The sequence below is a fragment of the Triticum dicoccoides genome, chromosome 6B (assembly GCF_002162155.2).
Source record: "Triticum dicoccoides isolate Atlit2015 ecotype Zavitan chromosome 6B, WEW_v2.0, whole genome shotgun sequence".
Lineage (NCBI taxonomy): Eukaryota > Viridiplantae > Streptophyta > Magnoliopsida > Poales > Poaceae > Triticum > Triticum dicoccoides.
Window position 1 is genome coordinate 273950856 of NC_041391.1, and position 72089 is coordinate 274022944.

The window sequence follows — 72089 nt, forward strand, 5'->3', positions numbered from 1 at the left end:
ATTGGACAGAGTTACAGGCCCCGGAGGAGAAGCCAGATAACACATATTGGACGATTCACTTTGATGGGTCCAGGCAGCTAGAAGGCTCAGGGGCTGGAGTGGTGTTAACTTCCCCTCGAGGTGACAAATTTTGTTAGGTACTCTGGCTTATGTTTCCATGTACTAACAATACAGCTGAATACAAGGCCTTACTCCATGGTCTCCGGATGGCTAAGGAGATGAATTTAAGCTGGGTACGATGCTTGGGCGACTCAGATCTTGTGGCTCAACAAGTGTCAGGCAAGTGGGATTCCAAGGAACCCTTATGGCGGCTTATTGTCATGAGGTAGATGTTGTGGCTGGTCACTTCGCGGGTTATCAAGTGGAGCACATTGATTGAAGGAAGAATGAGGCGGCTGATGCTTTAAGCCGGTTGGGATCCCAATGTAAGCCGGTGCCGCCCAATACCTTTCTCGATGTGTTACATAACCCTTCTGTCAAGGTACCTACCGAGGAAGAGCTAGCAGTGCAAGACCTAGAGGCACAGCTGGTGGCGGCTCTTCACGTTATCCCGGATTCGACAGTGCCCTATTTGGCTTATATGACCCGCGGTGAGTTGCCGGAAGATGAGACCTTGGCGATACAAATTATCAGGCGCTCCAAATCCATGACGATTGTTAACGGCGAGTTACATCACCTAAGCGTCACGGGGGCGTTTCAACGCTGTGTGTCACCTACAGAAGGCCAAGAAATACTTCGTGAGATCCATGAAGGGGATTGTAGCCATCATGCCGGGTCAAAATCACTCGTAGCCAAGGCTTTTCGTCATGGTTTCTATTGGCTGACGGCTCATGCTGATGCGGAGGATCTGGTCAGTAAATGTGATGGTTGTCAAAAGTTCTCACGACGAGCTCATGTGCCGGCTCAAGAATTGAGGATGATCCCAATCACTTGGCCGTTTGCAGTCTGGGGGCTTGACATGGTTGGACCTTTCAAAAGGTCTAAAGATAAAAAAGACACATCTGCTGGTGGGAGTGGACAAGTTTACCAAGTGGGTTGAGGCAGAGCCGGTCAGTAAGTGTGATGCCGCCACGGCGGTTCAGTTCATGAAAAAGGTGATCTTTCGTTTTGGTTTTCCACATAGCATCATAACTGATAATGGCACTAATCTCTCTAAGGGTGCCATGGAAGAGTTCTGTCAAAGAGAACATATCCGGCTTGATGTTTCAGCCGTTGCTCATCCTCAATCCAATGGTCAAGCAAAAAGAGCTAATCAAGAGATCCTGAAAGGTATCAAACCCCGGCTCTTAGTCCCTTTACAGCGGACTCCGGGTTGTTGGGTGGAGGAGTTACCTTCCGTGTTATGGAGCATCAACACTATGCCTAACAGATCTACAAGATACACACCTTTCTTCATGGTCTATGGAGCAGAGGCAGTCCTGCCAAGTGACATCCGGCACGACTCACCCCGTGTGGCAGCTTACGTTGAGGCGGATAACAAAAAGGCTCGTCGGGATGCACTTGACTTGTTGGACGAGGAGCGAGACTTGGCAATAGCCTGCTCAGCGATTTACCAACAAGACCTGCATCGCTATCATAGCCGCCGGGTTAAGAGCAGAACCTTCAGGAAGGCGACTTGGTGCTCCGGCTCATCCAGGATCAGTCTAACATGCACAAGCTATCCTTGCCTTGGGAAGGGCCCTTTGTGGTCAGCAACAATCTACACAACGGGTCATATTATCTCATCGATATTCGAGAGCACAAGGACTCACTTAAATCGGAGGAGGAGACCCGCCGGCCGTGGAATATAGCTCATCTCCGGCCTTACTATACTTAAGTCACCAGTTCTTAAGATGTATATACTTTTGACAATGTACATATTATATAAAGCAATAAAGCAGGACCTCTGTCCTTTTTTCCATAAAGAATGTTTTATGTCTTCTTTATCAGGTGATGGACACTACCAACAGGGGATAGATCATATCTGAATCTGGCTTTCCCTTTGGTCCGGCTTATGATCATATCTGAATCTAGCCATGGTAACTTGGGGGCTTCCTGTTCAAACATAGGTCGTATTCGAACCAAAGAGAACATAGCTGTCGATACCCACTTGATCGGCATACTGCCAAACCTACTTGGGGGCTTCTTGATCATATTTGAATCATAGCTTAACCCCTTTGGGTCTGACGTGGATCGTATTCGAATCAGCGTCATTAAACAACACTTATGTTCACTTGGGGGCTTCCTGTTCAAACATAGGTCGTATTCGAACCAAAGAGAACATAGCTGTCGATACCCACTTGATCGGCATCGCCAAAGCCACTGGGGGCTATATGATCGTATCCGAATCTTAGCTTAACCCATTTGGGACGGTTCTCTGATCATATTCGAATCAGGAGCCTATGAACATTGCTTATAAATATAAATACTTTAACTATCATTGAAACCTTCTTGAGGCGACGGTTCTTGATTCTTCCGGTTTGCTATTGGTTACCTCAGATTCTAAAAGGTGCCAGGTAAGACCTCAACTGAGCCGGGAAAACTATCAAAAGGTTACATGTATGCTGTTGTGATTATATTTTAAATAATCATGAACCGACCTATATATGATGTCTTTTGGTCATATTCTGGGTTATCAATACTCTATAACCCCCTGGCGCAGTAAACCGCCCAGGAAATCTTTACTTGTTTATGTGCAGGGTAAGGTAAAGCAAGTTAAACATCAAGGAAATACATGGTTCACATAAGCCAGCAAAATATAGTGATGGCGACTTGCAGAAGTAATAAGCACCATAAACATGTGCAAGGGCATGACCAGCATTAAGGAGTTTTTCTATCCTATTACAAGACTCCCCGAGTCTAAACAAAGCGAAGCATTGTTCTTGCAAAGGTTGTAACACGCGTAGCGGTTCATTCCTCTGGCTGGCTTGATGACTCCGGGTTATCCTTCCCCGCCTGTCCTTCAGTTTTTTTGTCCTAGAAGGTGGATGGGGCCCATTCAATGCTGCTCAAGGCTTCAAATTCAGCCTCATCATCTATTAAACTGGCCGGGTCCACTTCAGGGGCAAAGTCATGCTTACGCGTTGGAGGGATGAGGCTGACTTGGTCATATGGGACGTTTGGGATTCTCTGGTTCTCGCTATCATAGCCTGGCGAATACTTAGTAATATCAGTATCATTCCCAATGAGGGTCGCCAGGGGACGTACGACTTTGACACAGGCAGTGAAGTCTTGGTCGTCAATGGCAGTGCCGTCCTCCTTTAGGCTTGGATATCCGAGAGAGAGATCAGCAAGGTCAAGTTCTGGCACCCATGCTCTTGCCTGGCTTAATGCGGCCACGGCTCCGGCTCTCACAGATGCCCGCCTTAAATCCTGAATTCGTTGGGGTAGTACTGAGAGATGCCTTAGAACATCTTGTAGGAGGCGAGGAGTGGTATTTGATAAGGCCACAACGGCCAAAGTATGTTGTGACCCGGAGTACAGCTGCTCCACTAGGGTGTATACCTCCTTAAGCTTGATCAGCATATTTTCCTTCAGGTTGGTGCTCCTGGGGCCTGTATGTTCACAGGTATAACAGTAAGCCAGAGGTGACTATTATAATAAGTCTTGGAAGATTACAATATTTAAGGTTTTTTAGAGTGACTTACCGAAGATGGCTGAGACCATTTGGGATATCTGCCGTTTTAAGTCGGACAGCTCAGTTGTTGCCTCGGCAAGAGATGTTTCTGCTGTTTAAGCCCAAGTCACCAGTGAAGCCCTCTCATCAACCCAAGGTTTCTTCTCCGATTCAAAAATTTTCTTCAGCTTCTCTTGTTCAGAGACACTGAATTCAAACTTGGAGTTGGCTTTCTGAGTTTCGAGCTCTTGGGTTTTCAACTGGCTCTTCAGATCAGCAATCTCAGACTCAAATTGACTTATGGTGGCCTGCATTGACATCAGGTTATGGTAAGAATCATGGTAAGATAACATTCAAGTCCCAAACACTTTACAAGTAAAGATACTTGGCACTTGGGGGCTAATGTATGCTTAAAGAATTTTTTAACTTATCCTACCAAGTCATACATATTAAGTCTCAAGCACTTTACAAGTAAAGATACTTGACACTTGGGGGCTAATGTGTAACACAAATTCAAAGTTTCATGCTATCACCGGGTTAAATGTATTCACTTTAAGCCGGACAAGGTAACAGTAAGTAGATTTCTAAGTCTACAGCATATTCATTCATAAGCAATAGACTTGGGGGCTGGTACAGTAAGTATGGATCAGAGTAAAAGTATAAAGTTTTACCTCAGATTTGTGCTGTATTTGCTTCACCATGTCAATTTCCAGGTCACGACTATTGTGTACTTGGTTCAGATAGCCCGAGACTATATCACCAATGCTTAGGTGAGTATAATCAGTAATGTCCTGTTTGGCTTTCCGACGTTGGGCAAACTCCTCCTTGGCAGTACATTGGGCAAGAATAGTAGGCCGGCCCGGTTCAACATATTGGCTTTTCACAATTTCAACTTCCGGGTCAGTCGTTTTGACCGGGCTAGGAATTTCCGGGTCATCTGAGTTGTGGATAACGTCTTCTGTGGGCGGGTTAGAGGTTGGCACCGGAATGTCGAAAGCCGGTTCAGGCGGTGGCTGATGAGTGGAGTTGTCCGGAACAGATGAGTCAAGCGCCGGTTCAGTGATCACTGGATCTCAGGACGACTTATTCTTCTTTGCCCTCTTGCTGGGCTTCACTTGCAGGCTGTCAATCAAAGTAGAAGGATGAGTATCAAAGTATAAGCATGGAAAAACTTAAAGTAAGAAAGGTTACATTACCCTGGAGCTGTTTTAAAAGCCGGCATGTTTGATTGCATCGACTCGTCAGAAGAAGGAGAGGTATCCTGATAATTGGAGTCAGATGAATTGGCAGGTTGGCGAATCAAACCCGCCAAAGGTAAAGCAAAACGTAAATCGGAGATAACCTCAGTCCGACGCTTCCTGGTTACATCGGGTAAGCCGGAGGAAAGCTCCGCGTCTTAGTTGGCCCGAGTCTGCCGCCGGTTTTCAAGCTGTTGTTGCTTCAAAAGAAATTGATGATCTTGGTAAGCTAGAGGATGTGAAAATCTTACTTTCCGGGTCACCCTTCGGATTGTTTGCGTTGGCAAAGGCTCTGAGTCAGACAAGATTATAGTTACCTCTTCATCAATTGCTTGACTGTTCCCTGTATCCTCCTGAAAGGATAAAATGTCAGTAAGAAAATCAAAAGATTACCTCTTCCTCATCTGAAGAAGAGTCATCCAATTTGAGCATATCAGAGGCGTTGGGTTTCTTCTTCTTAGAGGTGCCCGTCCTGGCGGCTTTCCTTTCAGTCTTCTTGGCTGCCCTGGCCTATTTGGCAGCCTCATGGTCATACTTGACCTTCCAAAAATTATCACCGGCCTGTGGAAAAAGATAAAGAATCATAAGTACAAGAAGGTAACATATTAAAGAGTATTTGTGAAGATTAGTATCTTACCGCAAGAGCCGGGTTATTCTTGCAGAAGGGAAGTAAACCGAAGGTATTACTGGTTACAGTGCCCTCCTTCAATAGTGACTGGACTGTAGCATCTACCACATCATCTGGTAAGTCCTCAGGGCTATGACGCATTGGGTCTTCCTTCTCGCCTGTGTAAGTACACATTAAGCCGGAGCAGCGGCTTAATTGTAGTATCCGCCAGGTGACCCAGACCCGGACCAAATCGATGCCACTTAACCCGTTGCCTAAAAGGGCTTTGATCTTCTTGATGGTGGGATTAAGAGGCAGGCGCTCAACAGCAGTCAACTTGTCTGCCAGATGATGGTTGGACTCAAGACGCAGAGCACGAAAGCCGGGCAGAGGCTTCTCATTAGCCGGAGAGGTGTCTTGACAGTAGAACCACGTCTGGTTCCAGTCTTTTGGGTGACTCGGCAACTCAGCGTAAGGAAAAAGGCAATCTCTTTGCCGCTGGATTGAGATGCCGCCAAGCTCAAGACTAGGCCTGTTGGCACGTTCATTCTGCCGGTTCAAGTAAAAAAGTTCTTTGAACAGCAGCAGACTTGGCTCCTCTCCTAGGTATACCTTGTAGAAGACTTGGAAATTGAACAGATTTGACACGGAATTGGGTCCAATGTCTTGAGGCTTCAGATCGAAGAAATCCAAAACTTCCCTAAAGAATTTTGAGCCGGGAGGGGCAAATACCCGGTTCATATGATCTGTGAAAACTACTACCTCCCCATCTTTGGGTTGAGGTATCTCCTCAGACGAGTGAGGGGCACGATAAGACATGGCCTCCTTCTTTGGCAGATGGCCAGACTTCACAAACTCGGCAAGTTTGCTATTGGTTACTATGGATGGAACCCAATTGCAAGTCACAGGGGCTTTGGCCGCCTTAGGAGCCATGACAACAGTTGGCCTACGACAAAATAAGAAAGCTCCGGTTCAACTTTAACCCGGGAGAAATATCTAAATTATTTAAAGTGGCGGCTTAACAAAGGGTCCTAATGATATAAGGGTGATTGTGCCGAAATATTTAAGCCGCTACTAGTGTCAAGAGCAATTCAAGAATTCTTAAAGGCCAAGAGAAGAAGGCAAGGCTTACAGTTTAGTATCATTTATTTAAACCGGACACCTGGACAGTGGTATTTAAAAGGCATTTTCCAGAAGAAAGCTTTCCGGGTGATAGAAACAAGTTTCACAGACGACGGCTATTATTCTGGATCAATGGATTGCTCTGAAAGAAAAAATTTCTAGACCTAAAAACAGGACAGAGAAGTTCATACACTTGAAGAGGGTTTCTAAACGGGGAAAAGGAGATCTATTTCTATGCAAGATCAACACAAACAACTACCACAACAGTTCTGCACAGTTTTATGATCTAAACGGAGCATTGGAGATGAACACTAGCGAGGGTTTGCGTCGGGCAGTGATGAACGCCGACGAACTCAGCGGAGTTCCAATGCAGATCTAAGAGAGGGGAGGAGAGGAACTCACGGGTGAGGACGAGCTGCGGAGGTTCGCCGTCGTTTTCTGGTCAGAGTCAGGTTGATGCAGCGGCCTGAGTCGATGAAGACAAGGGGTTCAACGGCGGCGGCGGTGGAGCTCGAGTGGCAGAGAGGAGAGGAAGAAGACGACTGGAAGGAGAATAATGAAAGACCTAAAGTCGCGCCTATTTATAAGGAGAGGATAACTGAGACGGCGTGGGAAACGAGGAGATAATAATTACTATCCAGCGGCCCCGACGCCTCGATTTTCGGGACAATCAATAAAGGCAGAGATCCGTTGAAGGATACGATGGAATAGAAAATGAATTAAAGAAAGGATGACGTCACACCGGGTTAAGATGGATCCAGAAGATGACGTCACAGCGGGTTAAAGAAAACCCTTTGTAGAGTCAGAAGACTGAAGATTTTTTTCTTTAGAAGTATATTTTTAAGATTAACATGAACAGGTTCAAATCAATCTGGGGCCTAATGTTGGGGATATGACTATTTGTGTAAGCCGCCCAGGAGGGGCCAGGTTACACAAAGAAGACTCATCAGAGGAAGCCCAAGACCAAGCATAAAGATGGCGATTCAATAAAGGGGTTAAGGCCCATAGGCGGCTTAAGGCCCGTTGTAGTAAACCGCCATGATGGCATGACTTGTAACATAAGGTAGATTTAACTAGTCGCCGAGCCAAACACTGTTTATAAGCCGGCCGGGACTCTATAAGCCATAGGGCGTCAAACCGTGTACATAAGGGGACGACCTGCTGGCGGCTTAGGGCAAGAAACAACTCATCGAGAGCCGGGCATAGTGTATCTCGCCCCCTGGTCATCGAATCATCAATACCAACCGAACTAGACGTAGGCCTTACCTTCACCATAAGGGGCCGAACTAGTATAAACTCTCTCGTGTCCCTTGTTCCAATTTAACTCCTTCAAGCTTCCTAGTTGCGATGGCTCCACAACTAACTCCTTTCACGAGGACATCTGACATGACTATTCCACGACACTTGTACTGTTCATCATCAGCCCAAGAGGCAATCTACCACCACACACAGGAATAGGGTATTACACCACAACGGTGGCCCGAACCTGTATAAATCTTGTGTCTCTTGTGTTGTGAGTTCCTCGTCCTAAGCTTAGAAATCACGGCGAGGCTGATGGCGTGTTTCGGTAGGGGGAAATCTTCATGCACATCCCAGTGTTCAACCTTAAGGGTTTTGCCGGAACCCGATATTCGACACCCGTGGTGATAACGGGTTATTGTATTGATTCACTTTGATATATGTTTTTGGAACTCAACTGGCGGATTACCGAGGTGACATTGGGGTAATCTATGCATAGGGGTTGATGCACATTTTCATCCTTGTTTCTTCGGTAGAAATCTTAAGGCAGTTGTTGAGGTTCTTTTTGTTGGATTCAGTATTGTGTATCTGAAATTGTTTGATGCATATCGTATAATCAACTCACGGATACTCCCAGTGACATTGGAGTACCAAGGTGACATTAGAGTTGGTTGATGTGTATCATATGGTGTTAATTTTAGTATGAACTCTAGGGTTGTTTGTGACACTTATAGGGATATCTCAAAAGATTGATCGAAAAGAATAACTTTGAGGTGGTTTCGTACCCTACAAACAATTTCTTCTTATGTTCTCCACTAGATAAGAAATTTGGAGTGATTCTTCATCACACGTTGAGGGATGGTTATATGATCCAGTTATATTAGAATTGTTGAGAGATTGCACTAGTGAACGTATGAACCCTAGGGGCCTCATTTTCAAGCATAGCAATACCATTTGTGCTTACTTTTGTTACTTTCTACCTTGCTGTTTTTTTATTTTTCCTATTACAAAAATCATTATCTACTATCATTACTACACTTGTATCACCATCTCTTGGCCGAACTAGTGCACCTACACAATTTACCATTGTATTTGGTGTGTTGGGGACACAAGAGACTCTTTGTTATTTGGTTGCAGGGTTGTTTGAGAGAGATCATCTTCATCCTATGCCTCCCACAGATTGATAAACCTGAGGTCATCCACTTGATGGAAATTTGCTATTGTCCGACAAAACGCTGCGCTTGGAGGCCCCACACGAGTCTACAAGAACAAGTTGTGTAGTAGACATCAGCCACGCAACATTCAACCCTTGCATTGTCCAAGCCGCATCGGGGCATCGTCATCCTCTCCCTCGAGCCATACTAGAGGAGCCAAATCTGCATGGTTCGCTCTAACACTCGCCAAGGAAACTCTAAAGGTGCCAACAGGGATTGGCTGGTCGTGGAACAAGCGTTCCTTGGGCTTCTGTAGTGTCGCGGTTCCCAAGTCCACCTTCTGGCTGTTGATCATGTACAATATGGTGCATGGGGTTTCATCGGCCTCTAAAGACATATCTGCGGCGTCAGACATCCAAAAGGCCACGGAAGTTGAAGATTATAGATATCTTGGTGCGACACGTAATTACCGTGAGGGTGTCGAGCTCAGGCAAAGTCGAAGTCCCGCCTCGCACACTAGAGATGAAGGACAGGCTGCTTTGAGTGGGTGCGGGACCTTGTGCGGTAGCAGAAGCTAGTCCTATTGGTGCGGATGTTCATGGAGTTACTCCTAATGAAGCTGGGCATCAGAAAGTCTTGTGGCCCTTTGTCTGGATTTTTCATCATCCAAGCGACAACAGCCGGAACCAAGGCAACCACCAAAGATAACAATTCTACTCTACAGGCACCCACTGCTGCAGCGACTGCTGATTTGCCCAACTCAGATCTGAGGGCTTCTTGGGTCTCAGATGCCGCTTTGACCAACTCAGATTTTATGACTTCTTGTGTCTCAACTACTCATTTGTCGACCGCAACTGCACCCTTCTCATCGATGTTCACCTGACTAAACTTCCTTCTTTGCCTTATGGCCTCCGGGTACTCATGGTAGTAGTACTTCCATGTGGCGCCATCTCCGATGCGGTCGCTGGCTCTCAGGAAGTCCCTTAGTATGTTCAAGGCCAGATTGTGAGGGGTGCCCCACTTGGGCCTCGCCGACGACTGAGACAACGAGTCACTTTCGGACGCAAGCTTGTTGTGTTGATCTTTTTGGAAAACGGATGTTGGTCGCTTAGAAATGTTGCTACAATGTGTAGTTGAATTGATCAGAAATAATATAAGGTGGTAATTACCAGTATTCTCATCAACTTCCTCATAGGCTCGTCCATATAGAAAACCTTTTTACTTTTTCCCACTTTGTATCGATCCCTGATGAAATCATGCTCCAACGGGTCGGTGAACTCTGCCAAGGGGTCTGGGATCTCGTGGGCTTCATGTTCCGCGTCCTTTTTACCCCATAAGGGTTTCTTGCCAAGGTAAGAGTGGCTTTCGAGGCGGTGGTTCCTAGTGTTCCTTAGCTTAAGCCCCTTGAAGTTCTCGGATTTACGCCTAGCATCTTTGGTAGAGCAAGTTTCCTTGAATTTTTTGTAGTCCTCTTCTGAAAGTGTGGGATTTTCCGGAAAAATCTTGGAGTAAGGTTCATTCTTGTCAATCGATTGTTCCACCCTGACTTTCCAAGTGGAAAATGCGCCACTGAACTTCCCCATGGTGGCGTTGTTTATCTTTTTCATTGTCGCTGCAACAGCCCAGTGTATGTTGCCCTGACTGTGCATAGGGGGAACAAGATTATGGCCCCAGGCCATGCAAGAGAACAAGAGGACCAAGATCAAGCCAGAGAAGCAAGATACCACCAGGAGAAAATTGTCCCTTGCCGGGAAAACGGGCATGGCAAGGGCAGAGCCACCCCCCAAAGAGAACACCCAAGACATCCCCGCAGGGCCTGCCGGGACTTGCGGAAGCAAGAAACACCTCATCAACCACTCCATGACCCACGTCGTCAATCAATGTGGTGTCAAGACGCAGAGTGATTAAGTGGCAGCCGTTCGCCACATGGCAGCCTCTTTCTACAGGAAAGCCTACAGATGACACACGTCCTGCGACATGTCGAACAAGCAGGCGTGAAGCTGAAAAAATAAGCCCAGCAAGGCTTGCCGGGAAAACAACAATGTGACGTTGAGTGGCGCATTTAATGCACTCTGCCAGCCTGCAGAGTTAGGTGTGATAGCACTGTTTGCTATCTTATCAGTGCATAATGGCTGATTTGCCATTGTGGTGACCCCTTGATCTATAAAAGGAGGCACATGGCAATCATAGAAAGGGTTGGAAAGTTGGACACCCACACACTCATAGGCGCGTAGCCACTGCCGCCCCTGCCGGGCAAGTGTACTACGCTCCACCACCATTCTTCCACCTTCAATCCACCAAAGCAGGAGTAGGGTTTTACGCCCCGCGGAGGCCCGAACCTGGGTAAAATTGCTTGTGTGATCCCTATCATGCTGCCCCAAGCTCCTCTGCACTTTGCGCAACGTGACATCCCCCCGGCCGAACCAGCAAGGGGCCCTTGGTCCCATAGGTGGTCGTTGTTTCCCACGATATCTTTGGCACGCCAGGTAGGGGGGTCACTTGTGCGAACCTGAAAGCGTGTGCAGCGCGCCATCTTCATCGCCATCTTCGTCTTCGGCGATGCCATCAACCATGGCGCCCAAGAAGAAATCCGGTCTTTCGGCTCACCCGTCCACCTCAAATGCTCCGCCACCCGCCACTACAAAAAAAATACACTTCCGTGATGATACATGTTTCTCACAGTAGGTCAGGTTTTTTTTTCATGCATGTACATCCATGATGATTTTATGACATAATCAAGATAGTCATACATGTGTTGTCGAAGAAGTGTTCCATGACATTACCAAAATTATCATCACAGAAGTGTCCACTTCCATGACGATAAATCGCCCGTCACAAAAGTGTTTTCGTCAAGGGTGACCGACACGTGGCATCCATCGTAACGTAACACGTTAAGCTATCGGGTCGGGTTTTGGATCTGATAACCCGTTAACAGCCCCGACCAATGGGAAATTTCCACGTGTAAAATTCTTATTGGCTGGACGAAACACGTGTCAGCTCATCAATGGGTCAGATAGGAACCTATGATATGTCGACACATTCCACGACCCACCACTGTCCCATTTAGCTTACAAAGTCGGCCCGTTTAACTTGGTCAAAAGTTAACGGGATGGCCCATGAAAAGCCTGTTAACGGTCTCTTCGCAAATAGCCCATTTTACAGCCCAGTAACTCACGGCCCGTTAGGACCTAAAGGAAATCGGCCCAAAAACGTCATGTGGGCCGTCGAATATAACACCAGCCCATTTCACTTTCGGCCCATGTATGGCCCACGACGTCTTTCGGCCCATATGAGGCCTTTGTATCTTTAGGCCCTTTACAGGCCCACGGTGACTCTGCCCATAATGAACATTAATTTTCTTTGTACCCGTTAACGGCCCGTGATTCACATGGGCCGTTTCCAGCCCGTGTTAGCTTTCGGCCTATTGATGGCCCATACGTTCTTGGGCTCCTTTTTGGCCCTCGATTACTTCTGGCTCGTTACTGGCATGTTCCCCTAATGGGCCAAATTCGGCCCATGGCAAGAGTCGGTCCATTTCTGGCCTGTTAACCTGCTGCGCCGTTTCCAGCCCGTCCTATATTCTGGCCCATTAACAACCCGTTATGCCTGTGATAGAATTAAGCCTTTGCTGTCCTCCGGCCTGTTAACGGCCCGTTACCATGCTGGTCCGATACCAATTACACCCGTTTACGGCCCATGTAGACCCATTTATCCGACGGCCCGAGGCCCACCGATTCTATGGCCCTATTGGAGGCCCATTTATCAACGACCCATAGGAGACCCATGGATCCTACAGCCCGTAGCAGACCCATGGATCCTACGGCCCATATATGGCCCATGATTTTTGCGGCCACTAGCAAACCAGTGGAAAAGAAGACTAGGAAATAAATAAGGCCGAAACTAACGCTAGGCTATTAAGGCGATTGCACAGATTACATCCACTCGGCATTAAAGATCGCCACCAGTGCAAATATAGGGAACACCCTACACTATACAAAAATGGCTTGCTGTTTTCTTCAGCCGGTGACTGCATGTTAAGAATAAATTTTGTATCACACCAAAACAAATTACAACTATATAACAAAAGGAAGGTTGGCACAAAACTTAATAGTCTAGCAGATAAATGCACCGCCAGAAGTTCAGAAGCTCAGTTCATTTGACCTGACTGTTACGTTTTCATGTTGTATTATCCGATGGAGCACCATAACCCTCGCCTTCATTTCCCCTAGGCTCCTGAACAACATAGCAAATGTCTGATAGTCTGGTTTCAAAACAATGCATATCTTGATGACATCAAACAATGTCTCTCCTTATTTTACAAAGGGTCTCTATTAGGGAATGGACTTGTGTCTGGAGCGCAGATACCACATTGATTTGAGCTTGCACATCTTGATCATGAGGAAGTTTGGACGAGATTGCCTTAACAACCATCCCAGTATTACGTAGGAACGTGCTTTTGGCACTGTTAGTGGACAGGTACTGACCCACTGCAGCAAGAGCTGACATTGCGGTTATAGTTGCCTCGCCACCTTCAGAAGGTGGCGGTTCCACCATTTTTTCCATAGCTCGCTGAAAAGTTGAGTTTTTACATTAGTAGTACCAGAACAGAAGATATTAAGGAGGCAGCAAAACCAAACAAAATAGCTTTGGTCTATATAGAGAACTTATTCTAGTGAACCCATGTAAAATATTAGTTGTATTTTATTGCAAAGTACATAATAAAACCAGGTTCCAAACATATGACCATGTACCATCGCTAATGTATTGTCTAATTCTTCACATTGTATTGAGGGCTAAGGATAAAGAGACGAAGTTTATAATACGGTAAGCATAGTATGACATCATTCATATCACAAAACAACTAAGAACGGACAAACATGCAATTGTAATGTTGTGTGGGCAAGTCCAGCACGGAACTAGATTACGGGTCAAGATCAAAGGAACATCACTCCTCTCTTTTAAGCCTTGTAAGGTGCAATGATACGCTAAGACAATTGTGTATAAAATTGAAAAGAGTAATAGACATTGGACGCACACCATGCAGTTCAAGGCACAAGTCAGAGTAAGTAGTAGTTAAAAGCCATGAGGATTAAGGACTTACAACAGCGGCTTTGACTGGTGTAGTCATGCCCTTCTTCTTACTGGTGTGACAATCCTTGAAGATTTCCATAGCATTTGGTTCAGGTACTTTTTGGTCCTTGCGGGCTTTCCTCCGCATTTCGAACAAGTCAATATAGATATGATAATATGGTACAGCGAAAAGAGTGAAACATCAGCTAATTACAAGAGCCTCGCAGTGTGTAATATAGCTACGAGATCATGTCATCCGTTAGATTTTCACTTTCATACGGTTGGCCTTGTTCTTTGAACAGTTCACCTACAAGAAGATAGATTTGTATGGCACATGCGTAAATAGGACTTCAACATGTGATCTGATCACATATATATAATGTACTTGATACTTTGGATCAGACCAGTGTTTAACAAGGCCCCTCCAGTCTTCATCCGATATATTTTCCACTGGAGATGTTTGGGAAAGTTCACTGTTAGCCTTGCCTTCAAAGTGAGTTTTCCTCAAGTTATACCAATACTATTGCAGAGCAGACTTTGAAACATGGGTGCAAGCTTGTATGGTTGCATCATGCTGGCTATCCAACTTGAACCTCATTTGTTGAAAATTATGGGAGTCTCATTATCAGCAACCTAGAAAGTATGGGAGAGAGCAAGACGATATTTCTAGTTTCCATACATAACCATACTTACAGATAAATGGTCGAGGAAGGTGTTGAACTGGGTTTCGTCTTTGTCATTCCTGTACTGAATTCATGTTGGGAGGATACGTACATATCGGGGAAACTGATCCACGAACACCTATGGGACCGGCGGACCGAGCCCCTTTCGGTTCGGCGGGGGGCGGAGATCGCACGAAGAGCGGATCGAGGCGAAGCACACGAGCAGTTTACCCAGCTTCGGAGCTCTCCGGAGAGATAACACTCCTACTGCTGCATGTCTGAGTGTATTGAGTTCTTGCTCGGGAGCACTAAGTGCTACAGTACACACTAGCTGCTAACGAGACCGAGCGTGAGTGTTTTTCTGCCTTCCCCCTCCCCTTTCTACGTTGCGCATGGGCCTCCTTTTATATGCTAAAGGGGTCTCCGACAGGTGGCAACGTAGACAAGGGTAAAAATGGAAAGGGAATTGCGGTTGGTACAACTACCTGTACAGTGTATCATACCTAACCCTGACGGCAGGGGACAAAGGCATTAAATGCCCGTCTGTGTCGCCCAAATAGTGCAAAAAGGGACCGTCAGGGACGCCACCGCTCGCCATGATGGCCATCTTGTCAGCGTCGCTTGCCACCACGCACCGCTGGCTGCACAGCCTCTTGCCATGCGCGCCTGGAAAGGCCCCAGGGCAACACGTTGGTGGATGTGCTGGAGCGCGGGTACAGAGTGGTAGCTTGCCGCGGCAAGCGCCTTGCCGCGGTCGTTGTCTTGTCGCGTCCGGAAGCTTGTCGCTCACCGGGCCTTGCCGGGACGCGTGGCGCGTCGCGGGAAGTTCCTTGAGATGCCTTGGTTGGCCTTCCCGGCAAGCTCCTCTTGCCAGGGCCTTGTCTCCTTGGCTTGAATACTTTGTTCTTGAATGGCTCCAAAGGAACCACGGAGGACCTTGGCGGTCACCCGGCAAGCCTTGCCGCGGGGTGCTGCAACTGTCCGTGCACAAGTTTGGGATACTAGGGTACCCCTACTCTAGTACACCGACAGGAGCCCCCGGGCCTAGGCCACACACGGTGCCGAGCGCTGTTGGGCCAGGCCCAAAACAGGGCACGGGCACGCGCGGCCTGGGTTACGCCGTATCTTACTCCGTATCCACCGCGCCTTCCCCGAACGGCACGCGTCGAATGCGGCGTCGTGGGAGAGATCGTGGGTGGTTTCTTTATTTGGAAAGACGGAACGCCCGCTCCCTCCCTCTTTATAAGCAGGGGAAACAGGGGCAGTTCGCCCATCTCGCCAGTTGCTACTCCAATCTCAGAAATCTCCGCCGCTCCCCCCTTCTTCCCAAAGCTGAAAGAGAGCAGCGCTCCGCTCCCCATCGCCACCAGCCTCACCAACGCCGTCGATCTCCCCCACCACCTCCGCCATGGCTCCGAAAGCCGACAAGGGGAAGGTCGTGAAGTTGGCCGAGGCGCAGCGGCTCGCGGCGCTGCGAAAGGAGCGGGCAATCTCCCCCCCCCCCAGCTCGCCGCGAAGGAGCTGAGGGAGTACTACTACCTCTTCTGGTCGACGGAGATGCGACCGCATCCGCGTACGAAGGTACTCCCAGCTGCCGCTTCGGAACTGGCTCCGAATGGATACCCTTTCTTCGCGCTGTTCTTCTACTGCGGGCTCTGCCCGCCTTTCTCTGAATTTTTCTGCGATATCATGAACACCTACGGGTTCCACCTCCTTGACTTCACCCCCAATGTTGTTCTGACCATGGCAGTTTTCGCACATCTCTGCGAAAACTTTGTCGGGGTCTATCCAAATGTAGCTCTTTTTTGCCACTTCTTTATGCCCCGAGTTGAGAGAGGAGAGCCTTTATCCGTCGGAATCGCCTGGATCTCGAGAGCTGGCAAGAAGGAAGCTTATCTGGAGGGAGAGCTCCGCAGCAAGTGGGAGGAATGGAGAGCAGAATGGTGCTGGATTGTCGAGCAGAACCCGCAGCCATTTACTGCCCAGCGCCAAGCCCCAATAGCGCACGGCAACGATTGGAGCAACGTGGCCCCGGAAGACGATAGGCTGAAGATAGCCGTCACCCGGATCCTACGCCTCAGGCTTGCCGGGCTCACCGTAGGCGCCGTTGGCGCAGATTTTCTTCGCCGCTGCATCGCCCCCTGCAGGAGAGGAGGAGACCCAGAACGCGACGGATATCATGAGGCTGCGCCCGGGCCTCAACTTCAACTTTACTGTCCTGGAACTAGACGCGATGATCCTGGAACTGTTCAAGCACGATCCTCAGCCTCCCGAAGCGTTCATGTTGCCGAGGGGTGTCGTTCCGCTGTGCAACAACTCCTCGCTCGACCGCATCCGTGCAATGATGCCGTTGTGTGATTCGCATGGAATTGTCCCAACTTGGTAAGAGCCTGCAGACGATGTCGTGCGGGATTTCTTTGATGGCTTGGTAGAAGTGCTGGTCCGCTCTGACGAACAGAAGAGCCTTACTCGCGACACCACCGATGCGGAGATGCAGCGCATCGCCACTAGGCTGGAAGAGGCGGCAGCAGCCGCTGCCGCGGGCGAGTTCGGATTCACCGTGGAGGAGGCGGAGGCAGCAGAGGCGGCAAGCCTTGTCGAGCGAGAGGAGCTTGCCGGCGAGGAAGAGCTTGTCGGGCCTGAAGCTGAGTCGAGCGAGCCCGCCGAGGGCGCGAGCGACTCGTTGAAGATCGGCTCCTCCTCCTCCCCACCTTCAGCCAGCTCGCCGCAAGCGGAGCCCCCAGCTCCACCAAGAAGGCGTCTCCGCAAGGCCGGGGACGTAGTGGGGCGGCAGACGAGTCAACAGCCGCCGTGCCGTGCGACACGCTCTACCGCGGCAAGCACTGTTGCCGCGGGAGCGCCTCACGCCGCTGGGGCAACTGGAGCGGGGTCTTCCCAGTCCACCGCTACTGCTCCTGCCAAGCGGACAAGGGAACCTACTCCTCCGCCTCGTTGCACCGGAGGCGAGCTGGACTTCGATCTCTCCCCGCTCAGCTCCGACGAGGAAGAAGAAGAGTAAGATTCTTTGCTGTACTTGTAGTTCTTCAATTCTTGCTGTTTTGTCTTGTATCTGATTTGCTTTACTCCCAACCCATTCCTTTTCAGGACTCTGGCCCAGAGAGCGGCAAAGAGAGCCAAGGTCCCGATGATTGTCATCGAGGACGAACCCACCGCGACAGCAGGGGGCGTGTCCGAGACCACCTTGCCGGACCCGGCAACTTTTCCCCAAAGCAGCCCCCAGCGCAGCCCCCAGCGTAAGTATATATAGTTTACTTCCTGCTGTCAGGCGCGCATGGGTGCTCTTTCTTTTGCTGATATCTGACTGTTGGTTTGTCTAGGAGCAGAGCAGCCTCACCAGGAGTGCCCGGAAGCCGCTCCCGAAATGCCATCTGCTTCGACTACACCGCCAAGAGAGGATTCCCCAGCAAGGGAGCATTCTCCGGCAAGGGAGAATTCTCCAGCAAGGGACAATTCTCCGGCAAGGGACAGCACTGGCGACCCTCCAGTGGTTGAGACCATGACTGCAGATCCTGGTACAGGTAATCCTCTTGCTTGAAAACTTCCCTTGGGTTCTTCTTCTTCTGATTTTCTTTTTGGATATTTGCTTGACTTTTCTCATTTTTCCGTTCGTCAGATCCATCTTCCACGGAGCCGATGGAAACTGAGGTCGCCGGCGAGGAGAACGCGCGCAGCAATACCGACAACGCCGTTGCTACCGAAGGAGAAGTCGGCGCTGATGATCCCGCCGGCGAAGAGGCCGCCAAAGCTGCCGCCGCAGAAGCTGGCGAGGGATCCAGCGATCGCACTGACGGCCCCGAGGCCGCAGGAGCGTCAGGCGCTACGCCGACCGCCGATCCCTCCGCCGCTGCTGCAGCGCCAGGCTCCGAAGATCCCCAGCCCGGCGCCTATTTGAAGGCCGGCGACGGCATCTTCATCAAGCTCCCCTGGGCGTCAAGCTCCAGGGCGCCGGTCGAAGGAGAGATCTTGGATGGAGAGGTGCTCGCCTCCGCTGGGCTGACGCTGGTCGACGTGCCAAGCAGCAGCAGCGACGAGCCCGAGGAGGAGCAGCTGCTGCGGAAGCTGTTGTCGCTCTACCGCGCCCGACAGGCCAAGCTGGTATCCCGAGAAGCGCTTGTTGCGAAGGCGGGAGTGGACATCGAGAAGCGCGCGGAGGAGCTCCGGGGTCTGAGGCAGGAAGCTTTCCGGTCCCTGGCAGAGGAGCGGGAGCAAGTCGCCGAGGAGCGGAAAGCCTTCCTCCTTGAGAAGGCTGAAGTTGAAGAGCAACAGCAGCTTGTTGCCGAAAAGCTATCTACACAGGAAGGCGAGTTGGCGCAGCGCAAGGTCAACCTTGACAGCCACAAGGAGGAGCTTGCCGCACGCGAGCAATCATTTGGCGGGGCTCTTAAGGAAGTAAAGGATGCTGCCGCAGCTGCCGAGGCCGCCAAGAAGGAGCTGGAGACGAAGATGGCGCAGCTGGAGGCCGATCTCAAGGCGAGCGGCGAGGAGCTTGCTACGCTCAAGCGTGAGCGCGAGAAGGACGCCGCCGCTCATGGCGAGCTGCAGGGTCGTCCCGCTGAGAGGAGCAAAGAGCTTAGCGCCGCCAAGGACTCCAACGCAGATCTTGAGTTGAAGCTGGTTACTTTGACTCAGACGCTGGACAGCGCCAGGGAGAGGGAGGTGGCCTTAACGGAGAAGATCAAGGCCGACGAGGCGCTGCTGGCGAGTGCTGTCGCCACCCAGAACACTTTTAGGGAGAATGTGGAGCACTGGACAGAGGGTCTCGTGGATGTTGCCGCAGCCATTCACGGGGAGCTGGCGTAGCTGGGGATGGAGGACCTTGGGTATTCCTCCGATGAGCACCTCCAACCCAGCGCCAAGCTCAGCTTGTTCTTCAAAGGCGTGGCGACGGCCCTCCAGCGACTCCGGGAGAAGATCCCAAAGCAGCTGGCCGATGAGTCGCGCAAGATCTGCGCGGGAGTTCTTCAAAAGGTGCTGGTGAAGGTGGCCTTCTGCAACCCAGGCCTCAACCTCACCAACGTCCTCAGGACCTTGCCGCCGGATGCTGATCTGGAAGCGCTCAAGACCCTTGTCGCACCCATTATGGACAAGGTGAGCGAGGTCAAGAGGGTTGAGGGCGATCTCGTAGATTAGGTCGCCCATTTTCTCTTTTTCTTGTTGCTGCTGGTCATGTCATGGGAACAATCTGTTAGAGCTGCGGCAAGCTATCTTGTAATATAACTCTATTTTGGGTAGAGATTGCTATGTTATTTCCTTTACTTGATTCCTTCCTTTGTATGTTTTTGCCCTACGCTTTTAGGGAACTTGTCGGCGCAGGCACCTTAGCCGCGAGCGCTGAGTGCGGGACGTCAGCAGCCTGCTGGCGGTGCCTCTACCGACAAGAAACCTTGTCGCAACTAGTCGCAGCTCACTTAAGTTGTTGAGCGGACTCGAAACAAAGTAAGGGCACAACTAGCTAAGAGTTGGTTCCTCCGCGCACAGGTTTTCCATACAAAGCACGGTCATTCGAGGAAGATAACTTAAAATTTTTTAAAACTGATTGCTCAAACTTTGGCAACTTAGCTTTTCTGTCGTTTGCTTTCCGGTAAGGCGAAACTTCCTTGAACAACGCCTGGTCCACACCATTATCTTCTCCTTTCCCTACCTGGCGCGCCAAAGATGACGGGGAAACTGATCCACGAACACCTATGGGACCGGCGGACCGAGCCCCTTTCGGTTCGGCGGGGGGTGGAGATCGCACGAAGAGCGGATCGAGGCGAAGCACACGAGTAGTTTACCCAGCTTCGGAGCTCTCCGGAGAGATAACACTCCTACTGTTGCATGTCTGAGTGTATTGAGTTCTTGCTCGGGAGCGCTGAGTGCTACAGTACACACTAGCTGCTAACGAGACCGAGCATGAGTGTTTTTCTGCCTTCCCCCTCCCCTTTCTACGTTGCGCATGGGCCTCCTTTTATATGCTAAAGGGGTCTCCGATAGGTGGCAACGTAGACAAGGGTAAAAATGGAAAGGGAATCGCGGTTGGTACAACTACCTGTACAGTGTATCATACCTAACCCTGACGGCAGGGGACAAAGGAATTAAATGCCCGTCTGCGTCGCCCAAATAGTGCAAAAAGGGACCGTCAGGGACGCCACCGCTCGCCATGATGGCCATCTTGTCAGCGTCGCTTGCCACCACGCACCGCTGGCTGCACAGCCTCTTGCCACGCGCACCTGGAAAGGCCCCAGGGCGACACGTTGGTGGATGTGCTGGAGCGCGGGTACAGAGTGGTAGCTTGCCGCGGCAAGCGCCTTGCCGCGGTCGTTGTCTTGTCCCGTCCGGAAGCTTGTCACTCACCTGGCCTTGCCGGGACGCATGGTGCGTCGCGGCAAGTTCCTTGAGATGCCTTGGTTGGCCTTCCCGGCAAGCTCCTCTTGCCAGGGCCTTGTCTCCTTGGCTTGAATACTTTGTTCTTGAATGGCTTGAAAGGAACCACGGAGGACCTTGGCGGTCACCCGGCAAGCCTTGCCGCGGGGTGCTGCAACTACCCGTGCACAAGTTCGGGATACTAGGGTAACCCTACTCTAGTACACCGACAGTACATGACACCTAACGGCAACCGCTGCCTCTGATACTAACTTGGCTGACTCTGTAGCATCACGTGGCCTTTTTAAACCTGCCTCAAAATGGATCTCCATTCTTCCTCCTCTAGATTTAGTTAACCTATCGAGCATTATCCCTGATGTTTGCTTCCTCTTGCGCCTAGGTGCTAGTCCAAAATCGAACATAGGAAGTGTTAGTGTACATCAAACTGTGAGACTACATATAAAGAAGCATGCAACTATAACTTGACTCCAGCAACTACCTTCTTGTTGTTGAAGCTCACAAGGTTCATCTGATATTGCCAACTCGTCTTGTGTCAAGAGTGCTTGGGAAGTAGTGTTAGGTGGCAAGGGATATTGGGAACGTGCTGCTAGCTTAGTTGACGCACGAGTAACTCGTGCAGCTGGTAGTACTGTGGTAGGTGTTGCAAGAACTAGGGTTGTCTCTGCTTGTTTGGTGGCAGCTATTTGTTTCTGTTTTGCTCTTTTTACAGGTCGTGTAGCTTGGGATGCCGTGTTTGTAGAATTTTCCGCTAGACTTTGATCTTCTATTGCACCATCAGTACCAGCAGAATCTGTAGGATTCATCCGCTTCTCATTCCCTGCCATTCTGTGTTTCTTCCTCTTTCTCTGTGGCATGTTAAGTCAAGCCGACAAGAAAAACGAATAACAATTTAGTTCGTCAAAACAAATTGATGCGTGATGCAGATGAACTGAACTTTGATGTTAGACAACCACATGATAGGAGGATGTAATATGTATGAAAAACAGGACAGAAGAGATAACCAGAACTATGATGTGTAAACTAAGAAGAAGACATTTCACCAAATTAGAAGCAATGCAATGGAAGGTAGACACCATATGAAAGATGCTACAAATATCGCTCTACCAAGTTAACAGTGTCTCATCATAAATGGCGTTTAAACAAATGTGAAGCAGTACAAGAAATAAATCATATGCAAGATGCAAACAACATCACACTACCATGTTAGAGGTCTCTCGTCATTAGTGCCATTGCATATTCACAACTTATGATGTGTAAACTAAGGAGAATGCATTTCAACAAATTAGAAGCAAGGAAAGCTAGACACCATATGAAAGATGCAACAAATATCACTCTACCAAGTTAAAACTGTCTCGTCATAATTGCCATTTCAACAAATTAGTAGTACAAGCTAGAAAAGAATGCGAGATGTAACCTATATCACACTCTGAAGTCAAACATGTCTTATGATAAGTGATTGTTGCAGGTTACACAATAGTAGTAATTTGATGTAAGAACATGGTGTGATAGACAGATATTGTATGTTCTAGAAACAGGAACACGTGTCTTATTCAAGTATAATGTGTAAAGTAAGCAGATGGAATTCAACAAAATTAGAAGCAATACAAGCTAGACATCACACATAACATGCAACCACACATAACAGTGCCAAGTTAGAGGGAGCACCGGTGATGGTGCACTAGGGGAGACGTGCTCATTATAAACACAGCTTTGTTGAGTGTCTATGCATGTGTTGTCTTGGAAATCATCTTGGGGGTGTGGAGGAATAGAAACTATAGAGGCCCTCCGTTCGGAAGGAGCACCTTTATCCGCTGCCTTGCTAACTTCCTTCCACTTTATTGATTTTGAATTGTCAAGTAAAACTGACAAGAAAAACCAATAAAATTCTCTCTTCAGAACTCATTCATTCATGACACTGACAATCACTACTTTGATGTAAGGCAAACACATGATACCAGGATGGAATATGTACGAAAAACAGGACAGCATGGCATGTTCACAACTGTTTGTGTAAACTAAGCAGAAACCATTCCAACAAATAAGAAGCAATGCAAGCTAGACACCACATGAAATATGCAACCAATATGACTTTGCCAAGTTAAAAGTGTCCCATCATAAATGGAATTTCAACAAATTAGAAGCAGCGCATGCTATAAATCATATGAAAGATGCAACTAATATCGCACTGCATATACTAAAGGTGTCTCGTCATATTGATTGATGAGGGATACAAAAAAACAATAGTTTTATGTAAGGACAGGCTTAATAGACAGATGTACTATGTACTAAATATAGGAAGGCATGTCACATTAACAGGTATAATGTATAAGCCAAGCAGACTAGCACATGCAGTTTAACCAGATTGGAAGAATTACAATCTAGACACCATATGCAACATGCAACCACATATCACGCTGCCAAGTTAGAGCAAGCACCTGTGATGCTAGTGTAGGGGAAATGCTGTAATCAACTACAGAGCTACGTTCACTATCTTCATCTAGCATTGTTGTTTCTTGAGAATCATGTCGGGAGGCTGACACTGCATTCTTTAAATGAGGAGTAGTCCACTTGTCTGCCTGCCTCATCATAAGTGATTGATGAGGGATACACAAGAACATTAGTTTGATGTAAGAACATGGTTAATACACAAATGTACTAGTATGTACCAAAAACAGAAAGGCATGTCATATTCAAAGGCATAATGTGTAAGCTAAGCAGATGCAATTTAACCAAATTGGAAGCAATACAAGCTAGACATCCGGCTGGAGTGGTGAGCATGATCATCTAGGACCTGAGAGCCTGGTGGGAGGCGGGCTGCTTCGCCACCATCGTATTTTTTTAGTTGGCTTCCAAGTGATGCCTATCTTTGTTGGGCTTGTCACTGGCTCGGCCAGTGCCCTGACTAGCTATTTTTCTTCTGGTGCTCACGGAATGGTGGTTCATGTAAAAAATATCTTTCCTTATCTTAATAAATGTTTCCGATAGAAATGGTTTTCTTTTGCACATCGAAATCAAAAATTAATCTCGCAGATACATATAATTCGGAAGAATAGGTGAGTAGGTTGAAAAAAGACATACAACCTTGGCAAGAACGACGCTCGGCAGAAAGTTGCTGAGTTGAGAAAGCGATGGTTGAATCAAAAGAATTCCTTTTTTGAAGTTCAATTAAGGGGATGTTTGGTTTGTGACTAACTTTGCCAAATGTTGCCACACCTAAAGCTAGGCAAGTTTGACTAACTTAGGTATGTGTTTGGTTCAAGCCACACCTTAAGCAAGCCACACTTGGACCCCACATGGCATACACACAAAAAATGTGGCAAGATTCCCTTAGGCTTGCCAACTTGTAGCTTTCATTTTGATGAACTAACCTTAGGCAAGCTTGGCAAAAATATGTGGCAATGCTAGGCCTAGAACCAAACAGCCCCAAGACCGACTTCGACCTTTTGAATAACAGCTAGACACCATATGGAACATGCAACCACATACGACACCGCGAAGTTAAAGCAAGCACCTGGGATGGTGGTTCATTGCGAGCGAGGTCATCAACTCCAGAGCTACGTTTACCGTCTCCATCTTATGACACTGCACCCTTTATAGCACTGTAACGTGTCGTGCCTAACCGCGAAGAAAGCTGGCTCAACTTCTCTCTTCTCTTTTTTGCTTCTCTCAAGGCAGACTCTGAAATACCCTTGCATAAAAACACAATAGTGAGAGTATGGGTGAAGTGTGTGCAGAACTAGTGCACTGTAAAAGTAGCAGATAGCAGGTGGCTGAAAAATAAATGATAGGAGACATATGATAGCTCTACAACATTGCATGGCAAACAAAATTAGATTCTACTCCGTTTGATTCTGTAATATATGAGCACAGGAAATGCAGGTACTCCTCCAGCACACCACCACATGTGGTCATATCTAAGATAACAGTCGACTGAAAATAAATAGGTGAGTCGATTTTTTTAATGAACCGTCCGATCTATATGGAACGGGCGGATGGCCTTCGTCTACCTCTCGCCAGTCACTGTTGATGATCTTTCTCGAACCGCCAGCGACCACCGGCCCAGACCCCTACCTCCGCCGCCCCACCCTCCCCTCGACCTCACACCACCGCCGTGCTTGGCAGCACCCCCAGGTCATCCCTTTAATCTCGGCCAACCTCTAGACCGGGCGTTGGTAACTCTAGGTCGCACACGCCCCTAAGATAAACACCAAGGCGTGGCTTCCCCGGCGTAGTAGGCGTACTAGCGCCTGTTATGCCGGGGAATGCTTCCATTAATTTGGAATCAACTGGCCAGAAATTGAAATTCAGGGGGGCGACGGGCCTCTAGCTAAGGTGAAATAGTATATGAGGAGAAACCTTGTGCATCGCGAGTTACTAGGAACATCTAGTATGAAGAAGAAGCGGTCAACTAGTGTCTTCTATGGGATGAATACCGTGCAAGCAGACGCATAAGGTTTGCACGAATAAGGGAAGAGGAGTACCCTTATCGATTGCCAGTGTGGTGTCGATATGTCACGGCAATCTTCTTGTTTTTCTCGGGGGAACTGATGTTTTGGAGAGCCGTGGATCCTTGGACAAACCCATGGCCAAATTGTTGACTGTGTTGCCATGGCCGTATATCGGCGTAGGGGAAGAAGATCTGAGGCGGCAAAGGATGGTGTTGCAGGAACAACTCCGGTGCGGTGGACGGTGGCGAAGTTGGAGCGGCAGCAGTGAGGCACAGGACGACATGGTTGAACTGGCTCGGGTACGGACGGCTCAGCCTCGGCTTCAACTACTAGTGGTGGAGGGCATTGCGGTTGAGGTTGCGGTGGACGACGATGTCGGGGTATCGGCTCCGGCGTGATGGAGGAGGGCGGCGGTTGATGGGTGGGATGGGGTGGCGGACGGAGGACGCCGGGGTTTTGCGGCTGGTGGAGAGGTAGTTTTGGCGCCCACGGAGTATGAACGGGGAATCGGACGGGTGGGGGGAACCATGTTTCAGTCTGGGACGCGCTTGTTTTTGGCTTTTTTGAACAGAAGATGGGACACGCTTGTTTGAAATTTAGGGAAAGTACAAACTTTGCCCCCTCTTAAATTTTGGACCTACTGCTGGTCGGGGGTAGGATGGTAATCCCAGGTGTCCCAAATAGTGGGAGGGAGCGATTTCGGCCGTGCGCATGTGTGCTTAGGCGGCCATTGTGTATGAATGTTTTTCGGAGGCGGTTGAGTGACGTCTAGATGAAGCTACAAACCAACCCCGGTTTAGACCTTTCGATGTCGGGCCGGTAGGTTTCACAGGTCGGAGTTATTAGAAAAGTAATTTCCTTGTACTACCAAACATTGGTCTCACGCGGTTTCGGGTGAGTAGAGGCTCTTTTGGCGCTTCGTTCGAAGTTTTGAAACACAAGCATTCACGTTTAGAGAACACTTGAACTATGAGGATTGACCTAAATAGAAAACGTTATATTTGACCTTGTATGTTAGAAAACCTCATTAAATTATCTGCTTCTTTTTGAAATTTTGACACTTGAAAATCCTATAACTACGATTATTTTGGAATGGAGGAGAAAAATTTGAATCTATTTTGTACACGACTACATATGCTATTATGTACAAAATCATAGCAAAGATTGGTGCCCCCATAATTTAGGTATGATTTACAAATGCCATGATATCAAATTGAAATAATTGAATGGACTTCATGTTGAATTCGATTTTTTTAAACCACCTGAAGTTGAATTCAACTGTATGCTAGTTCATAGGTAGCTATTTATAATGTTCATTGTGTAACTTTCGTATGTATAATGTGCTTTACACACACAACATGAACTATACTCACGTTTATATTCGATGGCTAAAGCGATGCATTGTCTGGAGTTCAAACTACTAACTATGTGGATCAATTGTGTCGAATAATAACATAGACATGCTCAAATTTGATAGAATCTAGATGTTTGATGGATCAATGACCGCTCCTTACGCGAATTGCAAATATCCTAATCCCATCCTAATATTTGGATACAATTTATATGTTTAATCAATGTGTACTGCAGTCTTTTATGTTTGGTTTCACTCTCCATCAATGGTCTCTCACACATGCTCACACACTCTCTCCCGAGGTGTCTTTCTCGCACACATGCTCTAGATATAAAACTCCCCCTCTCGTAACCATTTACAACTGTTTTCACTAACCTTTATCACAAGCACTCTTCCTCTCGCAAGCATACACACGCACAATCCCCATCGACCCTTTCTATATACATGGACATGCCGACGTGTCTTACGTACGCACATTATCTTTAGGCCTGTCTCTCACGCATTGTCTCACACCTCTCTTCCTAATCGACGAGTATGATTCTAGCAGAGCATTCTGTAGGATGCCCCTTAAAGTTAGGTTGGATGAATAGTAATATTAGAGATAAAGGGGTTACCTTAGTCCGAGAAGCTAGGGTTACAAATCATAGCCGGCTTTGTCAGTGGACACAGAGTCCTTCACAATTCTGCTATCTTTGTCTTGTATGACTAGTCATCCATGGGTCTTCCTAAATGCGTCACGGGCCGACCAATGTGGCGCAGGACGGAACCGAATGAAGGGCCTCACCTCGACCCACCGGACCTCACGCGGTGACACACCCTCTTCCCCCACGTCTCATTATCTTCTCACACCCACACATACCAACACAAACACGACACACACAAAAAATTTCTCCCGATGCCTCTATTCCCCCCGCCTGCATATACACACTCAAGGGAAGGGAATCTCTCGTCATGATGTCATATTCGTATCTCTCTATCTAGACCACTCTCATTTCTCGTGCTATCTCTCCCACGCCCCCCGTCGGCCCCTCTATCCATGCCTCTCTCGAATACGTAATACACACACATACCTCTCTAGGCCCTGCCAAATGCATCAACTACACATTCACACATGTTACATCACGTACCCCATTGATCTAAAAAGCCCTCTCTTCACGTTTATTTCGCATACAACATTCCTTTTGAATAAAGTGTGGCCAAAAAATTATTTTAGAGTTTCTACATATATACAACATTACAAAGTTATATGGAGGAGTACGAATGCTAATTTGCATTGCATGGTGCCCACAATGATATTTATTCTGCACAGTGAATTTGTATATTTTTATACTATATACAAAGTTAGTCATAATAAAGAGAAACAAAGAGCATCTCTCTCTCCATCGCATACCCCCCCTGTACGCCCCTTTCACGTATGCACACAAAACTATCTCCAGGTCCTCTAAACGTCAGCCCCCAAAAAATTAACGCATGTTTCATCTTTCTCTCGCGATATATGCAATGACGATCATCGTATTTGAAGCGAAAGTGTCGTGGAATTTTCACGTCAGATGTCCTAGCGAAAGGACTTAGTCGTGGAGCCATCTCAACTAGGAAGCTTGAAGGGGTTAATCAGGACAAGAGACACGAGAGGTTATAATAGTTCTGCCCCTTACGGTAAAGGTAAGGCCTACGCCTAGTTGGGTTGGTATTGCTTGATGTTTCGATGACTAGGGAGCGAGATACGCTATGCCCGGTTCTCGATTAGTTGTTTCTTACCCTAAGCCGTCAGCGGGTCATCCCCTTATATAGAAGGGTGGACGCCCTGCGGCCTACAGAGTCCCGGCTGGCTCATAGGCAGTGTCCGACTCGGTGAATAGTTAAGTCTACCTTATGTTACAAGTCATATCAACATGGCGGTTTACTACTATGGGCCTTAAGCCGCCCGTGGGACTTAGACCCTTTATTGAACCGCCATCTTCATGCTTGGTCTGGGCTTCTTTCTGATGAGTCTTCTTTGCGTAATCTGGCCCCTCCTGGGCGGCTTACACAAATAGTTATATCCCCAACAATAGGCCCCGGATTGATTTGAACCGGTTCATGTCAATCTTAAAATACCTTTAAGAAATGGACCTTCAGCCTTCTTCCTGTGCAAAGGTTTTTAACCCGCCATGATGTCATCTTCTGGATCCGCATTACCCCGCTGTGACGTCATCTTTACTTAATTTCATATTTTACTCCGTCATATCCTCCAACGCATCTTTGCTTTTATTAACCGTTCTGAAAACCGAGGCGTCAGGGCCGCTGGATAATGATGTTTTAATCTCCTTGTTTCTCGCGCCGTCTCAGTCGGTCTTCCCTTATAAATAGACACGACCTAGGTCTTCCATTCTCCCCCTTCGTTCATCTTCTTCCTCTCGCTGTCTCTCTGCTGCTTAGAGCTTCGCCGCCACCACCGTCGCAGATCTCCTCATCTTCACCAACTCAGGCCGCTGCATCAACCTGACTTGACTAGAAAAACGCGACGGACCTCCGCAGCAACTCTGCATCTGTAAGTTTCTTCCTCCATGTTCCTCAGATCTGCATTAAGATTTTCGAGTTCATCAGTGTTCGTCGCCGCCCACGGCGAACCCTTGATATTTTTCCTTTCCCGTTCTCCTTTTTGATCTTTAGATAGCTAGAACTACTGCGGTAGCGGTTCCACATCCATCTTGAATGGAAACAAATCTCATTTCCCTTGTTTAAAGGCCTCCTTCGAGTGTACGAATTCCTTTGTACTAGTTTTTAGACCTAGAAATTTTTCTTTCCAGAGCTATTGTTTGATCCAAAAGAATAGCTGAAACTTGTGAAACTTGTTTGTTCCACACTGAGTCAAAAAACTGCCTCTGTCGAATTTGTTTAACCATGGTAATCTATGTAGCCGGTTTATGACAACACCGATTGTCAGTCTTGCTTGCTTTCGGCAACTTTAAGAAAATTTAACCTCCTTTGATACTTGCAACGGCTTAAATACCACTGAATAATTACCCATATGTCATTAGGCCCCTTATTAAGCCGCCGTTTCAAATAACTTCACAATGTCCTCCTCCGGGTTGTAAATTGAACCAGAAATTTTCCTTTTGTCATAGGTTTCAATTTGCCCAATGGCACCCAAGGTTCTAAAACCTCCGGTGACCTGTAATTGGGTCAAGTCCGTCGTTATAGAAAGCACCTTGTCTGATTTTGTGAAATCCGGCCATCTGCCCATGAAGGAGTTCATTTCTTATCGTGCTCCTAACCCGTCAGAGGAGAAGCCTCAACCCAAAGAGGGGTAGGTGATTGTGTTTACTGATCACATGAACCGGGGCTTCGCTCCACCCGCTTCAAAATTCTTCAGGGATGTTTTGCATTTCTTTGACCTCAGACCTCAAGACATCGGGCCCAATTCCGTGTCAAATATTTGCAACTTCCAAGTCTTCTGCGAGGTGTACCTTGGAGAAGATCCCAATATACTTTTGTTCAGAGAGCTATTCTATTTAAACCGGCAGAATGAACGTGCCAACGGGCCCAGTCTTGAACTTGGTGGCATCTGCCAGGACACTTCTCCGGCTGAGGAAAATCCTCTGCCCGGCTTCCGCGCCTTGCGCCTTGAATCCAACCACCCGCTGCCGGATAAACTGACTGTTGTTGAACGTCAGCCACTCGCTCCCACCATTAGGAAAATCAAAGCTCTTTTGGGAAATGGCTTAGATGGCATCGACCTGGTCCGAGTCTGGGTCACTTGGCGAGTGCTTCCGTTAAGACGCCGCCCCGGCTTAATGTGCACTTACTCAGGCGAGAAGGATGACCCACTGCGTCATAGTCCCGACGACTTACCAGATGATGTGGTGGAGGCCACGAACCAAACATTGTTGAAAAGGGCACGGTGACCAGTAATGCCTTTGGCTTACTTCCCTTCTGCAAGAAGAACCCGACCCCCGCAGTGAGTCATCAACCTCAATGAATATTCTTTACTATAATACACCTTACTTTACTCATAACCCCTTATCATTTTTCACAGGCCGATGACAACTTCTGGAAGGTCAAGTATAACCATGAGGCGGCCAAACAAGCCAGAGCGGCAAAAAGAGACGAAAGGAAAGCCGCCAAGACCGGAACTTCGAAGAAGAGGAAGCCAAGCGCTTCAGATATGTTTAAACTTGATGACAGTGATGATGATGAAGAAGAGGTAACTTTTAACTCCCTTGATTCTTTATCATCACCTTACTGACATTAAATCTTTTCAGGAAGACACGGGGAACAGCCAAGCCGTCGAGGAAGAGGTAACTATAATCTCCTCCGACTCTGAGCCCCTGTCGCATCAGAAAATTCGAAGAGTAACCCGGAAAGTAAGATTTTCACATCCTTTGGCTTACCAAGATCATCAATTTCTTTTGAAGCAACAGATTTGAAAGCCGGAGGCAGACCCGGACGAGCAAGGATAAAGAGCTCTCCTCCGGCTTACCTGACGTAAACAGGAAGCGTCAGACCGAGGTTATCTCCGATTTACGTTCTGTTTTACCTTTGCGGGTTTAATTCGTCAACCTCTCAATTCATCTGACTCCAATTATCAGGATACCTCTCCTTCCTCCGGCGAGTCTATGCAATCTAACATGCCGGCTTTCAAAACTTTCCCCGGGTAATGTAATTTTGTTTACCTTATGCTTCACCTTACTCATGCTTTTGTACTCATCCTTCTGCCTTTGTCCACAGCGTGCAAGTGAAACCCAGCAAGAGGGCAAAAAAGAGTAAGCCGTCCCAAGACCCGGTCGCGACTGAACCGGAGCTTGGTACGGCTGCTCCTGACAGCTCTATCCATCAGTCGCCGCCTGAACCAGCCTATGACATTCCAGCACCAACCTCTGATCCACCCGCCGAAGATACTGTCAATAGCTATGATAACCCAGAAGCTCCTAGCCCGGCCAAGACAATTAATCCGGAGGTTGAGATTCTGAAGACTCAGTTTGTTGAGCCGGGGCGGCCCACTGTCCTTGCCAAGTGCTCTGCTAAGGAGGAACTTCTGGAACGCCGAAAAGCCAAGCTAGACATTGCTGACTATACTCATTTAAGCATTGGAGATATAGTCTCTGGCTATCTTAATCAAGTACATAGCAGCCGTGACCTAGAATTGACATGGTGAAGCAAATACAGCAAAAATCTGAGGTATAACTTATGCCCCTTTTCTGAATCATACTTACTGTATCAGCCCCCAAGTCTGTTGCTTATGAATAAATATGCTGTAGACTTAGAAAACTGCTTAGCACTGCTCTGTCCAGTTTAGAAAGAAGATATTTAACCCGGTTGTAACATGATACCTTGAACTTGCGATACACATTAGCCCCCATGTGTCAAGTATCTTTGCTTGCAAAGTGCTTGGGACTTAATTTGCATGAACTGTCATTGTTAGTTAAAATTCTCCAACATACATTAGCCCCCAAGTTTCAAGTATCTTTGCTTGCAAAGTGCTTGGGACTTCATGTTATCTTACCATAATTCTGACTATAACCCGGCATCAATGCAGGCCACCATAAGTCAATTTGAATCGGAGATTGCTGATCTGAAGAGCCGTCTGACAGCTCAAGAACTTGAAATTCAAAAGGCCAACTCCAAATTTGAATTCAGCGTCTCTGAACAAGAGAAGTTGAAGAAGAATTTTGAGGCGGATAAGAAAATCTGGGCTGATGAGAAGGCCTCACTAATAACCCGGGTCGAGACAGCAGAAATATCACTTTCAGAAGCAACAGCCGAGCTGTCCGGCTTAAAGCGCCAGATATCTCAAATGGTCTCAGCCATCTTCGGTAAGTTACTGTATATAACCTCAAATATTGTAATCGTTCCTTTGATGACTATTTTAATTGTTATCTCCAGCTCACCTTATGTTTATAAACGCAGGCCCAAGGAGCACAAACCTCAAGCAGAACATGTTGATCAAACTGAAAGCGGTTTACACTCTAGTGGAGCAACTCTACACCAGGTCACAACGTGCTTTGGCAGTTGTAGCTTTATCAAATGATACTCCCCACCTCCTGAAAGACGGGCTGAAGTGTCTTGCTATACTACCTCAACGGGTCCAAGATCTAAGGCGGGCGTCCTCAAGAGCCGGGGCCATAGCCGCGTTGAGCCGGGAAAAAGCATGGATTCGAGAACTAGACCCGGCCGACCTCGCTCTTGGATACCGGAGTCTGAAAGAGGATGGGACCGTATTTGATGAACAGGATTTCACCGCATGTGTCAAAGATATATGCCCCGTGGCTACTCTCATTGGGAACGATACTGACCTTACCAAGTATCAGTCGGGCTATACAGCGAGAACCGGAGAATCCCAACACCTCCCTATGATGAAGTCAGCCTGATCCCTCCAACTCGTAAGCATACCTTTGCCCCTGAAGTGGACCCAGCCGGTTTAATAGATGATGAAGCTGAGTTTGAAGCCTTGACTGGCATTGACTGGGCCCCGTCAACCTTCCAAGACAGGGCAGCCGACGGAGAGGCGGAGAAGGATAACCCCCAATCTTCAAGCCAACCAACAGAGTGAACCGCCAGGCGTTTATGACCTTGCGAAAACAATGCTTCATTATTCAGACTCGGGGAGTCTTGTAATAGGGTAGAAAAAACCTCTCCATTTTTGTAATGCCTTCGAGCATGTTTATGGCGCTTAATACTTTCGTAATCCGCCATCGCTATATATTTCCAGCTTATGTTGATCTTTTATTTCCTTGATGTTAAAATTTAGCTTGCCTTATCCTGCATATAAAACAAGCAAAATTCCCTTGGCCACTTATCGCCTTGGGGGTCACATAAGGTATTGATAACCCGGAGTGCGAAACAAAACATCATATAAAGGCTGGTTTACTATTATATTTATTAAACATAATCACAATAGCATACCTACGATCCTTTTGGTAATCTCGCCGGTTTATGTGACCATAATCATGAGGGTAAGTTTAACTCCTGAAAGTTGTCACATATGATGTTCACCTGGCCCTTAACAACTAAGGTGACCAATATTAAACCGGAAGAACAACAAACCATCTCATAGCGCTTTTAAAAAGGTCTCAAGATAGTCAAGTAATTATGCTTATGAAATATAATGGATGATAAAAACATTCAAAGGCTTCTGATTTGAATACGATCAGTAAACCGTTCCAAAGGGGTTAAGCTAAGATTCGAATAGGATCATATAGCCCCCAGTGGCTTTGGCGATGCCGATCAAGTGGGTATCGACAGCTATGTTCTCTTTGGTTCGAATACGACCTATGTTTGAACAGGAAGCCCCCAAGTGACCATAAGAGTTGTTTAATGGCGCTGATTCGAATACAATCCACGTCAGACCCAAAGGGGTTAAGCTATGATTCGCCGGCTCAACAGAATTCACGGCCCTCTTATGAACCTTCTGGTCACGTTTGCACAAGCTGGTGGTGAATACGTGATACTGCCCACTATTCAGCTGCTTCGGATGGCTTTGATAACCCGACTGCTGCTGCTGTTGCTCCCCTTGACCAGACTGCTGTTCATTATAACCGCCTTGATGTCCCTGAAAGCTGGAACTTGAACCGCCGCCCGAACCATGGAAACCGCTAGCTCCTGAGCCGCCGCCCAGCCCATGATTGCCATCAAACGTGTTGGAATTCTTGAAAGCCTTCATGATCGCGCAATCCTTCCATAAGTGGGTGGCGGGTCGTTCCCGGGTGCCGTGTCTCGGGTGAGGCTCATTCAGTAGCTTCTCAAGAGATGGGCGTGACCCACCGGATCGAGGGAGCGGTTTGCCCTTACGTCTCTGATTGTTACCGCATTGGCGTTGGCTACAAACTCCGGGTTACCCTCCGCCTTACGCTTATTGCCTCCTTGATTCATCGGGTTATGCTACTGACCCTTTCCATTGCTGTTCTTCTTTCCCTTCCCTGTCTTTTCCTCATTAGATGTGGAATCCTTGGTACTATCAGAGTCGGCGTATTTGACTAAAGCTGCCATCAGCGTACCCATATTGTTGCAATCACGCTTAAGACGCCCCAGCTTCTGTCTCAGTGGCTGAAAGCGACAGTTCTTCTCCAACATGAGGACTGCAGAACTGACATCCATCTTATCAGACGAATGTATTATTTCCTTGACCCGGCGCACCCAATGAGTTGTGGATTCACCCTCCTCCTACTTATAATTTGTCAAGTCCACAATCGACATAGATTGCTTGCAAGTGTCTTTGAAGTTCTGGATGAATCGGGCTTTTAGCTCTGCCATGAATTAATGGAATTGGGCGGCAAACCCTTTAACCAAGACCAGGCCGTTCCATCCAATATCATGGTGAAGTACTTAGCCATTGCCGCGTCGCTGACCTCCAACAGCTCCATGGCCATCTCATAACTCTCGATCCATGCTCCGAGCTGTAAGTCGGCCGTGTAATTCGGCACCTTACGAGGTCCCTTGAAGTCCTTGGGTAGGCGTACATTACGCAGAGCCGGCACCAAACAAGGAACACCGCCGGTTCTAGTAGCCACTCCTGTCTCAACGGAAGCCGTCGGAACTCTGGGAAATCTTGATGAGCCGTCTGCTGAGCCACTAGCTGAGTCGCCCGCTCGTTCTCCTGACATATTCGGTCTTGTACTGGGTTATAGCCACCGGGCTGGTTACAGCACTGGGCGTTGCTTAACAAAGCTTCTGACTCCATGTGCCTGCTATAACTTGGACTCCGGTTTTGACGAGGCGGTGCTAACCAAGGCGGAGGAGTCGAATGAATCCTGTCCCGGCTATAAGAATAAGTCTCTTGCTGAGCCAGGGCCGTTTGGACAAGTTCTCTGATCCTCCGGGTCTCCACCACTGTCGGATCATCACCGTCCACTGGGAGAGCCACCAAACGCGCCGATGCTGCGATTAAGTTCTCCATGGGGTTGGAAAAGTGACCCGGTGGTATCGCACGTAACGGGGCGGTGCCATGTTCCCATGAGCAGGTGCCATCTCCCGAGGCTGAGCCGGTCCTCCTGTTCTGGCTGTCATAAACTAATTTGCATCTGGCGGGTTACTTGGGCCGGCTCCAGGTGTAGCAAAAAGATTCTGAGGATCATAAACCGGAGGTAAACGGGACTGGGTTTTCTGATGTCTTCTCCTCAATACCTCGTTAGACGCATTCAGGCTCATCTGAGCTCGTAGGCCTCCGACTGTAGCTGTTGTGCCCGTGCATCCAAAGCCGCCCGTTCTGTGGCTAACTTGGTGTCCTCAGCTGCCAAGGCCTGAGCTATCGCCTCGCGCACCTGTGCCACCTCCGTGTTATGCTCATCTTGATTAGCAGGAATAACCGTGGCAGTTAACAGGGCCGTAAGCTTATCCATGAGATCCATCAGTAGCTGAGCTGGTGGGCGCACAGGGCCTCCTTCCCCGGCCGCTCCTAATCCGGACGTTATTGCAGTAGGGGCTATAGAGTTTTGGCCGGGTTGAGTCCCAGCCATGAAGACTCCTGCCCAGCTTGGCGGCTCATAGGAGTCCGGAATACTGGAGCCATCGGAACAGCCCCCAAGCACGCCATCCTGCACTTGATACAACGAATCTGTTGAACTGACGGACGAATCACCGTCAGAGAGGACGGCCGTCTCACCACCATCTTCCGACCCTTTCGAAAGTTCCTCTCCGTGGATGCAGCCCACGAAGGCACGCTTCATGACAGGTTGAATCCGGGTGGGTCTCGCACGCTAAGCCATCTCGACAAGGTCGGTGCAGTTGTCCGGCTCAGGGCTCGCCTCACCAATCCGGCCAATGAAGACGTGGATTCCGCCGAAGGGGACCCGATAGCCGTGCTCAATTGAGCCGGCGTCGGGGCCCTAGCCTTTGTCGTCGATGTAGATCTTGCCGCGGTGACTCTTGGTCATCCGGCCAACCACATATCCCTTGAGCCCTTCGAAGTTGCCCTTCAAGAACTCAAATCCACCGTGCGCTAGCCCCACGGTGGGCGCCAACTGTCATGGAATTGTTATGTCAGATGTCCTAGCGAAAGGACTTAGTCTTGGAGCCATCGCAACTAGGAAGCTTGAAGGGGTTAATCAGGACAAGAGACACGAGAGGTTTATACGAGTTCGGCCCCTTACGGTGAAGGTAAGGCCTACGTCTAGTTGGGTTTGTATTGCTTGATGTTTCAATGACCAGGGAGCGAGATACGCTATGCCCGGTTCTTGATTAGTTGTTTCTTACCCTAAGCCGTCAGCGGGTCGTCCCCTTATATACAAGGGTGGACGTCCTCCGGCCTACAGAGTCCCGACCGGCTCATAGACAGTGTCTGGCTCGGTGACTAGCTAAGTCTACCTTATGTTACAAGTCATATCATCATGGCGGTTTACTACTATGGGCCTTAAGCCGCCCGTGGGACTTAGACCCTTTATTGAACCGCCATCTTCATGCTTGGTCTTGGGCTTCTTTCTGATGAGTCTTCTTTGCGTAACCCGGCCCCTCCTGGGCGGCTTACACAAATAGTTATATCCCCAACAGAAAGCACGATACATACATTGGACTTCAGAATCCACTCATTACGGTCACCCTTTACATTTAGCGGTTATTATACAGTCACGGGCTCACCGTACAACTCTGTATTTGCTCAAGACATGACTAGTTGACCAGTTAAACGCTCCACGTGGCACCTCTAGTGATGCATCACATTATCTCACTACCATTGTGCCCACATGTCGGCTTGTATCTACTCTACATGTACACTCTTATAAAATACATAAAATACACTCTTATAAAAAATAGAGTTGGTGATGATGGTGTGCCTGCCATCCTGCAATATATGCCGTCCGATTTATATCTGACGGATAGGAAAGAAACTATGACAATTTTGCAAAAAGGTACCCACACACCTCTCCATATTTGCAAATAAGGCCTTCCCTCGTTCATCCTTTTCTCTCACAAGATAAACTAGTCATACAAATGCATCTTGATGTTACGTGCAACGCACGGGCATCTTGCTAGTAAGAATGAAAAAAGACGACAAAAAAATATTTGGACGGTGGTTCGAAGTCATGACCGCGGGCACAACAGACAAGGAGGCCTTGTATTGGTATGCTGGGCCGTCTGTTTTAACACACAGGAGCTGGTGTGGTGATTATACACATACACACACGCATGCACACAAACTGCATGCATGGAACACTCACACAAACACATGCACCCATGCACGCGCGCAACACTCACACGTACACATGCAACCACGCACGCACGCAACACTCACACGCACACACGCACGCATGCATGCACACACCAGTACACCACACGACCAACACACACTCTCGCGCTCAAGTGCTCAACCTGCACGTGCACACACACACATCAGGCCCTGACAGACACATACACAACCAGGTGATTCCCGCGCACGGGTTGGAGTCTTGTCGCGCCTGCGTAAATTTGTGTTTATCTGACCTTTTCCCTATGCAAACTGACAGGTAGGACCCACTAGGAACGTGGTCAATTTAACTAGTCAACATGGCGCCACGCGGACTATTTGGCCGGTCAACAGAGTGCAATCCGATGCTAAACCGTGAGCAAGTGACCGTATAATCACCGCAAAACGTATATAGTGACCGTAATGAGCTTATTCTGAAGTTCGGTGACCGTATTACGCTTTTCTCTCTGTAGGCCCTCCAAAACTACATCTCTACACGTTCTCGCATGTTACATCTAACAACTATGCAATACAACACTACTACTACACTCTAACACAATAAATCATATGTGTTTTTAGTTTTACTAGATATCATATTGTTACTTTGACCTCTCCCAATGCATTGGTGCTAAAGTGGGGTGCTAAGTGCATTAAAATGCTTAGCAACTAATGTCCCCAATGCATCGGTGCTTAGGTTTTGTAGCTAAGCCTTCTCTATTTAATTGTTTAGTAATAAAACTCCTTCATGTATTGGTTGGTAGTATTTTTGTCTAGGTTCACGTGCTTAGCATTGGTTCTTGTTGGGGTCACCATAATCCTCTCTCTCCTCTTTAATTGCTTTGCCACGTCATTTTTCTGCCTATGTGGCATCCTTAGCACCTATACACCATGGAGCACTTGGAAAGGCCTTAATTATTCAGTTTGCATACATTAAAATTGCCTTTGAAATGAATGGCCAGTATCATCTACCGCGCGGCAAAAATCCCGCCCTTTCTTGTTTAATCGGGTTTGTATCGATGGATCGTGCAAAACAGCAAAACTATAGTACTATAGAGTACAAGTGACAGTTCACTGGGCAGTCGTGTCGTGTACTCCTCCGTCGTAAGAGAGGAGCGCTCGCTTTCATAAATCTTCTAGTCCCTTCCGCTGACATGTGGGACATCAAGCTACCGGGTCCGTGTGCCATACCGGAATACAGTGCAGAGCAGCCGGGGTGAAGCACCCCAGTCATGGTGCCGGCATAGTAATGATCAATGAGGCGTCAAATCACAAAGCTGCACCTTTCCCGCAGTTAAGTTGGAGGGACGAAGTAATAATGCTAAAAAAAGAAGTTGGAGGGACGAAGCAACCATCATTTCACTCATTGCTGAATCCGCTTCTCCCTCATCTTCTTCAACTTAACCACGTGTTGCTTCTGCCATTGTTCTGCCTCATGTGGGACGCGGATTAGCTTGGTAAAGCACTGACATGTGGGACCGCATGTTAGCAAACCGCCAGGACAACGTCCTCTAAAAATAAAAAACCTCCCCGGCCATCCACGCGGCAAAATCACCTCCTTTTTACTAATCTTCATTCTATAATTTTTTAGATCAATATAATTGAGATTTGTATAGATAGCACACAGGAGCAAAACCAAGTGGTACAGTTAAGGGCATCCACAATGTGTAGCCAAATGTGAAAATAGCTTTTGGCATCGTGGGAACCATTGTGGACGGTGTTGCCAAAGCCAAAAAGATGGAACCGAAGCTTCCTGGTTGATTGATTGAAGGAATAGAAAAATGCAACGTCTCTCCTCTTTCTCCCATGCTTGGACGCATGTAGTACAATATAGAGCACATAGTCTACTCCCCTGTCCCTTCTATCGCAAATCACAAAGCAGTGAGGCATCAGATCACAAAAGCACGAACAAAGAAACCATCATTTCACTCTTCGCTGACTCTGCTTCTCCATCGTCTTCTTCGAGAAACCATCTCACTGCACTAAGCTGGACAGACAACGCTATTGCGTACTCCTAGTAGTACTAGTCATTTGGTTCAATGGACTCCTGGATGCAAATAAGGCGGTTGTCTCGGCATGCAGGCGACACTTGCGAAGGACTTACCGTGGTCTCCCTCAATGATGTTCTCCATCGAACGCACTTCGCCAAACCACAAAAAAAGATATCGTCAATGTCATCGCAATGGGGAAGGAAGTCAAATATAGTTACTACCTCCATTTTTTTGTACACAAGGCCAGTATATCAAAATTACAATTTGCAAAAGGCCACTAACATTAATCAAGGCAAAATTGATGGCGTTTGCCTCGTACTAGCAACCAAGGACATTAATATCCCCTGCATGCATGCGGAAGTGAGAAGGTTGGTTTGCATGGCGCTGCATTAGTCAAGGGATGAGGAGTGAAATGGTTAGCTCTTTGGTTGGAGAAAAAAATACGCATTAATTGACATGTGAAACGAGGATTTGTATCGATTAAATCCTGCGGAGGAAAACCCCTCCTTTCTTTTTTAACACTAGTACTCCTAGTACGTACGTACTTATCTTGTTTGGGTCTAGGCCTTTCATTGCCAAAACTTCGCCACACATTTTTGCCAAGCTTGCCTAAAGTTTTCAAAATGAGAAGGAGGTACACTTGCGCACGGCTGTCGCGGTCGCACCGCACCCTGACACGGTCGCTCCTGCACGTCGCGGTCGCACCGCACCCTCACACAGTCGCTCCTACACACTGCAAACCCAACCAAAGGAACGCACCCTCACTGACACATGCTGTCGCATGTGAACAAACTCAGCCATCCTACCGCTAACACATAATTTTCGTTCATAGAGTATGTTTATCCAACCGAATGTTGGGGAGTATCCGTATGGCCCGTGCGTTGGTCTGTTGGGGAAGAAGAAGAGGCCTGGAAGAAGGAAAGAAGGGTTAGGAGACGTAGGATATTCATCCAACTGCTTGAAATTGTAGACTGACCCAAGTCAGGCGACCTGCATAACAAATATATGTTTTTACACAGCAAAAGATTCATAAAAACAACAACATAAAGAAAAACTATCATTGCTCGCGGAACGAGACGGCCTCGTTGTCTTTGGCTGCCAGCGCGAACTAGCCATAGCTGCCGACGTGTGTCTCCGCACCGTGGTTGTCCTCGGCCTCCAGCTACTCGTTCACGCGGAGCGTGCAGGCGCTCTACACGGACGAGAGCACAACCCGGTTCAATTCGAGGACGTCCGGTTCCGCATGCAGGAGGGCCTCGATGGCAGCGGCATACGCGCACTTCGCGTCGAGTCGAGCCTCCGCCGCTCGGTTCAAGTCTAGGAAGTCTGGTTCCCCCTGCAGGAGGGCATCGATGAGAGCGGCATCCGCGCGGTCTACGTCAAGTCGAGCCTCTGCCGCCTGGTTCAAGTCCAGGACGTCCGGTTCCGCCTGCAGGAGGGCCTCGATGGCAGCGGCATCCGCGCGCTCCGCCTCCCGGTTCACATCCACGACAACCGGTTCCGTCTGCAGGAGAGCTTCGATGGCAGTGGCATGCACGCGCTCCGCGTCTAGTTGAGCCTCTGCCTCCCGGTCCTCCTTTAGTATCGTCATGTTGAACCGCTGGTCCGCCTGCACCATGGGGGACTCGGACGCCAGCACGAAGTCGACGTCCATCGTCTCATACCCATCGGGGGCCTTCTGCGCCGCGACCTCCGCCATGAACATTGGATCGGCTTCATCCTCCTCGTAGCTTGGCTCCAGAGAACTCGGGGATTGGCCCACCGCAAAGCGAGCTTGGGAACGGATGTCTGTGGCGCCAACCGCCGCCGTGATTTCCGTGCGGCGCTCCGGCGTCAGCATCTTGTAGTAAGTGATCTTGCGGCGCACCATGGCTTTCCGGCGAACTAGGGGACGCTTGATGCGGGCTAGGGGATCGAAAGGTGGGGGATGGGCTGGATATTAGCTGTGGTTTTAGAGCAGTGGCTGGCGTAAGCCGAGCAGCGAAGGTTCTAATGTGAATAGTGGTTCCGGTGACGACCGGTCAATCGGTTTTGACTGTACATCGCTCTTGTCGCGTTCGCGTTGTAGCCCGGCACACTGGACCCTCCACGTCACTCACCGAATGGGACACGCTTCATCTTGCATTTTCGCTCGCTTGTGGGACCGTAGTTGAGAGAAAACCGACGTCCCTCCCCCTCCCCCACCCGCGTCATTTATTATACTACCACTCCCTCCGTTTTATGCGGAGTAAATAAAAACAGAGGGAGTATACTACGGATGAGGTTCCCCTGACGTGGCCGAACCCATTGAGTAACTGACATGCGCGGCCTAGCAAGCATGGGGTCCGCTAGTATGTGACCGTAAGGGAGGGTAAGGCAGGGATACCTACATCAGAGAATCCACTTCCGCTACTACTCCCTCCTTCCATTTACTATACAGGGCCTAATGCGTTTTTCGAGGCTAACTTGACAAAATGTTAGAGTAATAATATATGACATGCAACTTACACAAAGCATACGGTCAAATTCGTATGTGAAAGGAGTTTCCAATGATATAATTTTCACATTATACATCTCATGTACTATTAATCTTGTCAATAGTCAAATGCGGTTTTAAAAACGCGTTAGAGCATGGTTAATAATATAGCTAGTCGATGGCTATGAGGGACTGCCATATCATCTATAGCCATCATCTATTATATGCACTCATACGGTAGTGTGGGCTATAAGGTTGGCTAATTCCCGCAAAAAAGTATATAAGGTTGGCTATTGTATTAGTACTTTTTTCCATCTCCTCTCTATCTCTTTCTTCATATTTATTGTATTTAACTAGGAATGCATATATAGCTAAGGCTCTTGCATGAGAGCTCATGCTACGTCTCGAGCTTGCGTTGGTTTTCCCTGAAGAGGAGAGGATGATGCAGCACAGTAGCGTAAGTATTTCCCTCAGTTTTTGAGAACCAAGGTATCAATCCAGTAGGAGGTCACGCGCAAGTCCCTCGTACCTGCACAACACGATAGCAACTCGCAACCAACACTTAGGGGTTGTCAATCCCTTCACGGTCACTTACGAGAGTGAGATCTGATAGAGATAATATTTTTGGTATTTTTGATAGATAGATGCAAAGTAAAAAGTAAAGGCAAAGTAAAAACAAAGCAACTAAATAAAGTGATATAGATTGATATGATGAGAATAGACCCGGGGGCCATAGGTTTCACTAGTGGCTTCTCTCAAGAGCATAAGTATTCTACGGTGGGTGAACAAATTACTGTTGAGCAATTGACAGAATTGAGCATAGTTATGAGTATATCTAGGCAATGATCATGTATATAGGCATCACGTCCGTGACAAGTAGATCGAAACGATTCTGCATCTACTACTATTACTCCACTCATCGACCGCTATCCAGCATGCATCTAGAGTATTAAGTTAAAAACAGAGTAACGCCTTAAGCAAGATGACATGATGTAGAGGGATAAATTCATGCAATATGATAAAAACCCCATCTTGTTATCCTCGATGGCAACAATACAATACGTGCCTTGCAACTCCTTCTGTCACTGAGTAAGGACACCGCAAGATTGAACCCAAAGCCATGCACTTCTCCCATTTCAAGAACTACCAATCTAGTTGGCCAAACCAAACGGATAATTCGAAGAGACTTGCAAAGATAACTCAATCATACATAAAAGAATTCAGAGAAGAATCAAATATTTTCCATAGATAATACTGGATCATAAACCCACAATTCATCGGTCTCAACAAACACACCGCAAAAATAAGATTACATCAAATAGATCTCCACGAGAGAGGGGGAGAACATTGTATTGAGATCCAAAAAGAGAGAAGAAGCCATCTAGCTACTAGCTATGGACCCGAAGGTCTGAAGTAAACTACTCACACTTCATCGGAGGGGCTATGGTGTTGATGTAGAAGCCCTCCGTGGTGGATGCCCCCTCCGGCGGAGCTCCGGAACAGGCCCCAAGATGGGATCTCGTGGATACAGAAGGTTGCGGCGGTGGAATTAGGTTTTTGGCTCCTGTTCGGATCATACGGGGATACGTAGGTATAGATAGGAGGAAGGAGTACGTCGGTGGAGCTTCGAGGGGCCCATGAGGCAGGGGGGCGCGCCCAGGGGGGAGGGCGCGCCCTCCACCCTCATGACCGCCTCGTGGCTTTCTTGACGGAGGGTCCAAGTCTCCTGGATCTTATCTGATGAGAAAATCACGCTCCCGAAGGTTTCATTCCGTTTGGACTCCGTTTGATATTCCGTTTCTTCGAAATACTGAAATAGGCAAAAAATAACAATTCTGGGCTGGGCCTCCGGTTAATAGGTTAGTCCCAAAAATAATATAAAAGTGGAAAATAAAGCCCAATATAGTCCAAAACAGTAGATAAAGTAGCATGGAGCAATCAAAAATTATAGATACGTTGGAGACGTATCAAGCATCCCCAAGCTTAATTCCTGCTCGTCCTCGAGTAGGTAAATGATAAAAAAGAATTTTTGATGCGGAGTGATACTTTGGCATAATTTCAATGTAAATCTTCTTAATCATGGTATGAATATTCAGATCCGAAAGGTTCAAGACAAAAGTTCATATTGACACAAAAATAATAATACTTCAAGCATACTAATCAAAGTAATCATGTCTTCTCAGAATAACATGGCAAAAGAAAGTTCATCCCTACAAAATCATATAGTTAGGCTATGCTTCATTTTCGTCACACAAAGATGTTCCCAACTTCTATACCCTCGATGACAAGCCAAGCAATTGTTTCATACTTAAATAATCTCAAACTTTTTCAACCTTCACGCAATACATGAGCGTGAGCCATGGATATAGCACTATGGGTGGAATAGAATATGATGATGGGGATTGTGTGGAGAAGACAAAAAAGGGGAAAGTCTCACATCAACTAGGCGTATCAATGGGATATGGAGATGCCCATCAATAGATATCGATGTGAGAGAGTAGGGATTGCCATGCAACGGATGCACTAGAGCTATGAATGCTCATCAAAAGAAAACTAGTGGGTGTGCATCCAACTTGCTTGCTCACGAAGACCTAGGGCATTTGAGGAAGCCCATCGTAGGAATATACAAGCCAAGTTCTATAATGAAAAATTCCCACTAGTATAAACAAGACTACTTATGAGACTCACTATATGAAAAACATGGTGCTACTTTGAAGCACAATATATGAGACTCACTACATGAAGAACAAGGTGCTACTTTGAAGCACAAGTGTGGAAAAAGAGATAGTATCATTGCGTCTTATTTTATTTTATTTTATTTTTTTGTGGGCCTTTCTTTTTTTTTGGCCTTTTTTTTGGGCCTTTCCTTTTTTGGCCTTTCTCTTTTTTTGGGCAATGCTCTAATAATGATGATCATCACACTTCTATTGATTACAACACAAGGATTACTACTCGAAACTTAGAACAAGATATGACTCTATATGAATGCCTCCGGCAGCGTACCGGGATGGTGCAATGAATCAAGAGTGACATGTATGGAAAATAATGCATGGTGGCTTTGCCACAAATACGATGTCAACTACAAGATCATGCAATGGCAATATGACAAAAGTAATGCATGTCATGATGATGATGGTGGAAGTTGCATGGCAATATATCTTGGAATGGCTATGGAAATGCCATGATAGGTAGGTATGGTGGCTGTTTTGAGGAAGATATAAGGAGGTTTATGTGTGATAGAGAGTATCGTATCACGGGGTTTGGATGCACCGGCGAAGTTTGCACCAACTCTCAAGGTGAGAAAGGGCAATGCACGGTACCGAAGAGGATAGCAATGGCGGAAAGGTGAGAGTGCGTATAATCCATGGACTCAACATTAGTCAAAAGAACTCATATACTTATTGCAAAAATTTAGAAGTCATCAAAAATAAAGTACTACGCGCATGCTCCTAGGGGGATAGATTGGTAGGAAAAGACCATCGCTCGCCCCCGACCGCCACTCATAAGGATGCACAAGCCAGGTACACTTCATGTTTCAAATTTGTTACGCAAATTTAACCATACATGCATGCTACGGGATTTGCTAACTTCAACACAAGTATTTGTCAAATTCACAACTACTCAACTAGCACGACTTTGATATTATCACCTCCATATCTCAAAACAATTATCAAGCATCAAACTTATCTATTCAACCCACTTAAAAGAAAGTTTCACATATCTTGAATACCAAGTATATTAACATTAAGCAAATTACCATGCTACTAAAGACTCTCAAAATAATCTAAGTGAAGCATGAGAGATCAAGTTTCTATAAAACAAATCCACCACCGTGCTCTAAAAGATCTAAGTGAAGCACTAGAGCAAAAATTATCAAGCTCAAAAGATATAAGTGAAGCACATAGAGTATTCTAACAAATTCCAAATCATGTATGGCTATCTCAAAAGGTGTGTATAGCAAGGATGGTTGTGGTATACTAACAAGCAAAGACACAAATAATACAAGACGCTCCAAGCAAAACACATATCATGTTGGTGAATAACAATATAGCTCCAAGTAAATTACCGATGGAAGTGGACGAAAGAGGGGATGCCTTCCGGGGCATCCCCAAGCTTTGACTTTTTGGTGTCCTTGGGTTATCTTGGGGGTGCCATGGGCATCCCCAATCTTAGGCTCTTGCCACTCCTTGTTCCATAATCCATCAAAAGAATTCACCCAAAACTTGAAAACTTCACAACACAAAACTCAACAGAAATCTCGTGAGCTCCGTTAGAGAAAGAAAACAAAAGACTACTTCAAGGTACTGTAATCAACTCATTCTTTACTTATATTGGTGTTAAACCTACTGTATTCCAACTTCTCTATGGTTTATAAACTAATTTACTAGCCATAGATTCATCAAAATAAGCAAACAACACATGCAAAACAGAATCTGTCAAAAACAGAACAGTCTGTAGTAATCTATAACTAACGCAAACTTCTGGAACTCTAAAAATTCTACCAAAATAGGAAGTCCTGGAAAATTTGTTTATTGATCATCAGCAAAACGAATCAACGCAAAATCACGTTCCTGTGAGTTATCATAACTAAATTCGTGCGGGCAAAGTTTCTGTTTTTCAGCAGAATCAAATCAACTATCATCGTAGGTTATCCTATAGGTCTTACTTGGCACAAACACTAATTAAAACATAAAACCACATCGAAACAGAAGGTAGATGGATTATTTATTCCTAAACAGAACCGAAAACAAAAAAAACACAAAATAAAATTGGGTTGCCTCCCAACAAGCGCTATCGTTTAACGCCCCTAGCTAGGCATAAAAGCAAGGATAGATCTAGGTATTGCCATCTTTGGTAGGCAATTCATAAGTGTCTCTCATGATAGATTCATATGGTAGTTTTATTTTCTTTCTAGGAAAGTGTTCCATGCCCTTCTTTAAGGGAAATTGGAATCTAATATTCCCTTCCTTCATATCAATAATTGCACCAACCGTTCTAAGGAAAGGTCTACCAAGAATAATAGGACATGAAGGATTGCAATCTATATCAAGAATGATAAAATCTACGGGCACATAATTCCTATTTGCAACAATAAGAACATCATTAATTCTTCCCATAGGCTTTTTAATAGTGGAATCCGCAAGATGCAAGTTTAGAGAGCAATCATCAAAATCACAGAAATCTAGCAAATCACATAAAGTTTTGGGAATAGTGGAGACACTAGCACCCAATCACATAAAGCATGAAACTCAAAGTCTTTAATTTTAATTTTAATGGTAGGTTCCCACTCATAATAGAGTTTTCTACGGATCGTAACTTTCATCTCAAGTTTTTCTTCATAAGATTGCATCAAAGCATCAACAATATGTTCGGTAAAGGCCTTATTTTGACTATAAGCATGAGGAGATTCTAGCACGGATTGCAACAAGGAAATACAACCAATCAAAGAGCAATTTTCATAATTAAATTCCTTGAGATCCAAAATAGTAGGTTTAGCAACATCATGGTTTCTATTTATTTCAATCCTACTTTCATCAATTTCATCATCAAGATCTAGAAACTCCGAATTCTTAGAATGCCTTCTTGGTAAAGGAAGATCATATTCAGACTCATCAAGATTCATATTGAAAAACAAAGATTTAATGGGGGACGCATCAAGAACTTTTAGATCTTCATCTTGATTTTCATAGGGATTAGAAGAACATGCTTTAATAAAGGCATCTTTGCAAGCACGCATCCTAGCGGTTCTTTCTTTGCACTCGTCAATGGAAATACTCATAGCTTTGAGAGACTCATTGATATCATGCTTAGGAGGAATAGATCTAAGCTTTAAAGAATCAATTTCAAGAGAAATTCTATCAACGTTCCTAGCCAAATCATCAACTTTAAGCAATTTTTCTTCAAGCAAAGCATTAAAATTCTTTTGTGAATTCATAAACTCTTTAACACTACTCTCAAAATCAGAGGGCATCTTATTAAAATTTCCATAAGAGTTATTGTAGGAATTTCCATAATTATTAGAACGATTGCTAGGAAAAGGCCTAGGATTAAAATTCCCTCTATAAGCGTTGTTACCAAAACTATTCCTACCAACAAAATTCACATCCATAGATTCATTATTATTTCCAAGCAAAGTAGATAAAGACATATCATTAGGATCAAGAGGAGTATTTTTAGGAGCAAACATCTTCATAAGTTCATCCATCTTTTCACTCAAAACATTGATTTCTTCTATAGCATGCACTTTTTTACTAGAAGATCTTTCGGCATGCCATTGGGAATAATTAGCCATAATATTATCAAGAAATTTTGTAGCATCCCCTAACGTAATTTCCATAAAAGTGCCTCCCGCGGCCGAATCTAAAAGATTTCTAGAAGCAAAATTCAATCCGGCATAAAATTTTTGTATGATCATCCATAAATTCAAACCATGAGTAGGGCAATTGCGAAGCATTAATTTCATTCTTTCCCAAGATTGGGCAACATGCTCATGATCAAGTTGTTTAAAATTCATGATATCGTTCCTAAGAGTGATAATCTTAGCGGGAGGAAAATACTTAGAGATAAAAGCATCTTTGCACTTGTTCCAAGAATCAATACTATTTTTAGGCAAAGATGAAAACCAAATTTTAGCACGATCTCTAAGTGAAAACGGAAATAACTTCAATTTGACAATATTGTTATCCGAATCTTTCTTCTTTTGCATATCACACAAATCAACAACATTGTTTAGATGAGTAGCGGCATCTTCACTAGGAAGGCCGGCGAATTGATCTTTCATAACAAGATTTAGCAAAGCGGTATTGATTTCACAAGACTTATCATTATTAAGAGGGGCAATCGGAGTACTAAGGAAATCATTATTATTGGTATTCGAGAAATCACACAATTTGGTATTATCTTGTGCCATGGCAACAAATAATCCAACACACAAGCAAACAGAAAGGCAAAGGGAAAAGGCAAACGGGAAAGAGAGGAGGAGATTGGGAAAGAGAAGGCGAATAAAACGGCAATGGTGAAGTGGGGGAGAGGAAAACGAGAGGCAAATGGCAAATAATGTAATGCGAGAGATAGGGATTGTGATGGGTACTTGGTATGTTGACTTTTGCGTAAGCCTCCCCGGCAACGGCGCCAGAAATTCTTCTTGCTACGTCTCGAGCTTGCATTGGTTTTCCCCGAAGAGGAGAGGATGATACAGCACAGTAGTGTACGTATTTCCCTCAGTTTTTGAGAACCAAGGTATCAATCCAGTAGGAGGTCACGCACAAGTCCCTCGTACCTGCACAACACGATAGCAACTCGCAACCAACGCTTAGGGGTTGTCAATCCCTTCACGGTCACTTACGAGAGTGAGATCTGATAGAGATAATATTTTTGGTATTTTTGATAGATAGATGCAAAGTAAAAAGTAAAGGCAAAGTAAAAACAAAGCAAGTAAATAAAGTGATATAGATTGATATGATGAGAATAGACCCGGGGGCCATAGGTTTCACTAGTGGCTTCTCTCAAGAGCATAAGTATTCTACGGTGGGTGAACAAATTACTGTTGAGCAATTGACAGAATTGGGCATAGTTATGAGTATATCTAGGCAATGATCATGTATATAGGCATCACGTCCGTGACAAGTAGATCGAAACGATTCTGCATCTACTACTATTACTCCATTCATCGACCGCTATCCAGCATGCATCTAGAGTATTAAGTTAAAAATAGAGTAACGCCTTAAGCAAGATGACATGATGTAGAGGGATAAATTCATGCAATATGATAAAAAAAACCCATCTTGTTATCCTCGATGGCAACAATACAATACGTGCATTGTAACTCCTTCTGTCACTGAATAAGGACACCGCAAGATTGAACCCAAAGCCATGCACTTCTCCCATTGCAAGAACTACCAATCTAGTTGGCCAAACCAAACGGATAATTCGAAGAGACTTGCAAAGATAACTCAATCATACATAAAAGAATTCAGAGAAGAATCAAATATTTTCCATAGATAATACTGGATCATAAACCCACAATTCATCGGTCTCAACAAACGCACCGCAAAAAGAAGATTACATCGAATAGATCTCCACGAGAGAGGGGGAGAACATTGTATTGAGATCCAAAACGAGAGAAGAAGCCATCTAGCTACTAGCTATGGACCCGAAGGTCTGAAGTAAACTACTCACACTTCATCGGAGGGGCTATGGTGTTGATGTAGAAGCCCTCCGTGGTGGATGCCCCCTCCGGCGGAGCTCCGGAACAGGCCCCAAGATGGGATCTCATGGATACAGAAGGTTGCAGCGGTGGAATTAGGTTTTTGGCTCCTGTTCTGATCATACGGGGATATGTAGGTATATATAGGAGGAAGGAGTACGTCGGTGGAGCTTCGAGGGGCCCATGAGGCAGGGGGCACGCCCAGGGGGGAGGGTGCGCCCTCCACCCTCGTGACCTCCTCGTGGCTTTCTTGACGGAGGGTCTAAGTCTTTTGGATCTTATCTGATGAGAAAATCACGCTCCCGAAGGTTTCATTCCGTTTGGACTCTATTTGATATTTCGTTTCTTCGAAATACTGAAATAGGCAAAAAACAACAATTCTGGGCTGGGCCTCCGGTTAATAGGTTAGTCCCAAAAATAATATAAAAGTGGAAAATAAAGCCCAATAAAGTCCAAAACAGTAGATAAAGTAGCATGGAACAATCAAAAATTATAGATACGTTGGAGACGTATCAGCTCACTCCACTTAGTTTTTCACATCTCTCTCCTCCACATAGGCCCTATATAAATGGAAGGAGGGAGTACTACTATGAGCACTGCATACTCTAGTACAGATGTTGTCAGTACTCCATGTGTACTATTGTACAGGGAGCTTAAAAAAGTTACTATTGGACTGGCTATACGTGGTGAAATCCTAGTAGTAAGAGCATGCACGAGAACAAGCACATTCACGTGGTTGAAAACAAATTGGAAACCATCTCGAGTACAAATCTAGGAGTACGTATGAATCTAACAATATTGATTGGGCATTGTTGAATATTGATACTTTTTTGATCAGAGTAGAGATACTTTGACTACACATAAAACTTATATGTAAACTAGAAAGGATAGGAGGGAGTATATTTTACGTTCAAAAACGAAACGAACATTGAATACCCTTTATATATGATTTGCGGATGCTATGATCATTGGTTCAAAATTTTGAATCCGCCTTAGGTATCACGTGCCCCCACTCGTTCTCTCTCGATTTCATCTCAGGGTCCGGAGATCGATTGAAAGAGGACTAGGATGGGTACATTCAAATGATACTTGGCGGAATGTTCAAATGAGGCATGCGGGAGGATGGACTCGACCGGAGGGCGACATGATCGGGTTGGAGAGGAATGAGAAATAAGCAAATGCCACATGATTATACTTGAACGGCTCAAATAAACAATAAGTTGTCTCGCTTGGCCTACATAGTGAAAGGCCTAATGCGCAACGTGGAGCACTGAAGCTCGAATATGGCCGAGAAAACAGGGAAACCGACATGTGGGGCACACCCATTGGGACGACATAGCGCAGACTAGTCCAATGGAGGAGCTGGCCCACGACCTCCTCGCCACCGACAACCGTTCATGTGGGTCATTGGGGCCAACAACATGGCACAGCTCCAGCACTACCTCCGGACACGGCGACCGCGGTGAGCGACACGCTCATGTCGTAGCTAGACACGGTCGGTTTCAGTGTGCCGAGGGTGGCATTGGTGCTGTGGCACGACCAACAGTATGTTTGGTTTGTGCCCAAGGTTGCCCCATCAAAGCATTGGGTAACCAAAATTTTGGTTGCCCATGATTTGGCCGACATTGGAAAGAAAATTGAACTAGAGTTGGCTAGAGTTCATTCGCATGCAAAAATAATGGCAACCATCCAAATAAAGACCAATCTTTGGGTCATGACCAAAATTTTGGTAAGGTGCACTTTGGCCACAATCCAAACACACCCCAACACCCGGCTCGTCGAGGATGCACGGGGCGCCGCGGCGCATCCTTGGAATGGTGTAGCGCGGCCAACTGCATCCTCAGGACTTGAGACCATGCCGGGTCATCTTGCTTTTTCAATGACATGCGGGGATCGCATGTGAGCAAAGGGCATCTCCAACGTTGCCACGACCGCAGCTGACTACCCTGGCACACCAAAACGCTTGTCCCTCGCGCCGTCGCGCGGTGCGTTCCCAGCTGGCGCCAGCTGCCCGCATTCATGTCGTCCGTTCGTATGCCATCGTTAAGAGGATCGGTGCCCGAGGAACCAACTCCGGCGACTTAATGACGCACCCAGACGCTTGTCCTCACCGGAATGCGCTACTTAAAGCGGCAACGCCCAGCTAACCTCCACACCATAGCGCATCGTCCTCCTACCTGGCACCACATCCACCATGGCGGCAAGTGCGAACACTCTGCGGGAGAGCTTGTCTTCGGGGATGAAGCTCGAGGTCTCCACCCTTGCTCAAGTCGCCTCTCGCGACGCAATAGCGGTGTAGCCAGACATGGACACGACCGCACAAGCGGTGGCCATGCTGGCGACCGATGACAGGAGCACCGTCAGCCACGCATCCTACTTGCCGCCGTCCAACGTCCGGCACCGCCGAGGTCGGGGACTCCTCCGAGGATGAGTAGGGCATGGGAGGCGGCAGGGCATGGTGTGCCAACTGGCCGGTCCGTATCCCGAGTTCTACTCTTCCTTGCCGGAGGCCGCACCTTCACTTCATAGGTCTTGAACCCTGCCCCCGTGCATAGAGATCGCAGATGGAGGACGTCGGTCGCTACTGTAGAATAGGTTTAGGGTCGGGTTTCTTTTATTTTTCTGCCCTATAAAAGTTCGAAATGTAATGAAAATATGTCGTGTTTGTATCAATCTCGGCCGGTGTATATGAACTTTCACAATAATATAGTATATTGTAGGAGTACTAGCACGATGCCTGTGCGTTGCATGAAAGATCATGATCTTGTGGGAGAAAAGGATGAACGAGGGAAAGCCTTATCTGCAAATGTGGAGAGGAGTGCAGGTAAATTGTCATAGTTTCCTTCCTATCCGTTAGTTATAGATCGGATGACCTATATTGCAGGATGACAGGCACACCATGATCACCAACTCTGCTTTTTATTGAACCGAGACAAATCTAGCATGCGAAGCAAAATAAAAACATAGGGTCTATACATACACAATTTATCTTAGGCACTCCAATAGTACGTCCACTACACATTCACGTATTTCACATCTTTCTACATCTATGGGAACCTATGAACGGGTTAACGTAAATTGCCTCTCTCTCTCCTCTCCTGATTTTCATGGTGGTGGGCCCCTCCCCCCCCAATCTACAATCAACAGCTCACACGTTTCACATTACGTTAATTACGCTAGGATTACGTAGGTGTAGCATTACTCGTCCTAGAAAACCCAACTAAGCCAACCTCCCAGCATATCGCGCGGGAAAAGACCCGGCCGCGCCGTTTTAGTCGGGATTACCGGATTACTAGTAGTAGTATCGATGGATCGCGCAAAGCAACAATTTTTTTTTGAGGGGGCGAAGCATCTAGTTTAAAAGGAAAAAAGGCGGTACACTCACAGCACTCCTATCGCGGTCGCATTGCACCCCACACACGTTCGGTCCTGCACACGGCTCATGCAAACGGAACGCGCTTCGGCTTGCCTCTTCACTGACACGTGGGACTGCACTTGGAGAAACTGACCATGCGCCAAACTCCCGCCGCCCAGCGCGCGAAAATCCTCCCCCTCCCCCACCCAAAAATTCCCCCCAAATCCGATTCAACTGCCCTTCGGCCAACTAGCCAATAATATTCCCCAAACCCCCACCCCCCGCCCCGTCCCCCTCCACTCCATTCGCTCCGCCAAAGCCGTCCTCCCCACCGCGCCGATACGTCAGCGTCGTGGTTCGTCGAGGGGACGCACGGTGATCCTCTCGCTCCCACAGTATGCTCTCATAGACTGCCGTCTTCTAGCCGCGCCGCCACCACAGGCTACGTTCTTGTGGAGGCGCACGGCAGTCAGCGCTGCCACCACTAGCGACGTTCGTGTGGAGACGCACGGCGGTCACCTTCTCCCACGGTATGCTCATTCTAGACCGAGGCCCCGTTCATGTCGATGTAGCGCTGAATGTTAGCTGATAGACGATGTTAATCTCACTGTTTGCCAAAGTAGTTTACAGTCAATATGCTCTGCTTAAGAAGCTTCCTTGACCTGTTCTGCACTCAATCTGCTTAGCTGAGATGGCATGCCAAGGCCGATTAGTTGCTAAAATATCCTGCCATATATTTATTGTGATGTAGATTGCCATGGTCTAGTAGCCAATCTGTTAGGTGAAATAGCTCTACACTGTTTTATACTCGATCTTTGTTTCTGCGATGGCCTTCGATAGTTCGATGGCTGTGTGCTCGGCCTCATTGACTGCTGAAATAGCCTGCCATAATTTAGCACTCAAATTTGTGTGCTGAATTAGCTTTACATATATTTTGTTACTTAGATCTGCTCGTCCAAATATCTTGCCATAGCTTTAGACATTGACCTAGGTATTTCTTTCTGGACTTCATAAAAAAGCATATATGTTTTTCCTGTAATATCTAGTAGAAGAACTAATTTGTATGTCTAACAGATGGACAGGACTTGGACAACTTCTACTCGAAGATTCTCCGCTGCATATGTCGAGGGGGTTGAAAACTTCATGAACTTTATCAGAGCTGAGTACGGTGGTCCGAAATCAGATGTGCTCTGCCTGTGTAGCAGTTGTATGAATTCAGTTACAAGACCCCAGTCAACTGTGTAAAATCATATGCACTTGTATGGGATGTCGGTCACATATACTAGGTGGGTTCATCATGGTGAAACTGTGAACGTCAATGTTATTGACTACGTGGAAGCAGCAGATCACCATCTTGATCTGCCTGATGCTCTGGTGGAAGAGGAGGAGGAGGAGGTGGTGGTTGTCGGTGTCAAAACCGGTGGATGTCGGGTAGGGGGTCCCGAACTGTGCGGCTAAGGCTAATGGTAACAGGAGGCAAGGGACACGATGTTTTACCCAGGTTCGGACCCTCTCAATGGAGGTAATACCTTACTTCCTGCTTGATTGATCTTGATGATATGAGTATTACAAGAGTTGATCTACCATGAGATCGTAGAGGCTAAACCCTAGAAGCTAGCCTATGATTATGATTGTCCTTGTCCTATGGACTAAACCCTCCGGTTTATATAGACACCGGAGGGGGCTAGGGTTACACAAAGTCGGTTACAGAGGAGGAAATCTACATATCCGAATATCCAAGCTTGCCTTCCACGCAAAGGAGACTCCCATCCAGACACGGGACGAAGTCTTCAATCTTGTATCTTCATAGTCCAACAGTCCGGCCAAAGTATATAGTCCGGCTGTCCGAGGACCCCTTAATCCAGGACTCCCTCTGTAGCCCCTGAACCAGGCTTCAATGACGATGAGTCTGGCGCGCAGATTGTCTTCAGCATTGCAAGGCGAGTTCTTCTCCATATCCTTTAGAGTATTGTTGTGACAAGCAGTGTCCGGCTCCTCATCAATGTCGTGCTCCTCGGCTTCTAAGCTTTAATAATGACCCCAACCACGCGAGTAAATCATCTATAAAAGAGACAGGGATTCTCAGATCCAAATCACACTATCTCCTCCCAGCGAGTATTCATCAGAGCGCACCCGGAAAAATCCACACCACCATGGCCGGTCATCGCGGTTCCTCCTCTCGCTCCCGTAGCACTAGGCCAGGCGATTGGGAGAGATGTTCTGTTCCCCACAGCGGACTAGTAGAGTTACAGACCATGGGGTTTCTCCCACCTGCATACATGGTCCCCGTCCGAGCTGGACTAGCCACTTATAATGGGGGGAGCAAGCGGAGAGCTTTCCAAACCCGTCCAAGGGGGAGCGGGTATGCTTCGTCCCCTACTTGTTGAGGGGGCTTGGATTTCCAATCCATCCTTTCCTCCGCGGGCTCCTGGAGTTCAACGACCCAGCTGCATAACTTTACCCGAGCCTTCATACTACATATCGCAGGCTACGTTGCCTTCTGCGAGCTTTTTCTGGGTTGCGAGGCCCATTTCGAGCTGTGGAAGAGGCTATTCTGCCTCGTACCCTGTACTCAGGAGGGGTCGGTATATCAAGTGGGCGGAGCCAAAATATGGCGCATCGTCGGGACCGGATATCTATCTGGCACCCCGAAGAAGACACTCGAAGACTGGCCCTCGGAATGGTTCTACATGGAGGATGTCCCTCTTCTGGACCCTGTTCAGAAGGACCTTCCCGAGTTTGTAAATGCCCCATTGAAGAAACGCCACAGTTGGCTCCCCAGGATGCCCCAGGAGGAAGATAACAGAGCGATCCTTTTCCTGATGGACAGGACAAATACACTGGCCAAATTAGGACTGACAATAATTGAAGTTATGTCCATATGCATAATGCGGGGAGTGCAGCCACTTCAATATCGGGGAAAACCCATGTGGCACTTCAATGGAGAAGAGGATGCCATCCACCGCGGCCATAAAGGTCCGGATTCTCCCGCCGCTCTGGCGAAGATACTGTCCAATTTGTACAAAGGAGAAGAGGAGGAGTTCATCCATATCAAGCCACGGGATGGATTCTCCATGTACAACCCCTCGCTATCTTTTATTCCAACCTTTCCCACATTTTTAGCACAGATGTTTAATTTGTCAATTCATCGCAGGAACTGCGAAGGGCTATGAAGGATGTTCACAGCCCATCTCCACAGGCAGAGGACCCTAACCGGGCTCTCGATCCCAGATTCGAAGAAGATTCGGACACGTTTGTGGAGCTTGTTGACGGGACATTTTACCAGTTGAGCTGTGATGGTGTGATCGCGGCCATCATAGCCGATTATCCCGGCCTACTCCCTGTATCCCAGGTAAGTAAAGCCAGAGTCCCAACATCCGAAAAGGATTCCCTCTTTACACTTCACCCACCGCACATGTATTGTGTCTTACAGGGAAGGCCATCGGGGCGCCAAGCTGAACCCCCAGTGACCCGCCAACAAGGGGCACCGAAGTTGGATAGGCTTAAAAGGAAGGCGGTCAGGACCGAGATGCCGTTGCAAAGGTATGTTTAAAAATCTGCCACGAATTTATCATTGTTAAAATATAACGATGTCTACTGCCTTTTGACAAAAAGAGCGCTCGTCGGACTGTATACAGAGAGCCTGCTGGTCACGCTTCCACCAGCCGGACTCCGAGGACGGACTCAAGGGCGGAGGTCAACGTGGATGATCCTCCTATAGAGGATGCGGATAGATTTTCTGCTACAAACTCCGAAGTGCAGAGCGCCATAAATCATAGACGCCGACGGGCCGCACTACACGACCCTAATTTCTCTGAGGAGGCGTTTGATGCCTTCAACTCAGGGGACGCGTACATCCGGGCTGCTCAAGGTGGCCTCGCCAGGGCCATGGACCAGTAAGTAAAGGATATACGGGTAAGAAAATTTGATAAGTATGTATATCAGTAGCCCCTGAGACTTGAAACAGTTGGCACAACTGATTTAAGGATCCTCGTGTGCATAGGTTCTAACAGAGAAGAATACCCAGCTATCCAAAGAGCTAGAGGAGTGCAAGGCCCAACTACGGGCTGCAATCGCCATGATGGAGGAGTCTACGAAGGCCCCATCTGGTAATGTTTGCGTTAAATGAGAATAATGTCATGGTATGTACCAGTTAAGTATTTGGCATGAATGCGATTCTAACAAGAGAATCTGCAGGCAATCCCGGAGGCAATCCAGAGATCGTACCAGAGGATGAGCAACATGTTCGGCAACAGCTGAAGGCTGGCCAACGTGTGCTTACAAAGGTTATAAAGGAGAAAAATACTCTCTAGGACGCGAACGTACTGGATGTCGAATTAAAGGATGTTCGGGCCCAACTTGTTGACTTCGTAAAGGAGAATAAGAGGCTTCGAAGCGGCATATTCAATAAGTGCTCTGACGAACCAATATAAAGTTCGGCGAAAAAGCGTGCTAACAGAATTATGTCTGTAGGCATGCTGACAGGTCGTCCCAAAGAGGAGATGCCCGGATCTGCAGGCGATCTTCTGCCGGAGCTCTCACAACTGCACGAACTAGTTCGGCAGGTGATGCGGGGCATTACCCAAGCCTTGTGGCCATCCGCCTCCCTGCCAGGAGGCATGGGGGAGCTAATGGAGATGCTCAAGGGAGCGTGGCAGCGCTTCCAATGATGGAAGATATCGGCCTGCCGACAAGGAGCAAGGCAAGCCTGAGCCATGGTGAAGACGCGATACACCAAGGCTGACCCAAACCACATGACCGAGGTCGGACCTGTAGGGTCAAATGGGAAGGAGATCCCTGTACATCTGGTGTATGACCAGGTAGCATTAGCCGCTAAGTATTCCCAACAGGACTATAGGCTAGACAGCCTGTTGAATGGTATAGAGGAAGAATTTAGTCAGTCTAAGTGACTTTGTACTTCGAAGGAAACATTTGTCCCTAGCCGGATTATAAATCATTTGTCTTGGCCGACCTTTTCGCTTAAACCTCTGGACCCGACAGTCTAGAGTGTGTCCGAATACCCGCTCGGTTATGTGAAAGCCGGGGCACGCGTGGAAACCAGGTGTAGGGGTCATAAGTGCTTGAACAGACAAGTACCCAACTAGTTATGTTATATTACATGGGTAGTAAGAAACATCTTCCAGGGAGAATAGTTCCGTTAATGGTTCCTTTCCCTAGGTTTTCATGCATTATGTGCATGTCCGAACTGCGAAAATTGATGCAGGATATAATCATCTGGGGGCATGTTTTGTAATAAGTAAAATACATCTTTTGTTCACCGACCGAATATTCCTTTAAGAACGCTAGCTTTCGGCTTCACCGAGTCTGATGTACACATCCGACTGACCCGGAAGTAACCATCGCAGAGGTGCTCCCCTTATGCCCTAGCCGAATTAACGGGAACGTAGGGCATAAACACAAGAGCCAGGCAACGCAGCTTTGCCAAAACTTAAGTCATATCGATGCATATAGTGGTGAAAAACGGCACATACGGAAAAGTGACGTATATGTGGTGGGCATAAAGCCCAGAAGACAATTACGCTTCTGTGTAAGAAGCCCCCAGGTATATTGAGCGCGTATAGCGCGCCAGAGTGTGCGGTTAAAGCATACTTGAAGATTTTTAAGGCTATAAATGTAAAAGGGAGAGAGAGAGGGTATAATTAAAAGGGGATACGAAGGTAAGGAGACAAACATAGAGTTCGGCACTAGGTGTAGAATCTTCGGAGTCTGGCCGCGTTCCATGGGTTCGGCTCGAGTCGATTGTCTCATGCATCCCGTAGACGGTACGCACCTCTAGTGAGAACTTTGTCAATGATGAAGGGGCCCTCCCACTTGGGCTTGAGCTTGTCCTTTTTCTTCTCTGGTAGGTGTAGAACGAGTTCGCCAATGTTATATGTTTTGGCCCGCACTTCTCTGCTTTGATACGTTCGAGCCTGCTATTGACAAAATGCGGAACGGGCCTTTGCGACATCACGCTCCTCCTCCCGGGCATCTAAGTTGTCCTGCTGATCCAGCTCGGCTTCTCTCTCTTCGTACATGCGCACTCGAGGTGAGTCATGAATGATATCACAGGGCAATAACGCCTCTGCACCGTACACCATAAAAATGGCGTGTATCTGGTTGTGCGATAGGGCGTGGTCCGCAGCCCCCATAATACGGAGTCGAGCTCCTCGACCCAGTGCGTATCTGATTCCTTCCAACATTGCACTAGTCTGGGTTTAATGCCGCTCATGATAAGACCGTTCGCTCGTTCAACTTGGCCATTTGTTTGGTGGTGATAGACGGAGGCGTAATCAAGTTTTATGCCCATTTTACTACACCAGGTTTTCACCTCATCGGCTGTAAAGTTTGAGCCGTTATCGATGATGATGTTGTGGGGGACACCGTAGTGGTGTACGACCTCGGATATAAAGTATATCACTGGTCCAGATTCGGCCGTTTTGACTGGTTTGGCTTCTATCCATTTGGTGAATTTATCGACCATGACCAACAAATATTTCCTCTTATGGCTCCCTCCTTTAAGGGGTCCAACCATATCGAGCCCCCAGACTGCTAAGGGCCAAGTTATGGGGGTTGTTTGGAGGGCGGTGGGCGGCATATGGCTTTGATTTGCAAAAAGCTAGGAACCAACACAGTGTTGAACAAGGTCTTGTGCGTCTGCCCGGGCTGTCAGCCAGTAGAAACCTGTACGGAATGCCTTGCTTACAAGCGCCCGAGCTGCGTCATGGTGGCCGCCAAGTCTGGCATGAATTTCAGCCAAGAGCTGCCGCCCTTCCTCTTCGGAGATGCACCTTTGGAGCACTCCAGTTGCGCTTGTCTTATAAAGCTCTCCCTCGTGGACTTTGTAGGCTTTAGAGCGCCGCACAATGCAACGTGCCTCATTTTGGTCTTCCGGGAGTTCCTGCCTATTTAAGTAAGCTAGGAAGGGTTCCGTCCACGGGCGATGACCGCCATGATCACGTGGGCCGAAGGTGTGATTTCAGTGGCGGAGCCTCCGATTACGTCAGATTGTTTAGGATCTAGGGTTGTATGCGGATCCGGACTAGTTTTGTCGGACTCCCCTTCCCAAAAAAATATTTGGTGGGACGGGGTCACGTTTAGCGCCGATGCGGGCAAGGATATCTGCCGCTTGATTGTTTTCTCGAACCACATGGTGGAATTCGAGCCCCTCGGATCGAGCTGATATTTTGAGAACAGCATTACGATAAGCCGCCATTTTCGGGTCCTTGGCATCGAAGTCTCCATTTATGAGATATTGCAAGATTTGAATCCCCACGTACTTCTAGACATTGAATGCCCATGGAGAATGCCATCCGAAGACCGAGCAACAATGACACATACTCTGCTGCATTGTTGGAATCTGTGTAAAGTATTTGGAGTACGTATTGGACTGTATCTCCGGTGGGGGACGTCAGGACGACGCCAGCCCCTAGACCAGCTAACATCTTAGAGCCGTCCAAGTGCATGATCCAATTGGAGTACACATCGTATTCTTTAGGGAGTTCGGCTTCTGTCCATTCGGCGACGAAGTCGGCCAGTACTTGTGACTTAATGGCCCATCGTGGTTTGTATGTTATGTCGAACGGGAGGAGCTTGATAGCCCATTTTGCAATCCGGCCCGTGGCATCGCGGTTATTTATTATGTCATTGAGTGGTACTTCGGAGGCCACCGTGATTGAACACTCTTGAAAGTAGTGTCGTATTTTTCGGGATGCCATGAAGACCGCATATGCTATCTTTTGATAATGTGGGTACCGTGACTTGCATGGAGTGAGGACAGTGGATACGTAGTATACCGACTTTTGTAATGGGAATTTATGTCCATCTGTCTCTCGTTCAACGACGAGCACTGCGCTTGCAACCTGGTGTGTTGCAGCTATGTATAGCAGCATGGGTTCGCCGACATTTGGCGCTACCAGAATTGTATTAGTGGCCAAGAGGGCTTTTATTTCCTCCAACCCAGCCATAGCCGCATCCGTCCACTCGAAGTGTTCGGTGCATCGAAGAAGGCGATAAAGAGGTAGCACCTTTTCTCCTAATCGGGAGATAAAGCGGCTTAGGGCTGCCATGCATCCAGTTAGTTTCTGGATTGGCTTGAGGTCTGTTGGGGTAGCCAACTGCGATAGAGCTTGTATTTTAGCCGGGTTTGCTTCGATTCCTCTATTGGAAACAATAAAGCCCAAGAGTTTTCCGGCTGGAATGCCGAAAACGCATTTTTCCGGGTTGAGCTTGATGTCATATGTTCGGAGATTGTCGAATTTAAGCCTCAAGTCGTCTATTAATGTTTCAACGTGTCTGGTTTTAATGACCACATTGTCTATGTAAGCCTCCACTGTTTTGCCGATTTGTGTTTCTAGGCATGTCTGAATCATGTGTTGATAGGTTGCACCGTCGTTTTTGAGCCCGAAAGGCATGGTGTTAAAACAGAAGGGGCCGTATGGAGTGATAAATGTCGTTGCGGCTTGATCGGACTCCGCCGTCTTGATTTGGTGGTATCCGGAGTATGCGTCGAGGAAACACAATGAGCCGTGTCCTGCGGTTGCGTCGATACTTTGATCGATGCGAGGGAGGGGGACGGGATCCTTAGGGCAAGCCTTATTAAGGTCTTTGAAATCGACGCATAGGCACCAGGATTTGCCCTTCTTTGGTACCATCACCAGGTTTCCTAGCCAGTCCGAATGTTTTATCTCTTTGATGAATCCGGCTTCGAGTAGCTTGGCTAGCTCTTCTCCCATGGCTTGTCGCTTGGGTTCTGAAAAGCGCCGAAGAGTCTGTTTGACCGGCTTGTATCCCTTTAGTATGGTTAGGCTGTGTTCGGCCAGCCTGCGTGGGATACCTGGCATGTCTGAAGGATGCCAGATGAAAATGTCCCAATACTCGTGCAAGAACTCTCATAGTGCGGCGTCTATTGTGGGGTTGAGCTGTGCCCCAATTGATGCTGTTTTTGTAGGGTCCGTTGGGTGGACCTGGAATTTGACTATTTCGTCTGCTGGTTTGAAAGAGGTACTTGGGTCGTTTGTCGAGTATCACATTGTCCCTGTCTAGTGCGGAACGCAGCGCAGTTAACTCTTCGGCCGCCAGGGCTTCTAATAATGCCTCCAGGGCTAGTGTGGTAGTTTCATTTTCGGCCAGTAGTGCTATGTCCGGATCACTGGCTAGAGTGCATGTCCCTGCAATGGGGTATAGCTTGGAAGCTTGTGAATGTGTCTCGTCCCAAGAGGGCATGGTATCCACTGCTAAACGGGGCCACTTGGAATGTGATTTCTTCGGACCTATAATTCTCCGGGGTGCCGAATACCACATCGAGTGTGATTTCCAATGCTCATCGTGCCTCCCGGCTAGGGATGATTCCTCTGAAGGTCGTGCAATGCGGCTCTTATCAATTTCCATTTTGTTAAGAGTTTCCTCATAGATGAGGCTTAATCCGCTGCAGCCGTCCATGAGCACTTTAGTAAGCCAAAATCCGTCTACAATTGGACTAAGGACCAAAGTGGCTGGTGCTCGTACTGTTCGAAATTGAGGTTCAATACTGGCGCTGAAGGTTATGGTCGTATCGTTCCACAGGTTTACTACTGCGACGCGGTAGACTTCGGCGAGGCTGCGGAGCACTCGCTTGCGCCTGTTGTTTGAGGCGAAAGTCTCGAAGACAGTTAGTATTGTATTGTTATTTTCTGCAAGATGGTGCTCTGCAGTATTGTCGATGAGAAGTTCCTCGCTGCTCTTGGCCACTTGCCGGAGTACCCAACATGCTCTAAGGCTGTGTGTTGGTATGGTGTCCGGTGTGCTGTGAATTTTGCATGGACTAATGAGCCATCCCTCCAGTACGGTTCCACGCGCTATAGAGGGCTTTGGCTTCTTTGTAATTGGGTTGGGTGACTTGCGAGAGCGCACCCTTTTAGTTCGGACGAGGGGTTTAGTTAGGGCAGGAGGATCCCAAAATTTTGTTTGGGTCTTCCAGGCGCTTTCCATCACGAAGTACTTCTGTACTATGGCTGCCAAGTCGGCAAAGTGTGCTATGCCACGGCGACTTATGGCATTGAGAATTCCCTTGTTCGTGCATTTTTTTGCAAAAGAATGAGATTGTGTCTTCTTCATGACAGTCCTTAACCTTGCCGATTACAAGGAGGAATCTGGCCCAGAAGTGGTGTACTATCTCTTGGGGCTCTTGTCTGATGTGGGAAAGATCGCTTGCTTCTGGGTGGGTGGGTGGAATTAAGTCCATGTCCTGATCCAATCTAGAACCCAGGGGCGAAGGAGCTCCTAAGCTTGGCAGCTCGGGCTCCAGGATATTGCCCAATATTTGTGGCCCGCTGCCCGATTCTAAGTTCGGAGCCTGGGCCACGTCCTCCCATAGACGGGTATCCGACTCAGAGAGCTCGGGAATCTGGACATAGTTCATCCTCAAAATAGAGGAAGAGTTGTCGTTTTGTTCCTCCACCACCACTATCTGATGGGTGACCGGCGGAGAGTTAATCTCCCTTAGGTCGGGTTTAAGCCCGATCCGATTATAATCCATAACGACTCCCAGGGCAGCGATGCGATCCAAGAGCTCGTTTAAGGAGGAGAGCTCCATTGGATCCATCTACTCGTTGAATTCCGGGCTGACGCGGAGGTTGTTTTTGATAACCTGAGATGTCATCGTCGGCGCGGCGGCCAAACGGGCGGCCAAGACGAAACCGCCCAGCCGGAGAGTTTGGCCTAGAGCCAGGGATCCTCCGGAGGTGATGTTATCCTTGACAACGAGGCGAGCCATCAAGCCTTTGTCGGCATCCTGGGGACGGGGGTCCCCAGACTTGCCTGCCTGCAGCCTGTGGCGTGGCTCGAGTGGTGGCCCAGTATGGCCCATCTTCATCAGCGCAAGACTCAATACCCTCGCGAGGGGCCGAGCTTCATGGGGCAGACGACACACGACTTCCTCAGGAACGGCCTTGCCAGGCAGGATCGCGAGGAGGCAGAGAGATCAAGGCAGGGTACCTCGCGAAGTGCTCGTGACGCAAGCCATGACAATCGAGACCAGGTGGGCGCCGGCCTGCGCAGTGTCCTTGTTTCCTCTTTGATGCAAAGGGGGCAAGCACGTGCGTGGATACCGAGGCATCAGACAAAGGTTGCCATTTCAGTGCAACGAGACCAAGACCAGTAGAGCGGCAGGATGGAGGTCACCGTGGAGCCCAAGACGGCATCATCGCTAGTGCCTTTGGCAGCCGAAGACCAACTTTAGTCAGGATAACATGTACTAGATGTTCCCCTTCACAATGGCCGTTGTTGGCGCCCTTCCCGCTCAATATTTGGGAAGAGGACCAGGGCCTCTATAAATAGGACTAGCCCCCACATAGGAAGGGGAGAGACTGATCGGGTGCTCATTAGATAGAGAGGCGATCGAGCTCATCCAAGCAGTTCATCGCACTAGCTCAAGAACACCTCTTGCGAGGCTGTTCATCCTTTGTACTGTTCATCATCAGCCCCTGAGGCAATCCACCACACCACACACTGGAGTAGGGTGTTAGACCACAATGGTGGCGCGAACCAGTATAAATCTTGTGTCCCTCGTGTTGTCCATCGTTTAGCTTAGATTCTCGCGAGGCGATTGGACGTAGATTGGTAGGGGGAAGATCTTCGTGCGCACCCCAGAGTTCAAACCTTAAGGGTCTGCCGGAACCCGATACCCGACATTTGGCGCGCCAGGTAGGGGTGCGCCAGAACTCTCCCTTCCGTCGACCCGTTCTCCATCAGCACCACGCTCCGCCTTCATGGCGGCCAATGCACCGCCTTCTTCGGCTGTCGACACCGGCGTGGGAACCAGGGGGCTCCGAGATCTGGCCCCCGCCTTCGACAGGTGCAGTGGCCCAACATGTTCAAGCCGGACATGCCATCGCGCTACAACAGCACGGCCGATCCGCTGGCCTTCCTGCTAGCGTATGAAGAAGCCGTCCTCAAGGCCGGAGGTGACGACAGGGTCATGGCTAACTGGCTGCCCATGGCCCTCACCGGCGTCCCATGCATGTGGCTGCTCCACCTGCCAGCGGCTTCTGTGGCCTCCTGGGAGGAGTTGCGCAACCTCTTCCTGACCCATCATGCTGCGCCGGCACCCCCAGTCGTCGCAGCCCTCCTGGGCGGATTGCAGGCACCACCTTAGAGCCACCATGTCAAGCCATTCGTCCGCCAGATCGGCGCTGCCTTCAAGCGCCGTGAAGCCCCCCTGGGCTGGGTGGCACCGAAGGCTGATTTGACCTTCAGCTCGGACGATCACCCCTCCAACACCGCCTGTTCGGGCACACTCCCGATGCTATGCACCCCACCATCTGCCAGATGGCCGTCACCAGGACCCTCATCGACGGTGGTGCCGGCCTCAACGTGCTCTCGGTGGAGGCCTTCAGCCTCCTCCACGTGCCGCTAGAGCAGCTCCAACCCAGCAGGCCCTTCTCGGGCGTTGGAGGCAGTTTCACTGGCTCCCTGGGGCAGATCCGCCTCCCGGTGACCTGTGGCACCCACAACAAGTTCCGCACAGAGCTGGTCGACTTTGACATCGCCCCCATCGGCCTCCCGTACAACGCCATCCTCGGCTACCCAGCCTTGGCCCAGTTCATGGCAGCGACTCACTTGGCTTACAACCTCATGAAGATGCCCGGGAGCAGTGGCGTCCTTACCATGTCCGGAGACACAAGGGATGCGCTGCAGGCGCTCAAGCTCGCTTTCAAGACGACCATGGTGGCGCTGCCTGCTAGCGCAAATACCCTCGAGCCCAAGGGGGATGCGCCGGCCAAGAAGAAGCAGCTATTCACCCAAGACAAGGCGGAGACCAAGCAAGTACCAGTCGATGAGGATGGATCCTCTAGCGCCACCTTCACCATAGGCACCAATCTCGACCATGAGCAGGAGGAGACCCTGGTGAAATTTCTGCGCGCAAACAAGGAGGTGTTTGCATGGGAACCTTATCAGCTGGCAGGGGTCCCGAGGGATGTGATTGAACACCATCTCAACGTGTGCCCCAACGTGCGCCCCGTGAAGCAGAAGGCAAAGCGACAGTCCACCGAGAAGCAGGCATTTATCATCCAAGAAACCCACAAGTTAGAGGCAGTAGGCGTCATTCGTGAAGTTCGCTATCCTGAATGGCTGGACAACCCTGTTGTTGTGCCAAAAAAGGGAGGAAAGGAACGCATGTGTGTCGACTTCACCAACCTCAACAAGGCCTGCCCACAGGATCCATTCCCGCTCCCTCGCATCGACCAGATCATCGATTCTACCGTCGAGTGTGACCTGTTGTGTTTCCTGGATGCCTTCCCATGCTATCACTAGATCAAGATGGCGGTAGAAGACATGGAGAAAACAGCCTTCCTGACCCCGTGTGGAGTATATTGCTATACCTGCATGCCATTCGGGTTGCGCAACGCGGGCGCGACCTTTCAGCGACTGATGCACATTGCCTTGGGCCGGCAGCTCGGGAGGAATGCCGAGGCCTACGTTGATGACATCGTGGTAAAGTCTCGGGAGGCAAAAACCCTGATACAGGACCTGGAAGAAACCTTCACGAGCCTCCGTGAAGTGGATCTGCGGCTCGAACCGGAGAAGTGCGTATTCGGAGTCCCCTCGGGCAAGCTCTTGGGCTTCCTCGTGTCCCACAGGGGCATCGAGGCTAACCCAGAGAAGGTCGTGTCAGTCGAAGACATGAGTCCGCCGAAGACCCTCAGAGAAATGCAGAAGCTCACCAGGCGAGTAACCGCGTTGGGACGCTTCATCTCCAAGCTGGGGGAGCGAGCACTGCCCTTCTTCAAGCTGGTGAAGAAGAAGGGCCCGTTTGAATGGACTGAAGAGGCAGACAAGGCATTCCAAGATCTCAAGAAGTACCTTACCAGCCCTCCGGTGATGGTAGCTTCGTGCCCTCAGGAGCGCTTGGTGCTCTACCTTGCAGCCACACCCTACTCAGCTAGCGCAGCCCTAGTGGAGGTTAGGGAGGAGCGCCGGGCCAACGCCGCGCCAGCCGCAGCCTCGGCCGAAGCGGAGCAAAGCCAAGAAAGCCTCGCGAAGACCACGACCACAACAGATGGGGATCAGCGTCAGCAGGGGGACGCACCCAGAGCGGACGAGGCCCCGCCAGGCGACCAAGCGCTGGGGGCTCCGTCGTCTCAGGAGGCGCCTCAACCTCCGGAAGACGCAGGCCACGCTAGCATCCTCAACCTCGTCGAGCATCCTTTATACTTCGTTAGCACGGTGCTGCGGGACGCGAGGGCGCGATACTCCATGCCCCAGAAACTCCTCCTTGCGTTGCTAGTGGCCTCGCGCAAGCTGCGGCAGTACTTCGAAGGCTATCCCATCAAGGTCGTCTTGACATATCCCTTGGAAAGGGTGCTCAGGAGCCCCAACTCAGCTGGAAGGGTCGCTGAATGGAACATCGAGTTGCAAGCGTTCCAGCTGGAATTCAGCACAACCAGAGTTATCAAGGGAGCAACACTTGTAGATTTCGTGGTAGAATGGACGGAGACACCAGGGCTTGAAGCGGGCGAGGATCGGTCGCTTTCTCCAGGAAGTGGAGCACCGGATGGCTGGGTCATGTACTTCGACGGGGCGTTCTCGCGACATGGCGCGGGGGCTGGCGCAGTGCTCATATCTCCCACTCAGGACAAGCTCTACTATGCCGTGCAGCTCTGCTTCCAGCATGGAGAGAAGGTCTCCAATAACATAACAGAATAGGAGGGCCTGATAGCAGGCTTGAAAGCTGCAGCCGCCTTGGGGGTAAAGCGCCTCATCATCAAGGGCGATTCACAACTCCTCGCCAACTTCTCCAACAAGGTGTACGAGCCGAAGGACGAACACATGGAAGCGTATCTATTGGAGGTCCGTAGGATGGAGAAACAGTTTTGCGGGTTGGAGTTGCAGCATGTGCCTCGTGACACCAATCAAGAGGCTGATGACATCGCCAGGAGGGCGTCCAGGCGGTTGCCTCAGGAGCCTGGCATCTTCGAGGAACGACTCTTCAAACCTTCAGCAGCACCATCACTATCAAGCACAGCGCAGCCTCGGGAGGAGCTCCCTCAACTGCCTGCCTCGGGAGCCCCGGCATGTGACCTGACCTCAGGAGCGCGCAAGGGAAAGAGTTACTGGTAGACATTCACGGTGGAGACTGCGGGCACCACTCGTCTTCACGGACACTCGTCGGCAAGGCGTTTCGCAGCGGGTTCTATTGGCCAACAGCACTCAATGACGCAATCGAGCTAGTGATGGCTGATACGTCTCCATCGTATATACTTTTCCAAACACTTTTGCCCTTGTTTTGGACTCTAACTTGTATGATTTGAATGGAACTAACCCGGACTGACGTTGTTTTCAGCAGAATTGCCATTGTGTTGTTTTATGTGCAGAAAATAAAAGTTCTCGGAATGACGTGAAACTCCACGGAACACCTTAGAAAAAACAATAAAAAATCCTCGCCAAAGATGAAGACCAGGGGCCCACACCCTGTCCACAAGGGTGGGGGGCGCCCCCCTGGGCGCGCCCCCTACCTCATGGGCCCCCTGGTGGCCCTCCGACGCCAACTCCAACTCGAACTCCATATATTGGCTTTTGGGGAGAAAAAAATTAGAGAGAAGAAATCATCGCGTTTTACGATATGGAGCCGCCGCCAAGCCCTAATCTCTCTCGGGAGGGCTGATCTAGAGTCCGTTCGGGGCTCCGGAGAGGGGGATTCGTCGCCGTCGTCATCATCAACCATCCTCCATCACCAATTTCATGATGCTCACCGCCGTGCGTGAGTAATTCCATCGTAGGCTTGCTAGACGGTGATGGGTTGGATGAGATTTATCATGTAATCGAGTTAGTTTTGTTAGGGTTTGATCCCTAGTATGCACTATGTTCTGAGATTGATGTTGCTATGACTTTGCTATGCTTAATGCTTGTCACTAGGGCCCGAGTGCCATGATTTCAGATCTGAACCTATTATGTTTTCATGAATATATGTGTGTTCTTGATCCTATCTTGCAAGTCTATAGTCACCTACTATGTGTTATGATCCGGCAACCCCGAAGTGACAATAATCGGGACCACTCCCGGTGATGACCATAGTTTGAGGAGTTCATGTATTCACTATGTGTTAATGCTTTGTTCTGGTTCTCTATTAAAAGGAGGCCTTAATATCCCTTAGTTTCCAATAGGACCCCGCTGCCACGGGAGGGTAGGACAAAAGATGTCATGCAAGTTCTTTTCCATAAGAACGTACGACTATATACGGAATACATGGCTACATTACATTGGTGAATTGGAGCTAGTTCTGTGTCACCCTATGTTATGACTATTACATGATGAACCGCATCTGGCATAATTATCCATCACTAATCCAGTGCCTACGAGTTTTCCATATACTGGTTCTCGCTTATTGACTTTTTCGTTGCTACTGTTACAATCACTACAAAATACCAAAAACATTACTTTTGCTGTCTTTACTTTTGTTACCGTTACCACCGCTATCATATTACTTTGCTACTAAACACTTTGTTGTAGATACTAAGTTTCCAGGTGTGGTTGAATTGACAACTCAGCTGCTAATACTTGACAATATTCTTTGGCTCCCCTTGTGTCGAATCAATAAATTTGGTTTGAATACTCTACCCTCAAAAACTGTTGCGATCCCCTATACTTGTGGGTTATCAAGACCTTTTTCTGGCGCTGTTCCCGTGGAGCATAGCTCTATTCTTTGAGTCACTTGGGATTTATATCTGCTGGACACTATGAAGAACTTGAAAGACGATCGAACTACTATTTTTCCCTCAACTACGAGGGGAGGTAAGGAACTGCCATCTAGCCTTGCACTAGATTCTCCTTCTGTTATAAGTAAGCTTGCGACACCTAAACCTGCTACTGCTATGAATTCTGATATGTCGCATGTTATTGATGATGCCACTACTGCTATGCATGATACTTATGATGAAACTACTTCTATGCTTGATACTACTGTGCCCCTTGGTGAATTTCTTGATGAGCAAATTGCTAGGTCTAGAGAAAGAGAAATTATTGCACCTGAATATGATGATGAGAGTGATAATGAAATTATGCCTTCTATTCCTGAGGGTTATCTTTTTGATGCTGAATCTTCTGCAACTATTTTTTCTTGCCAGGATAGATATGAACTTAAGAGGTTGCTAGTTAAATGGAGTAAAGAATCTTTTAGAGATAGAATGAGACCCGACCCTGCTTTTGCTACTTCACCTATCTGTGTTCCCGATAAGGATTATTATGATTTTTCTGTTGATCCAGATATAATTACTTTGGTTGAATCTGATCCTTTTTATGGCTATGAATCTGAAACTGTTGTGGCACATCTTACTAAGTTAAATGATATAGCTGCCCAGTTTACTAATAATGAGAGATCGCGCTACCTTTATTTACTCAAAATATTTCCGTTCTCATTAAAGGGTGATGTTAAGATATGGTTTAATTCTCTTGATCCTGGTTGTGTGCAAAGTCCCCAGGATATGATTTATTACTTCTCTGCTAAATATTTCCCTACTCATAAGAAACAAGCTGCTTTGAGGGAAATATACAACTTTGTGCAAATTGAACAAGAGAGTCTCCCACAAGCTTGGGGGAGGCTTCTCAAGTTACTTAATGCTTTGCCTGATCACCCTCTTAAGAAACCTGAAATACTTGATATCTTTTATAATGGACTAACTGATGCTTCCAGAGATTACCTGGATAGTTGTGCTGGTTCTCTTTTCAGGGAAAGAACACCGGATGAAGCTGAAATTCTTTTGAATAATATGTTGACAAATGAAAATAATTAGGCACCTCCTATGCCAACTCCTGAGCCAGTTCCAGAGCCAATTACTGAGCCTATTCCTAAACCAAATCCAAAGAAGATAGGTGTTCTATTTCTCAGTCTCGAAGACATGCAAGAGGCAAAGAAATCTATGAAAGAAAAAGGTATTAAAGCTAAAGATGTTAAGAATTTACCTCCTATTGAAGAAATACATGGTCTGAATTTACCGCCCGTTGAATAAGTATATGATCTCAAACCTCCCGATATCCCGACACAGGTAGTGAAGGTAAATTCTCTCTATAGATATGATAAAGCTGAAGTCCCCCCTACTAAAATTG